Source organism: Tachyglossus aculeatus, chromosome 8 (genome assembly GCF_015852505.1).
Source record: "Tachyglossus aculeatus isolate mTacAcu1 chromosome 8, mTacAcu1.pri, whole genome shotgun sequence".
NCBI lineage: Eukaryota > Metazoa > Chordata > Mammalia > Monotremata > Tachyglossidae > Tachyglossus > Tachyglossus aculeatus.
In genome coordinates this window covers 9,697,743-9,769,831 of record NC_052073.1, presented here as the reverse complement: position 1 = coordinate 9,769,831, position 72,089 = coordinate 9,697,743, and positions in this window count along the sequence as shown.

Here is a 72,089-nt window from a genome sequence, read left to right as displayed (position 1 = left end):
TTCATTCATTCATTCAATCGTATTTATTGAGCGCTTACTGTGTGCAGAGTACTGGACTAAGCGCTTGGGGAGTATAAGTTGGCAACATATAGAGCCAGTCCCTACTCCCAGGCCCAAACTCTATCCACTAGACCACGCTGCTTTCCCAGACCCAGAGGCTTCTTCCCAAAACCCACAGCCTCTCCAGATTCCTTCATGAATCTGATGCGTCTTTCAGGTTCTATACCTTCTCCGTGCCTCAGTTTCCTCATCTGAAAAACAGGGATAAGATTCCTGTTCTCCCTCTTCCTTAGACTGTGAGCCCCACTTGGGCCGGGGACTGTATCCCATTGGATAATACTAATAAGTGTGGTATTTCTTAAATGCACAGAGCACTGTACTAAGCTCTTGGGAGAGTACAAAATAACAATAAACGGACACATTCTCTACCCACAGTGAGCTTACGGTCTAGAGGGGGAGACGGACATTACTATAAATAAATACATGACAGATATGGACATGAGTGGCGAGGGGCTGGGAGGGGAGAAGAATAAAGGGAGCAAGTTGGGGCGACGCAGAAGGGTGTGGGAGATGAGGAAAGGAGGGCTTAGTCAGGGAAGGCCTCTTGGAGGAGATGGGCCTTCACTAAGCACTTGGCCGCTCTGATGTGTCTCTCGTGGTTTATATTTTGATCGTCTGTGGGCTTTCTTCGAGCCGGTTGCCGGTGATGGTGATGAAAAGCTTCCAGGCGTGGGCCTTCGGAGGGAGACGAATGAAGATTAATTAGCCAAGCCAAGAGAGCCAAGAGGGACTTTACGGCAGATGAGAGCAGCCGAGAATTCCCAGGCTCACAGCTCCCGACTCTGCCGGGAGCCTCGCTGGAGAATCAGCTGTCCTCCCAGCCGTCTGAAGACATGGCTGGCTTCCCCAGCTTCTCCTACTCCATCAACCATGATAATGATGATGATGATGATGGCATTTGTTAAGCGCTTACTATGCACGAAGCACTGTTCTAAGCGCTCGGGGGGAAACAAGGTGATCAGGTTGTCCCACGTGGGGCACACAGTCCTAATCCACATTTTACAGACTGAGGCTCAGAGAAGTTGAGCGACTTGCCCAAAATCACACAGCTGACAAGTGGCGGAGCCGGGATTAGAACCCACGACCTCTGGCTCCCCAGCCCGGGCTCTTTCCACTGAGTCACACTGCTTCCCTATCAGAAGCAGCGTGGCTTAATGGAGAGAGCCCAGGCCTGGAGTCAGAAGGACTCGATTTCTCATTCCAGCTCCGCCAAATGTCCGCTGTGTGACCTCGGGTAAGTCACTTAGCTTCACTGAGCCTCAGTTACCTCATCTGTAAAATGGGAGTTAGGAGTGTGAGCCCCACGTGTGACAGGGACGATGTCCAATCTGATTTTAACTTGTATCTACCTCAGGATTTAGAACAGTGTTTGGCACATTGTAAGCACTTAACAAGTACCATAATTATTATCATTATTATTATTAACGGTTGAGCATACGGAACGGAATCAATCAGTTGTATTTATTGAGTGCTAACTGAGTGCAGAGCACTGTACTAAGGGGCAGGGAACAAGTCTGCTAATTCTGTGTTGTCGTACTCTCCCAAGTGCTTAGTACAGTGCTCTGCACATAGTAAGCATTCAATCAATACCATCGATCGATTGATTGAAAAAGTACAGTTCAATAGAGAAGCGGCGTGGCTCAGTGGAAAGAGCCTGGGCTTTGGAGTCAGAAGTCATGGGTTCAAATCCCGGCTCCGCCAGTTGTCAGCTGTGGGACTTTGGGCAATTTTGTTCTGACTACTTGACACCCGTCCACATGTTTTGTTTTGTTGTCCGTCTCCCCCTTCTAGACCGTGAACCCGTTGTGGGGTAGGGACCGTTTCAATATGTTGCCAATTTGTCCTTCCCAAGCGCTTAGTCCAGTGCTCTGCACACAGTAAGCGCTCAATAAATACGATTGAATGAATGAATGAATGAAAGTCACTTAACTTCTCTGGGCCTGAGTTCCCTCATCTGTAAAATGGGGATTAAGACTGTGAACCCCCCGTGGGACAACCTGATCACCTTATAACCTCCCCAGTGCTTAGAACTGTGCTTTGCACATAGTAAGTGCTCAATAAATGCCATCATTATTATTATTATTCTTATAGTGTGGGTAGACATTCATTCATTCATTCAATTGTATTTATTGAGCGCTTACTGTGTGCAGAGCACTGTACTAAGCGCTTGGGAAGTACAAGTTGGCAACATATAGAGATGGTCCCTACCCAACAGTGGGCTGATTCCTGCCCACAAGAAGCTTGCAGTCTAAAGGGGGAATGGCCCCGAGTGGAAAGGCCAGCAGGGGCCAAGTGGAGGCTTTGCAGCTGACAGAGTTGAACAAGGCCCCCACTCCAACCGCGCAGCCCCCAGCCCCCAACCCCAACCAGTTTCAGCCCCAAAGGGGGGTTCTGGAGGGCAAGGAGAAGGAGAATTAATAAGAATTAATAATAATTACGGTATTTGTTAAGTGCTTGCTATGTGCCAAGCGTTTAGAACAGAGCTCTCTGCCCCACAGCCATCAAATCCCAGCGCTTAGTACAAGCACCATTATTCATCTCAGTTCATTAATCGGGAGCCTGGACGTGGTCCTGCGATGGGGCTGAGGTTCACTTGTGGAGATGCAGGCTTCCTGTTTCGCTCTCCGTCTCTCCCTGACCCCGGGGCCTTGGGAATACAAACACGATCCTAAATTGGCCTGGTTCTAACCCCAGAGAAGCCCTGGGTGGTCGGAGCTCCTGGGCTCCCTGTTTGAACAAAGACGCAGCGTGACTTAGTGGATAGAGCAGGGGTTTGGGAGCAAGAAGATCGTGGGTTCTAATTCTTGCTTGACCACTTGTCTGCTGTGTGGTCTTGGGCAAATCATTTCACTTCTCTGGACCTCAGTTCCTTCGTCTGTAAATGGAATTAATAATAATAATAATGATGATGATGATATTTGTTAAGCGCTTACTATGTGCCAAGCACTTTTCTAAGACTGCGAGCCCTCTGTGGGACAGGGATTGCGTCCAACCTGATTACCTTGTGTCTACTCCGGTGTTCAGAACAATGCCTGGCACATAGTAAGCGCTTAACAAGTACCATAATTACTATTCTGGGAAGGCCTGGGGCGAGGATGAAAATTTAGGGTTCTAAGTCCCAGGGGTCACTGCTGTAGCCAAATCTGGCCGTCCCCGTTGCCATGGCTGGAAGGACTTTCTCAGACCTGTAGTAATAATGACGGTATTTGTTAAGCGCTCACTAAGTGCCAAGCGCTGTTGTAAGTGCTGGGGTAGGTACAAGCTGAACAGGTTGGACAAAGTCCCTCTCCCACATGGGGCTCAGAGTATTATTATTATTATATATTATATATAATATATATTATATATTATAATAATAAATACCCTCATTATTATTATTGTTATTATATATTATATATAATATATATTACATATAATATATAATAATAATAATGAGGGTATTTGTTAAGCACTTACTATTATTTTATTTTGTTAGTATGTTTGCTTTTGTTCTCTGTCTCCCTCTTTTAGACTGTGAGCCCACTGTTGGGTAGGGACTGTCTCTATATGTTGCCAACTTGTACTTCCCAAGCGCTTAGTACAGTGCTCTGCACACAGTAAGCGCTCAATAACTACAATTGATGATGATGATGATGATGATGATGATGTTGTGCCAGCCACTGAACTAAGCTCTAGGGTGGATACAAGAAAATCAGATTGGACACAGTCTCCTGTCCCTTATGGGGCTCGCATTTTTAATCCCCATTTTACGGATGAGGTAACGGAGGCCCAGACAAGTGAAATGACTTGCTCAGGGTCATCCAACTCCCAGGCCTGTGCTCTCTCCACTACGCCATGCCGCTTCCCCTCTTAATTCCCATTTTACCGATGAGGTAACTGAGGCACAGAGAAACGAAGAGACCCGTACTGTCTAGCTCCTCGCCGACGCTCCCACCGGGCCCCTGTTCCGGCCGGACATGGCTACTGAGCGGCCATTGCCCCATCTGGGATATTCTCGGGGGCCCGGAGGCAGGGCCGAGGGGCAGGGCCGGGGGGCAAATGCCTGAACGGATTCAGCCCCGGCCAACTCAACGGGAGGAAGACATTCCTCCGGGCCTTTATCTTTGTTTTCAAAGGGAAGCTGCAGGGCCACCGGCATCCTGTCCCCCCAGCCGGGGGCAGGGCCCTGGCCCTCCTCCGTCCAGCCCTCACCGGCTCCATTTCCGACAGGAATGATCTTGTTTGCCTGTGGAATTCTGCCTGGCGCGGGGCTATGGGAGGGAATAAACAGGAAGAGTCCTGGGGGCCGGAGAGGGGGAAGAGGATCTCTCCGTGGGTGTGCTTGTGGGAATTCCTCCCGGGAGAGAGAGGGAGGGAGGAATCAGAGTTAGGAAGAGGGCCTTCCCAGTAGTCCAGACCGGATGGTGAGGGACTCCTGACTGGTGCTGGGTGGGATGCTTAGTACAGCGTAGTACAGCTTAGTGCAGTGCTCTGCACACAGTAAGTGCCCAATAAATTGACTGGCTGATTGATTGACTGACTGGGCCCTGAAGAGGCATCGGGAGAAGACCAGTCAGTGCATCGTTGGCATCCACAGGGGCCAGGGAAGAGGGGGAGGAGGGCAGGCTGCAGAAGGAGAAATGAGGTGAGCCTAGAGAACCATTGTACCTTGAATAATAATAATTATTATTGTGGTAAATATTGCGGTACTCGTTAAGCGCTTACTATGTGCCAGGCACTCTACGAAGCACTGGGTTAGGTACGAGCTAATGAGGTTGGACACAGTCCCTGTCCCACATGGGGTTCACAGTCTTCATCCCTGTTTTACAGATTCATTCATTCATTCAATCGTATTTATTGAGCGCTTACTATGTGCAGAGCACTGTAATGATAATAATAATAATGATGGCATTTATTAAGTGCTTACTATGTGCAAAGCACTGTTCTAAGCGCTGGGGAGGTTACAAGGTGATCAGGTTGTCCCACGGGGGCTCACAGTCTTCATCCCCATTTTCCAGATGAGGTAACTGAGGCTCAGAGAAGTTAAGTGACTTGCCCAAAGTCACACAGCTGACAAGTGGCGGAGCCGGGATTTGAACCCAGGACCTCTGACTCCAAAGCCCAGGCTCTTTCCACTGAGCCACGCTGCTTCTCTAATAATTCTCTAATAATAATAATCCATCTGTAATTTATATTGTCTGTCTGTCTCCCTCTCTAGTCTGTAAACTCCTTGAGGGCAGGGGTCATCTGTACCTGCTCTGTTGTATTGTGCTCTTCCAAGTGCTTAGTACAATGCTGTGTGTACAGTAAGTGCTCAATAAGTACCATTAATTATTAGTAGTAGTAATAATAATGATGGTGATGGCATTTGTTAAGCGTTTACTATGTGCAAAGCACTGTTCTAAGTGCTGGGGAGGTTACAAGGTGATCTGGTTGTCCCATGGGGGGCTCACAGTCTTCATCCCCATTTTCCAGATGAGGTCACTGAGGCCCAGAGAAGTGAAGTGACTTGCCCAAAGTCACACAGCTGACAATTGGCGGAGCCGGGATTTGAACCCATGACCTCTGCTCTTTTCCACTGAGCCACGCTGCTTCTCTAATTATTATCATATTATTATTATTATATCTATATAATATATTAGTATTTTTATATCTAAGTATTATATCCTCTCAGGGTCGCACCTGGAGCGTTTCCAGTCCTCTACCAGTCTGGACTACAGGAGGAAGATTCAAACAGAGGCCTACCCATTCCATTCCTAGCTTGGGCAGTGGCTAGGGAGTGGAAGGCAATATAATAATAATAATGGCATTTGTTAAGCGCTTACTATGTGCAAAGCACTGTTCTAAGCGCTGGGGAGATACAAGGTGATCAGGTTGTCCCACGTGAGGCTCACAGTCTTAATCCCCATTTTACAGATTAGGGAATTGAGGCACAGAGAAGTTAAGTGACTTGCCCAAAGTCACACAGCTGACACTTGGCAGCGTCGGGATTTGAACCCATGACCTCTGACTCCAAAGCCCGGGCTCTTTCCACTGAGCCACGCTGCAATATCTGCTGCAAGCAAAATTTCCCTGTGCTGGGCAGCAGCACCATGGGGGAGCGTCGAAGGAGGACTGCGCGGAAGGAGGTAGTGATAAACCACTTCTGTATTTTTACAAAGAAAACTCTCTGAATCCACTACCGGAACGACTGCAGATGGAGATGGGGCATTCTGGGAGAGATGTGCCCCAGGTGTCGCTATGGATCGGAGACGACTTGATGGCATAAGTCAAGACCATTATTATTATGATATTTATGAAGCGTTTACTATATGCCAGGCACTGGACGAAGTGCTGGGGTAGCTACGAGGTAATCAGATGTGGGGCTCACAGTCTTAATCCCCATTTTACAGATGAGGGAACTGAAGCCCAGAGAAGGTAAGTGACTTGCCCAAGGTCACCCAGCAGACAAGTGGATTGGTACTTAAATGTGTATTTTTAATTGCTCTATGTATCTTGAGGTCTACGGTTCCAGAGGAAACCGAACAAATCCCGGCATCTAGAAGAGCAGGAGTGATTTGATGAGGTGATTAGACGTGACCGAGGTGTCCTGGGCTTTGTGGGAATCTGGCCTGCAGCGTGGCTCAGTGGGAAGAGCACGGGCTTTCGAGTCAGAATTCGTGGGTTCTAGTCCCGGTTCCGCCGCTTATCAGCTGTGTGACCTTGGGCAAGTCACTTCACTTCTCTATGCCTCAGTTCCCTCATCTGGAAAATGGGGATTAAGACTGTGAGCCCCCCGAGGGACAACCTGATCACCTTGCAACCTCCCCGCCGCTTAGTACTGTGCTTTGCACAGAGTAAGAGCTTAATAAATGCCATCATTATTATTATTATCTGTAAAATGGAGATGAAGACTGTGAGCCCCACGTGGGACAGCCTGATGACCTTGGGCCTTGTATCTCCCCCAGTGCTTGGCACATAGGAAGTGCTTAACACATACCAACATAATTATTATTATTATTATTAGCCAGGTCCTTCTAATTCCAGGTCCATGGTCTATCCTGTAGGCCCTGCACTTTCCCTTGGAACTTGGCACTGACACGCTTCCTGGGCATCTGGAGCCGGAGCATTCCCCTCCCATTCCTCGTCTCCCCACGCTGGACAGTGGGAATCAGGGAAAGCTGGGGGTGGGGAGGGGGATGCCGGGGAGACCATCCGCCTATGACAATTGTGTCCAGACCAACAGGAACTAGGAGCAGAGGGGGGAACTGGTTCCTCTGTTTCTTCAACGCCTGACATAGGGGTCTCCATCAGCCATGCCAAGCAGGAAACAGGTGCTCCCAGCATCCTGGCCTCAGCAGAACACCTCATTCATTCATTATTTCATCCATTCATTCATTCATTCATTCACTAGGCTAGCTGAGAGCCACCTGTGTGAAGAGCACTGGAGGACCCGCCTGTTTGCCGAGCTCTGGACTCAACTCTGGAAAAGAGATCTCTGAAGGAAAATTTAGACACGGCCCGTGGCCCTCGTAATCTAAGAAACGTCCCCCAAGCCTTCTCTTACTAATACTGATGGTATGTATTAACTGCTTTACAGTGTGCTAAATGTAGAGTTAGAAAGAAGCAGCGTGGCTCAGTGGGAAGAGCCCGGGCTTTGGAGTCAGTGGTCATGGGTTCAAATCCCGGCCCCGCCACTTGTCAGCTGTGTGGCTTTGGGCAAGTCACTTAACTTCTCTGGGCCTCAGGTACCTCATCTGGAAAATGGGGATTGTGACTGAGCCCACCGTGGGACAACTTGATCATCTTGTAACCTCCGCAGTAATTAGAACAGTGCTTTGCACATAGTAAGCGCTTAATAAATGCCATTATTAAAATTTTTTATGAGAAGCAGTGTGGCTCAGTGGAAAGAGCCCGGGCTTTGGAGTCAGAGGTCATGGGTTCGAATCCCGGCTCTACGAATTGTCAGCTGTGTGACTTTGGGCAAGTCACTTAACTTCTCTGTGCCTCAGTTACCTCATCTGTAAAATGGGGATTAAGACTGTGAGCCACCACTGTGGGACAACCTGATCACTTTGTAACCTCCCCAGTGCTTAGAACAGTGCTTTGCACATAGTAAGCGCTTAATAAATACCATTATTATTATTATTATTACCATGCAGTAAGAGCTTAATAAATACCATTATTCTTATTCTTATTCTTATTATTACCATCCCTGCTCTCTAAGGGGCTCACAAACCAGCTCCTTTCCATTTTACAGATGAGAAAACTAAGCTCCAGAGAAGTTAAATTATGTACATCCAAAATGCCTAGTGTACTGTACCACACATCGGCCTTACTGCTACTACTATAGCTATTAATAGTTGTCCTGACTGAGTGCAGAGCACTGTACCGGACGCTTGGGAGAGTAAATACAATGGTGTTGGTAGACGTGATCCCTACCCTCCAGGAGCTTACAGTTTAGAGGGGGAGATGGACATTAAAATAAAGTACAGAAAAGGGAAGTGGCAGAGCGTAAGGAGAGGTAAATAAGTGCTGTGGGGCTGAGGACGGTGAATATCAAATGAAGGTGCTTAATGTGTACAGATCCTAAGGCATCCAACCTCCTGCCTCTCCCCACTTCAGTCCCTACTTCACTCTGCCGTCAATCAATCAATCAATCAATCATATTTATTGAGCGCTTACTGTGTGCAGAGCACTGTACTAAGCGCTTGGGAAGTACAAGTTGGCAACATATAGAGACGGTCCCTACCCAACAGTGGGCTCACAGTCTGTCCGGTTTACCTTTCTGCGGAAACGTTCTGGGCATGTCACCTCAAAAATCTCCCGTGGTCGCCTATCAACCTCCGTATCAAACAAAAACGCCTCACTATTGGCTTCAAAGCTTCCATCCCCTTCCGCCTATTTATCTCACCTCCCTTCTCTCCTTCTCCAGCCCAGCCCGCACACTCCGCTCCTCTGGTGCTGCTAACCTTCTCACTGGGCCTCGTCCTCTCCTGTCCCGCCATCGACGTCCTCATCCTACCACTGACCTGGAATACTCTCCCTCCTCAAATCTGCCAAACAATGTTGGTGTTTACTGAGCAAGCGCTTAGTACAGTGCTCTGCACACAGCACTCAATAAATACGATTGAATGAATGAATGAATAGTTACTATTCTATTTATTTTATTAATATATTTTGTTTTGTTGTCTGTCTCCCCCCTTCTAGACTGTGAGCCTGCTGTTGGGCAGGGACCGTCTCTATATGTTGCCAACTTGTACTTCCCAAGAGCTTAGTACAGTGTTCTGCACACAGTAAGCGCTCAATAAATACGATTGATTGATTGAATAAATACGATTGAATGAATGAATGAATATTTTCTATTCTATTTATTTTTATTTTGTCAGTATATTTTGTTTTGTTGTCTGTCTCCCCCCTTCTAGACTGTGAGCCCGCTGTTGGGTAGGGACCATCTCGGTATGTTGCCAACTTGTACTTCCCAAGCACTTAGTACAGTGCTGTGCACACAGTAAGCACTCAATAAATACGATTGATTGATTGATTGATTGATCTTCCCCCCTTCAAAGCTCTACTGAAGGCTCAACTCCTCCAAGAGGCCTTCCCAGACTAAATCCCTTTTCCTCAGTTCCCCCTCCCTTCCACGTCACCTCAACTCATTCCCTTTGTCCTTCCCCCCGCCCCAGCACTTATATATATATATATATATGTATATATATATAATTCTATTTATTTATATTGATGCTAATTACTTGTTTTGATGTGTGTACATCTCTAATTTTATTTCCACTGATGCCTATTTACTCGTTTTGATGTCTGTCTCCCCACTTCTAGACTGTAAGCCCGGTGTGGGCAGGGATTGTCTCTCTTTATTGCTGAATTGTACTTTCCAAGCGCTTAGTATAGTGCTCTGCACTCAGTAAGCATTCAATAAATAGGATTGAATGAACGAATGAATAAGCAGTGAAGAAGAAGGGTGAGTCAGAGAAATGAGGGCTTTCGGAGGGCTTTGAAGGTGGGGAAAGTGATCATCTGTTGAATGCGAAAGAGATGGCAGTTCCAGATCAGAGGGAATATTTGAGCAAGAGACAGCAGAGAGATTGATGAGATCGAGGAAGAGCGATTAGGTTGGCTTTAGAGGAGGGATGAGTACAACCTGGGTTACAGCAGGAGATCAGTGATGTAAGGTAGATAAAATCCCTGCTCTGAAGGAGCTTATTTTCTAGCAGGGGAGACAGAAGTGAAAACATATATAATATATGAAGGAAGGAAGAAGGAAAAAGGGAAAATGAGTTCGCTCTTCCTTGTAGAATGGCTAGGCTAGTGGCCTTCCCAGAATCTGAGGCAACTGCAATTGTGGCCAAAGATACCTAGGAATAATAATTGTGAAGCGCTTACTATAATAATAACTGTGGTATTTATCAAGCGCTTACTATGTGCCAGGAACGGTACTAAACGTTCAGGTGGTTACAAGCAAATCGGGTTAGACCCAATCCCTGTCCCATGTGGGGCTCACAGTCTCAATCCCCATTTTACAGATGAGGTACCTGAAGCACAGAGAAGTGAAGTGAATTGCCTAAGGTCACACAGCAGACAAGTTGCAGAGCTGGGATTAGAACGCATTTCATTCATTCAGTCGTATTTATTGAGCGCTTACTGTGCTGTACTAAGCACGTGGGAAGCCCAAGTTGGCAACATATAGAGACGGTCCCTACCCAACAACGGGCTCACAGTCTAGAATGGGGAGACAGACAATAAAACAAAGCACAGTCACCAAACCCACACCATCATTTTGGAGAAGCAGAATGGCTCAGAGGAAAGAGGCCGGGCTTGGGAGTCAGAGGTCTTGGGTTCAAATCCCTTAGGTCACACAGCAGACAAGTGGCAGGCCTGGGATTAGAACCCATGACCTTCTAACTCTCAGGCCCGTGCTCTGCTACGCAGCGGTGCTTCCCTACGAGTTGGTGCTTACTTGATGGGGCATGGAAGATGTGTACATGCGTGTCGCGGGACGTTGTGTGCTCGTGTGTACACCGTGCAGAGAGCGGGGAAGTGCTGAGGGCAAAGCTTGGGTGATTAAGAGTCTAAGGGGGGAAAGATGTTAGGGGCGTGGGGCTCACCTGGTTCACTTCCTCATCTAGAGAAGCAGCATGGCTCAGTGGAAAGAGCCCGGGCTTTGGAGTCAGAGGTCATGGGTTCAAATCCCGGCTCTGCCCATTGTCAGCTGTGTGACTTTGGGCAAGTCACTTAACTTCTCTGTGCCTCAGATACCTAATCTGTAAAATGGGGATTAAGACTGTGAGCCCCCCGTGGCACAACCTTATCACCTTGTAACCTCCCCAGTGCTTTGCACATAGTAAGTGCTTAATAAATGCCATTATTATTATTATTATTATCTAGGGGCAGAGACAACTGCCCTGGAGCCTGTCTCTTCTAAACTGTAAGCTCGCTGTGGCCAGGAAATGTGTCTACCAACTCTGTTATATTGTTATATTTTATTCTTCCAAGCGCGTAATACAGCGCTGCACACCCTGTAAGTGTTCAGTAAATACTATCGATTGATTGATCGATTGGCTCCTGGGAGTCCCCAGCCGGGCAGAGCTCAGAGCGGAGTCAGTCCCTAGGGATGTGGGGGGCAGGGGGAGTCTCTGTGGGAGTCTCCTTCTCTCTGCCTGAGGAAGCAGGTGTTCTGGATTCCCAGCCAGATGTTCCTCATTTCCTGCTCCGGGACACTGGTGGTTCGGGATCCCCCATCGACATTCCCATTCACATGTCAGGGAAGCAGGCAGCTGGCTCCCGGGATGAGCTCAGCCCCAGTGACATCATGGCCAGGGAAGGAAGCCAGAGGACAAGGCCCGGCCAAGCATCGCCCCCGCCCACCCCTAAGGCCCCTGAGGCCTCCCATCAGCCAGATAATCAGTTGATCGTATTTATTGAGCGTTTCCTGTGTGCAGAGCACTGTACTACTGCTGAAATACTGTACTACTACTACAAGGAGTCAGAAGGTCATGGGTTCTAATTCTGGCTCTGCCACTTGTCTGCTGTGTGACCTCGGGCAAGTCACTTCACTTCTCTGGGCCTCGGTTACCTCATCTGTAAAATAATAATAATAATAATAATGGCATTTGTTAAGTGCTTACTATGTACAAAGCACTGTTCTAAGTGCTGGTGATTGAGACTGTGAGCCCCACGTGGGACAAGGTCTGGGTACAACCTGATCTGCTTGTATCCACCCCGGCGCCTAGTACAGTGCCTGGCACACAGTAAGCCCTTAACAAATACCGCAATTATTATTATTATTACTACTATAACTATTGCTACTACTAGTAATAATAATAATGACGATGGCATTTATCGAGCGCTTACTATGTGCAAAGCACTGTTCTAAGTGCTGGGGAGGTTACAAGGTGATCAGGTTGTCCCACGGGGGGTTCACAGTCTTAATCCCCATTTTGCAGATGAGGCCCAGAGAAGTGAAGTGACTTGCCCAAAGTCACACAGCTGGCAAGTGGCAGAGCCGGGATTTGAACCCATGACCTCTGACTCCAAAGCCCGGGCTCTTTTCACTGAGCCACGCTACTACAACTAGTTCAGCTGTTACTGTTACTACTGCTACTTGTCTTATGCCGTCTCCAACCGACAGCGACACCAGGGACACATCTCTCCCGGAACGCCCTGCTTTCCATCTGCAATCGTTCCGGTAGGTGTATCCATGGAATTTTCTTGGAAAAAATGCGGAAGTGGTTTATCATTTCCTCCTTCCATATTGTCGACTTGAGTCTCTGCCCTCGACTCTCTCCTACGCTCCTACAGGGGAGTTTTGACTTGTAGCAGATGGCCTTCAACTCGCTAGCCACTGTCCAAGAGAAGTAGCGTGGCTCAGTGCAAAAGAGCACGGGCTTTGGAGTCAGAGATCATGAGTTCAAATCCCGGCTCCACCAATTGTCAGCTGTGTGACTTTGGGCAAGTCACTTAACTTCTCTGGGCCTCAGTTACCTCATCTGTAAAAGGGGGATTAAGACTGTGAGCCCCACGTGGGACAACCTGATCACCCTGTAACCTCCCCAGTGCTTAGAACAGTGCTTTGCACATAGTAAGAGCTTAATAAATGCCATCATCGTCATCAAGCTGGGAATGGAATGGGTAGGCCTCTGCTTGACCCTCCCTCACGTAGCCGAGACTGGTAGCGTCCTGGAAACTCTCCAGGTGTGACTCTGAGAGGTGTTACTACCGCTACTGCTACCACAATTATTACTTCTACTACTACAACTATTACTACTACTATAATAATAATAATAACGATGGCATTAATTAAGCGCTTACTATGTGCAAAGCACTGTTCTAAGCGCTGGGGAGGTTACAAGGTGATCAGGTTGTCCCACAGGGGGCTCAGAGTCTTCATCCCCATTTTCCAGATGAGGGAACTGGGGCCCAGAGAAGTGAAGTGACTTGCCCAAAGTCACACAGCTGGCAATTGGCAGAGCCGGGATTTGAACCCATGACCTCTGACTCCAAAGCCCGGGCTCTTTCCACTGAACTAGTTGTGTTTACCTGAATTTAACATGTTAAAGACGGGGACTCCGGTAAACCAGCCAAAGGGAAGGGAAAATGTAACCACTCTCCCTGAACTGGAGGAGAATACATCCTGAAGATACCTGAGCCATAACTATTTACTGCTACTATTACTACTAGAAATGTTTTCCAGTTTTTGATTTTTCTCCCACACTTGAAAAATTGCTCCTCTCCTTGTCAACCCAAGCCCCAGAACTTCCCCAAATTTGCCCTTCTGGACTGGGAGCTTTGAGGCTTCCAAGGTTGTTCCCCCTTTTCCCGGTTCTGCCAATCCCAGAATGTCTTTGGGGCCTTGATGACTGGGATTGCCCAGAGCAAGTCTGAGGGAAGAGAAGAAGGAGAGGGAGTGGAGTTGGGGGACTGGTTTTCCCTTTGACTTCTTAACAGTGTGGCCTAATCATCATCAATCGTGTTTATTGAGCGCTTACTATGTGCAGAGCACTGTACGGAAAGAACCCGTGCTTGGGCATCACAGGACCTGGGTTCTAATCCCAGCTCTGCCACTCACCTGCTGTTTGTCCTTGGGCAAGTCATCTCACTTCTCCTTGCCTCAGTTTCTTCATCGGTAAAATGAGGATTCAATCTCTGTTCCCTCTCCTACTTGGACTGTAAGCCCCAAGTGAGACAGGCACTCCGTCGGATATGGTTATCTTGACTCTACCCCAGTGCCTGGCACATAGTAAGCACTTCACAAATACCACTATTATTAGTAATATTTACTATTATTATTGTTATTATGATGATTAGTCCTTTGTCCACATTTGTAGTTGTCTCAGGTTCTGGGAAGGCCACAAGCCCAGCTGTTCTACAAGAAAGACCAAGCCCATTGGTAAGCTCACTGTGGCCAGGGAATGTGTCTGTTTGTTGTTATACTGTACTCTCCCAAGCCTTAGTACAGTGCTCTGCACACAGGAAGTGCTCAGTAAATACGATTGAATGAATGAATGAATGAACAACCAGAGTGGTCAAAATAAAACTTAAGCACTCATATTTACATGAGTGTGGAGGAGGGTGTCAAAAAATGCATAAGTGCTCTCCTGCTAGACTGTAAACTCTTTGAAGCCAAGGTTCTGCACTCTCCCCAACACTCAAGACAGTGCTCTGTTCACCTCTGTGACATCATCAATTTATCTGCAATAAGGAAGGTGAAGTGGTGGGTTGGGCAAACTTTCTGGGCCGCTTCTAATGTGACGAGCGTTTTATAATAATAGGAATAATCAACTGCGAAATACTCGTTTCAGAGTAGGAGCGGGGCTTCTGAAACTCCAAGGTGAAATGTCAAAGAAAGGGGAAAAATCCGAGTGCATTCCTCTCCTTGTTTTCCCCTTAGCCATGAGAAAAGAAAATGCAAGGTTTTTGTTTTGTTTTGTTTTTTAACGGTATTTGTTAAGTGCTTGCTACGAGCGGGGCACTGAACTGAAGCACTGGGGTAGATACATAATAATTAGGTTGGATACAAAACATATCCCACATGGGGCTCGCAGTCTTCATCCCCCGTTTAACAGATAACTGAGGTAATTGAAGCACAGAGAAGTGACTTGCCCAGGGTCATACTGCAGATTCATTCATTCATTCATTCGCATTTATTGAGCGCTTACTGTGTGCAGAGCACTGTACTAAGCACTTGGAAAGTAGGGATTAAAATGCAGGTCGACTCCAAAGCCCATGGTTTTTCCTCTAGGCCACACTGCTTCCCGTGTGCACGTGTGGGGCTTTTAGTAGTCCCCTCTATTCATTCATTCATTCAATCGCATTTATTGAGCGCTTACTGTGTGCAGAGTACTGTACTAAGCGCTTGGAAAGTACAAGTCGGCAACATATAGAGATGGTCCCGACCCAACAACAGGCTCACAGTCTAGAAGGGGGAGGCAGACAACAAAACAAAACATGTAGACAGGTGTCCAAATCGTCAGAACAAATTCTACCTCTTTGCTTCAGAGGCAGCATGCTAAGAGCACAGGAAGGAGAGTCGGGGGTCTTGGGTTCTAATCCTGACTCTGCTGTATGACATTAGGCAAATCACTCCACTTCTCTGTGCCTCAGTTCCTTCCTCTGTAAAATGGGAGTAAAATACCTATTCTCCCTCCCCCATGTGGGACAGGAACTGTATCTGACCTGCTTATATTGTATCAAACCCAGAAGAAAAACTGTGCTAATACTAATTCATTCATTCATTCAATCGTATTTATTGAGCACTTACTGTGTGCAGAGCACTGTACTAAGCACTTGAGAAGTTCAAGTTTGCAACATTTAGAGACGGTCCCTACCCAACAGCGGGCTCACAGTCTAGAAGTCACTAATGATAGTGACATTTATTTAAGCAGCATTTTGCTACACACTGGGGTAGTTAAAATATAATCAGATAGGACACGGGCCCTTCCTCATAAGGGAATCTTTCATTAATTCATTCAATCGTATTTATTGAGCGCTTACTGTGTGCAGAGCACTGTACTAAGTGCTTGGGAAGTACAGGTTGGCAACATATAGAGACGGTCCCTACCCAATCTTATTCTAAAAGCCCCAGTCTAAGGGTGGGAGGAAGCGGGGGAGGGAAGGGGCGAACTAGTATCTGAACCCCATTTTACAGATGAAGAAACTGAGGCACAGAGAGGTTCAGCGACTTGTCCCAGGCCACTCAAGTGGTAGAGGTGGGATTAGGACCCTCTCCCTTAACCCCCCCAGTCCCATTCTTTTTCTTTAAACCACTCTTTTCTCTAAAAGCCCAGGAGAAGATTTCAGATTTCTCAGGAAACCCCTCCTTCCTCTCTCCTCTCCCCTCCTCCCCACACTTCTTCTGTTTTCCCATATTTTTCTAACACTTGGCCAGATGTGCAGGGCAGGGAACCGCGCTTTCCAGGCCGGACATCTTCCCCCTGGAGAGGTTTTCCTCAGAACGTTTCCCCACATTCTGCCCTTGCGATTCCAGAGGGTTTGGTGTTGGTGGGCCGCCCCGCTCTCCTGGGTCCCTCCCCAGCTCCAGAAGCTACCGCAGCAGCAGGGAGGTCTGGGCCTTCCCCACAGCCCCTTGCATGGCGAGGAAGGAGAAGAAAGGGGCCTGGCGGAATGAATCCACTTAGGGTCACCCCTACAGAGAGCCCCCCTCCCTGTCCAACTCCGCCCTGCCTCCCCCTGTCTTTCCCCTTCCTTCCCCACAGCGGCCTGGCTCGCACTCCCAGAGGAAGGGAGACACTTAGAAAATAAACTTTCCCCTCTTTGATCTGGCTTTATTAGCGCACGCTGTTTATAGTTCCTTGTGTACGATTTACCACCTTGCCACCTGGGACCCGGGAACTGCTTCTTATCACAGCCACTTTGGATATTAGCAGACCCATCGGCTGGGAAGGGACCGGCGGGGAGCGGGGGGCTTTGTTCCCCCTCTTCTTTTCCCACTGCTCCCACCCTGGCCTCCCCTTCCCCCACCTCCCACGTTCCTATAGCTCTCCAAGGCTCCAAAATTCAGGATCAGGTGGGCAGGGGCTGGAGATGGGAGGCCAGGATGTGCTAATTCCATCACTGGGAGAGCATGGAATGTGTGTGTAGATGGGTGGCGGTGATAGGATTGGGTCCAGCTTCCAGATAAATCCCTTCTCTGCAGATAGAAGCGGGGGTCTGCTTGGGTCAACTTGTCCCGGTTCAGACTGAACCGGGGGGAAAAGGACCGTGAGCCCACTCTTTTAGACTGTGAGCCCACTGTTGGGTAGGGACTGTCTCTATATGTTGCCAACTTGTACTTCCCAAGCGCTTAGTACAGTGCTCTGCACACAGTAAGCGCTCAATAAATATGAATGATTGATTGAAAAAGAGGCATTTTGCAGGAGGAAAGATTTGGAGTCGATTCGAGGGGTAACGGTGCTTTGCACATAGTAAGCGCTTAATAATAATAATAATGATGATGGCATTTGTTAAGCTCTCACTATGTGCAAAGCACTGTTCTAAGCGCTGGGAAGGTAGCAAGGTGATCAGATTGCCCCACAGGGGACTCACAGTCAATCCCCATTTTACAGGTGAGGGAACTGAGGCACAGAGAAGTTGTGACTTGCCCAAAGTCACACAGCTGACAATTGGTGGAGTGGGATCCGAACCCATGACCTCCGAGTCCAAAGCCCGGGCTCTTTCCACTGAGCCATGCTGCTTCTCATTAATAAACAAATGAGAATAATAAATAAATAAATCTAATAAATGAATAAATAATATAAATAAATAAATAAATCTAATAAATGCCATCATTATTATTACTGAAGAAGGGAGACTATGGAGTCTTTGGCAGTGGAATAGTCAGTCAGTGGCATTTATTGAGCGCTTACTGTGGGCAGAGCACTGTACTAAGTGCTTTGAGAGTACACTACAGAAACAAACAGACACATTCCCTGCCATAACGAGCTTACAGTCTAGAGGGGACATTAATATAAATAAATAAATTACAGCTATAATTTCAGAAGCAGCATGGCTCAGTGGCGAGAGTCCAGGCTTGGGAGTCAGAAGTCATGGGTTCTAATCCCGGTTCCACCACTTGTCAGCTGTGTGACTTTGGACAAGTCACTTAACTTCTCTGTGCCTCAGTTCCCTCATCTGCCAAATGGGGATTAAGACTGTGAGCCCCACCTGGGACAACCTTGAGCCCACTGTTGGGTAGGGACCGTCTCTATATGTCGCCAACTTGGACTTCAAGCGCTTAGTACAGTGCTCTGCACACAGTAAGCACTCAATAAATGCGATTGAATGAATGAATTACCTTGTATCCCTCCCAGCACTTAGAACAACGCTTGGCACATAGTAAGCACTTAACAAATACCAACAATATTATTCTTATTATATAATTACAGAATACCTTGAACTCCTAGGCTGTGAGCCCACTGTTGGGTAGGGACCTTCTCTATATGTTGCCAACTTGTACTTCCCAAGTGCTTAGTACAGTGCTCCGCACACAGTAAGCGCTCAATAAATACGACTGATTGATTGATTGATTATTAAGATTGTGAGCTTCAGGAGGGCAGGGACTGTGTCTCTTGTCCATGACTGTGCTCTGGATGCTGTCCCCTGATTGTTTTGGGCCATGAGGCAGTATAAACTGCCACTAGACTGTAAGCTCTTTGTGGGAAGGAAATGTGTCAATTTATTGTTGTACTCTCCCAAGAACTTAGTACAGTGCTCTGCACACAGTAAGCGCTCAAGAAATACGATTGGCTGGCTGACTGACTGCCTTGGGGATGAGGAGGGGACTGTCTCTCCCAAGGAGGAGTTGGAAAATCCATCCTGAAAGGGCTGTCCCTAAGTACAGGCTGAAAGGCTGAGAATCCCTCATCCCATGGAGATTTGCAGGAGGGGAGAGGGAGCAGGATTCTTCCCTGGAAAGACCACAGACCAAAAGCTGAATTCTGGGATGATCGCATTGGATTCAGGCCATTTTCTCTCTGGGAGATTCCCAGGGGTGGAACTCCGAGGGGCCCAGGGATGGATCAGGGCTCTTCCAGGCCACCCAATTCCAGGGAGCAACAGGGTCTCTTTGAGGGGGAAGATCTCTCTGGATTCCCTCCAGAAGAGACCAAACAGGGCCAGGGGTTGATGATTACGTGATTTGGGGCTTCTGGCCTGAGGGAAAGACCCAAGGCCCTATTGGGACATATCTTGGAGATTCCAGATTAGCCTCAATCAATCAATCTATCAGTGGCATTTACTGAGCGCTTAGTGCGGGCAGAGCACTGTACTGAAGACCTGGTAGACTACACTGTAATTGAATTGGTGGACACGTTCCCTGCCCACAAGGAGCTTACAGTCTCGAGGGGAAGACGGACATTAAAATAAGTTATGGATGTGGACATAAGTGCAGTGGGGTTGGGGGCGGAGTGAATATCAAGTGATTAACAGGCACATCTTCAGCTGCATAGGCAATGCGAAAGGGAGAAGGGAAATGAGGGCTTAATTGGGGGTGGCCTCTTGGAGGAGGTGTGATTTTAATAAATCTTTGAAGGTGGAGAGATTGCCCTCCAGGACAGCCTGGACACTTGTTTCCGGCAAGGGTCCACTTAGGTCGAGCGAAGAGAAGAGGAAGAGCATTTGGATTTGCCCCCTTTATTCATCGCGCCCTCAGCCCCAAATCCCAGCTCTGCCAGTTGTCAGCTGTGTGACCTTGGGCAGGTCACTTAACTTCTCTGTGCCTCAGTTACTTCATCTGTAAAATGGGGATTAAGACTGTGAGCCCCACGTGGGACAACCTGATCACCTTATATCCTCCCCAGAGCTTAAAACAGCGCTTTGCACATAGTAAGCGCTTAACAAATGCCATCATTATTATTATTATTATTATTATTAAAACAATTATGTCCATATCCATAATGATGGTATTTGTTAAGTGCTTACTATGTGCCAAGCATTGTTCTAAGCACTGAGGCACATACAACGTAATCGGGTTGTTGCACATGGGGCTCACAGTCTTAATCCCCATTTCCCAGATGAGGTAACTGAGGCCCAGTGAAGTGACTTGCCCAAAGTCACACAGCTGACATGTGGCGGAGCTGGGATTAGAACCCACGACCTCTGACTCCTAAGCCCGAGCTCTTTCCACTGAGCCACGCTGTATTTGTTTATATTAACGTCCATCTCCCCACCTAGATTATAAGGCTGTTGTAGTCAGGGAATATGTCTACCAACTTTGTTATTCTGTGTTCTCACAAGCACTGCGTATAGTGCTCTGCGCACAGTAAACGTTCAATATATACAATCTGATTGGCGTTTGTGAGGAGCTCATTTATTTTCTACCTGTATCGCCTCCATAAAGGAAGGCGGGATAATAATAATAATAATGGCATTTATTAAGCGCTTACTATGTGCAAAGCACTGTTCTAAGCGCCGGGTCGGGGGGGGGGGTACAAGGCGATCAGGATGTCCCACGGGTGGGCTCACAGGATTCATCCCCATTTTACAGATGAGGGAACTGAGGCCCGGAGAAGTGAAGTGACTTGCCCAAAGTCACACAGCTGACAATTGGTGGATTTGGGATTTGAACCCACGACCTCCGACTCCAAAGCTCGGGCTCTTTCCTCTGAGCCACGCTGCGTGGCTCTCATCTTCAAGGCTGCTTAAAAAGGATCTGTGCTTCTCCTCTATAAATATCCCTCTTGTTCTTTCCAGGAGAGATCTCTTTTCTGGAGAAGGAGGGTGGTCCAGTGGACAGGCCAGCGCTTAGTACATTGCTCCTCCTCGCACAGTAAGAGCTTAATAAATACTATCACTCCTACTTCGACAGGGAGCCTAGTGGCATGGGGTATGATTGGGAATGGGCTTTGGGGCACCCCAAGAGCTGCAGCCCCCGGCTCTCCGCAGCGACCCCTCATCCACGCCCCAGAAAACCACTCTCCCTTCTTTCAAAGCCTTATCTAGACTGTGAGCCCACTGTTGGGTAGGGACCGTCTCTAGATGTTGCCAACTTGGACTTCCCAAGCGCTTAGTACAGTGCTCTGCACACAGTAAGTGCTCAATAAATACGATTGAATGAATGAATCGAAGGCCCATCTCCTCCAAGAGGCCTTCCCGGACTAAGCCCCACCTTTCTTCATCTCCCACTCCCTTCTACGTCGCCTTGACTTGCTCCCTTTGTTCTTCCCCGACTCTGCCACATGTCTGCTGTGTGACCTTGGGTAAGTCATTTCACTTCTCTGAGCCTCAGTGACCTCATCTGTGAAATGGGGATGAAGACTGTGAGCCCCATGTGGGACAACTTGATCACCTTGTATCCCCCCCAAGCGCTTAGAACAGTGCTCTGCACATAGTAAGCGCTTACTAAATGCCATCATTATTATTATTATTATTCCCCCCCCTCCCACCCCACAGCACTTATGTACCCATCTGTAATTTTATTTATTTGTATTCATGTCTGTCTCCCCTGGCATCTAGACTGTAAGCCTGTTGTGAGCATGGAATGTGTCTGTTTATTGTTTTCTACTTTCCCAAGCGCTTAGTACAGTGCTCTGCATACAGTAAGCACTCAATAAATGCGATCGAATGAACCCGCCTTGGCCTGCTAAGTTTCTGGGGTGAGAGAGGTGAGCAGCTGGCGAGGAAGGGTGGCGTTTCATCTTGAAGCAGCGTGGCTCAGTGGAAAGAGCCCGGGCTTGGGAGTCAGAGGTCATGGGTTCAAATCCCGGCTCTGCTGCTTGTCAGCTGTGTGACTTTGGGCAAGTCGCTTCACTTCTCTGGGCCTCAGTTCCCTCATCTGGAAAATGGGGATTGAGACTGTGAGCCCCAGGTGGGACAACGTGATCACCTTGTAACCTCCCCAGTGCTTAGAACGGTGCTTTGCACATAGTAAGCGCTTAATAAATGCCATCATTATTATTATTATTATTAACAAATGCCATCATTATTATTATTCTCTGAGCCTCAGTTCTCTCATCTGTAAAATGGGGGTTAAGACTGTGAGCCCCCGATGGGACAACCTGATCACCTTGTAACCTCTCCAGCGCTTAGAACAGTGCTTGGCACATAGTAAGCGCTTAATAAATGCCATCGTTATTATTATTATTATTATTAACAAATGCCATCATTATTATTATTCTCTGAGCCTCAGTTCCCTCATCTGTAAAATGGGGGTTAAGATTGTGAGCCCCCGGTGGGACAACCTGATCACCTTGTAACCTCCCCAGCGCTTAGAACAGTGCTTGGCACATAGTAAGCGCTTGCTCAGTGGAAAGGCACCGGGCTTTGGAGTCAGAGGTCATGGGTTCAAATCCCGGCTCCGCCAGTTGTCAGCTGTGTGACTTTGGGCAAGTCGCTTGACTTCTCTGGGCCTCAGTTCCCTCATCTGGAATGGGGATTAAGACTGTGAGCCCCACATGGGACAACATAATCACCTTGTATCCTCCCCAGTCCTTAAAATGGTACTTTGCACATAGTAAGCGCTTAACAAATGCCATCATCATCATCATCATCGTCTTGCTAGCCCTCGGGCTTGGCTGGCAGACCAGCCTTCCGGCTCCCGGACTCCCTAATTCCCGGCTCTTATCTGGGCCTGGCAAGCGAGTTGTTGTTGCCACGGGCCCCGGTTGTGAGTCCCGACTGGGAGGGGTAGGGCTCATTCCTGACAAGTGGTGGCAAATTCCTTCAATGGAGAAATGGAGAACAGGCAGGTGCAGAGACCTGTAGAGCCGGTTGGGTGTCAGTGCGCGTGCCGGCACGTGTGCGGCTGTGTGTCTGTGTGTGTCTTTGTGTCTGTGCACACGTGTCGTTTAGGCATCTCCTGAACAACACTGAGCGATGGCTCCCCTGCCTGTCCTCTCAAAACTTTGGTATCTGTTAAGCACTTACTAGGTGCTAAGCACTGCACCGAGCACTGGGGTAGATACAAGATAATAAGAATTATTATTATTTTTACGGTTATTGTTAAATGTTTACTACGTGCAAGGCACCGCGCTAAGTACCGGGGTGAGTTCAAGCAAATCAGGTCGGACACAGCCCCTGTCCCGCGTGGGGCTCACATTCTTAATCCCCATTTTACAGATGAGGTCGCTGAGGCCCAGAGAAGTGAATAATAATAATAATGTTGGTATTTGTTAAGCGCTTACTCTGTGCCAAGCACTGTTCTATGCACTGGGGAGGTTACAAGGTGATCAGGTTGTCCCACGGAAGGCTCACACAATTTTAATCCCCATTTTACAGACGAGGTAACTGCGGCACAGAGAAGTGAAGTGACTTGCCCAAAGTCACACAGCCGACGGTTGGCGGAGCCGGGATTTGAACCCATGACCTCTGACTCTGAAACCCGGGCTCTTTCCACTGAGCCACGCTGCTTCTCTAGCAGGAAACAGAAGCGCTCTAGGAAAGCGCTCTAGGAAAGAGCCCGGGCTTCGGAGTCAGAGGTCATGGGTTCAAATCCTGGCTCTGCCACTTGTCAGCTGGGTGACCTTGGGCAAGTCACCTCACCTCACTTCACAAGTCAAGTGACTTGTCCAAGGTCACACCACGGATGAGTGGCGGAGCTGGAACTAGAATAATAATAATAATAATAATGATGGCATTTGTTAAGCGCTTACTATGTGCAAAGCACTGTTCTAAGCGCTGGGGGGGATACAAGGTGATCAGGTTTTCCCACGTGGGGCTCACAGTCATCCATCCCCAGGACCTTCTGATTCCCAAGACTGTGCTCTATCCACTAGGCCACGCTGCTTCTCGACGCTTGTGTTTCTGCCCCGCTGTTCTCTTTACTTCTGAGCAGGGGTTTCCCGCGCCCTGCATTGTCCGGGAGTGGGCATTCATTCATTCAGTGGTATTTATTGAGTGCTTACTGTGTGAAGAGCACTGTACTAAGCGCTTGGGAAGTCCAAGGTGACAACATATAGAGACGGTCTCTACCCAACAGCGGGCTCACAGTCCAGAAGGGCAGGGGGCCGGCAGGGTTCGGGACGCAGCCTCCTGCTCCTAATGGGTGTCTGGACAATGCCCCCACCAGCGTCCAGTGGTAGGCATCCCGAGGGCACTGAGGATGGACGGACGGACGGACGGACTGCCCCCGCCCATTCCTGGAGGGCTTTTCCAGGACTGCTGCCGCCCCCGCTGAGCCACTGCGAGCAGACTCTGAGCAAGACCGGGCTGGCGAGCAGGTGGAAACAGCCCCAGTCCCAGGAGCCATCCCAGAAAATCGGATTGTCCCACGTGGGGCTCACAGTCTTAATCCCCATTTTACAGATGAGGTCACCGAGGCACAGAGAAGTCAAGTGATTTGCCCAAAGTCACACTGCTGATCAGCGACCGATCAGCCGTGGTTAATAATAATAATAATAATGATGATGATGGCATTTGTTAAGCACTTACTACATGCAGAGTACTGTTCTAAGTGCTGGGGAAGATACATGGTGATCAGGTTGTCCCACAGGGGGCTCACAGTCTTAATCCCCATTTTACAGATGAGGTCACCGAGGCACAGAGAAGTCAAGTGATTTGCCCAAAGTCACACTGCTGATCAGCGACCAATCAGGCGTGGTTAATAATAATAATAATAATAAGGATGGCATTTGTTAAGCGCTTACTATATGCAAAGTACTGTTCTAAGCGCTGGGGAAGATACAAGGTGATCAGGCTGTCCCACGTGGGACTCACAGTCTTAATCCCCATTTTACAGGTGAGGTCACTGAGGCACAGGGAAGTCAAGTGATTTGCCCAAAGTCACACTGCAGATCAGCGACCGATCAGGCGTGGTTAATAATAATAATAATAATAATAATGATGATGATGGCATTTGTTAAGCGCTTACTATATGCAGAGTACTGTTCTAAGCGCTGGGGAAGATACAAGGTGATCAGGCTGTCCCACACGGGGCTCACAGTCTTAATCCCCATTTTACAGATGAGGTCACTGAGGCACAGAGAAGTCAAGTGATTTGCCCAAAGTCACACTGCTGATCAGCGACCGATCAGGCGTGGTTAATAATAATAATAATAATGATGATGATGATGGCATTTGTTAAGCGCTTACTATATGCAAAGCACTGTTCTAAGCACTGGAGAAATACAAGGTGATCAGGTTGTCCCACGTGGGGCTCACAGTCTTAATCCCCATTTTACAGATGAGGGAAATGAAGCCCAGAGAAGTGAAGTGACTTGCCCAAAGTCACACAGCTAAGTGGCAGAGCTGGGATTCGAACCCATGACCTCTGACTCCCAAGCCCGGGCTCTTTCCACTGATCCACGCTGCCTCCCCATTAGATTGTGAGCTTCTAGGGCACAGGGAGCATCTCTTTTGTCTTGGGCACCCAACCCCCCGGGTGCTTAGTACAGGGAACGTAACTGTTTATTGTATTGTACTCTCCCCAGCAAGCAGAGGCATTTCCATTCCTAGCTTGGCCAGTGGCTAGCGAGTGGCAGGCAATCTGCTGTTACTCTATTTATTTATTATTACTCTATTTATTTATTTTATTTGTACATATTTATTCTATTTATTTTATTTTGTTAATATGTTTTGTTCTCTGTTTCCCCCTTCCAGACTGTGAGCCCGCTGTTGGGTAGGGACCGTCTCTATATGTTGCCGACTTGTACTTCCCAAGCGCTTAGTACAGTGCTCTGCACACAGTAAGCGCTCAATAAATACTATTGAATGAATGAATGAGCCCAGATTGAGCCCCCTCCTTCCTCTCCCCCCCCAACCCCCCGCCCTACTTCCTTCCCCTTCCCACAGCACCTGTATATATGTTTGTACAGATTTATTACTCTATTTTACTTGTACATATTTACTGTTCTATTTATTTTGTTAATGATGTGCATCTAGCTTTAATTCTATTGTTCTGACGACTTGACTTGACTGTCTCCCCCTTCTAGACTGTGAGCCCGTTGTTGAGTAGGGACCGTCTCTAGATGTTGCCAACTTATACTTCCTAAGCATTAGTACAGTGCTTTGCACACAGTAAGTGCTCAGTAAATATGATTGAATCTGGCTGCACACAGCCACGTGCACAGGCTGGGCAGCCTGCTTGTCGTCTCCCTCAGGGACCGGCTAGCCACCAGCCACGAGCCACCAGGCCCTGCCCAGGCCGCCCTCCGCCCCCTGCCCTCCCTGCCGGCCCTGGGGCAGGAACTCCTGCAGGTCTGGGCTTGAGGACTATGTAAACGCCTCCTCACCGAACCGCCTGCCTAGGACAAAGATGAGATCTGAGATCTCTACACTCACTCCCTTGGTGACCTCATTCGCTCCCACGGCTTCAACTATCATCTCTACGCCGATGACACCCAAATCTAAATCTCTGCCCCTGCTCTCTCTCCATCCCTCCAGGCTCGCATCTCCTCCTGCCTTCAGGACATCTCCATCTGGATGTCTGCCAGCCACCTAAAACTCAACATGTCCAAGACTGAACTCCTTGTCTTCCCTCCCAAACCCTGCCCTCTCCCTGACTTTCCCATCACTGTTGACGGCACTACCATCCTTCCCGTCTCACAGGCCCGCAACCTTGGTGTCATCCTCGACTCCGCTCTCTCGTTCAGCCCTCACATCCAATCAATCACCAAAAGCTGCCACTCTCACCTCCTCAACATCGCCAAGATCTGCCCTTTCCTCTCCATTCAAACCGCTACCCTACTGGTTCAGTCTCTCATCCTATCCCGACTGGATTACTGTATCAGCCTCCTCTCTGATCTCCCATCCTCCTGTCTCTCCCCTCTTCAATCCATACTTCACACCGCTGCCTGGATTGTCTTTGTCCAGAAAAGCTCTGGGCATGTTACTCCCCTCCTCTAAAATCTCCAGTGGCTACCAATCAACCTACGCATCAGGCAGAAACTCCTCACCCTGGGCTTCAAGGCTGTCCATCCCCTCGCTCCCTCCTACCTCACCTCCCTTCTCTCCTTCTCCAGCCCAGCCCACACCCTCCGCTCCTCTGCCGCTAATCTCCTCACCGTTAGGCCTCGTTCTCACCTGTCCCACCGTCGATCCCCGGCCCACATCATCCCCCTGGCCTGGAATGCCCTCCCTCTGCCCATCCGCCAAGCTAGCTCTCTTCCTCCCTTCAAGGCCCTACTGAGAGCTCACCTCCTCCAGGAGGCCTTCCCACACTGAGCCCCCTCCTTCCTCTCCCCCTCATCCTCCTCTCGATCCCCCCCGCCTTACCTCCTTCCCCTCTCCACAGCACCTGTATATATGTATATATGTTTGTATGTATTTATTACTCTATTTATTTTTTATTTTTTTGTACATATTTACTCTATTTTATTTTGTTAATATGTTTTGTTTTGTTCTCTGTCTCCCTCTTCTAGACTGTGAGCCCGCTGTTGGTTAGTGACTGTCTCTATATGTTGCCAACTTGTACTTCCCAAGCACTTAGTACAGTGCTCTACGCATAGTAAGCGCTCAATAAATACGATTGAATGAATGAATGAATCTGAGACTGTCAACCTCTCCCAACCCCAGGAGGGGAGGATAGGCAGGGGGGAGTGGCAGGGACTGGGTCCTAACCCCTCATTTGGATCCACCTCAGCACTTAGTATGTAGTAAGCTCTTACCACATACCACAATTTTTTTTCTTATTGGTAGGTGTTAAGCGCTTACTATGTGCCAAGCACTATATTAATCACTAGGGTAGATACAAGACAGTTAGGTTGGACCCAGTCTATGTCCCACGTGGGGCTCACAGTCGAGCCTCATTTCACAGATGAAGTAACTGCGGCACAGAGAATAATAATGATGGTATTTGTTAAGCACTTACTATGTGCAAAGCACTGTTCTAAGTGCTGGGGAGGTTACAAGGTGGTGAGGTTGTCCACGAGGGGCTCACTGTTTTAATCCCCATTTTACAGATGAGGTAACTGAGGCACAGAAAAGTGAAGTGACTTGCCCAAAGTCACACAGCTGGCAGTTGGCGGAGCCGGGATTTGAACCCATGACCTCTGACTCCAAATAATAATAATAATAATGGCATTTATTAAGCGCTTACTTTGTGCAAAGCACTGTTCTAAGTGCTGTGGAGGTTACAAGGTGATGAGGTTGTCCCATGAGGAGCTCACTATTTTAATCCCCATTTTACAGATGAGGTCACTGAGGTCCAGAAAAGTGAAGTGACTGGCCCAAAGTCACACAGCTGGCAGTTGGAGGAACCGGGATTTGAACCCATGACCTCTGACTCCAAAGCCCGGGCTCTTTCCACTGAGCCATACTGCTTGCCCAAAGTCACCCAGCAGACGAGTGGCAGAACCGGGATTAGAACCCAGGTCCTTCTGATTCCCAAGCCCATGCTCCGCCCATTAGGCCGTGCTGGTTATCAGTATTCTTATCAGTATTAGTATCTAATTAATATACTAATATACTATGTAATTGTATATTAATATATATAATATATTAGTACTATTACTGATTACTATTAGTATATATTAATATACTAATTAGTATTATTAGTATTAGCTGGTTATCAGTATTCAGTAATGGAGAAGCAGCGTGGCTCAGTGGAAAGAGCCCAGGCTTTGGAATTGGAGGTCGTGGGTTCAAACCCCGGCTCCACCACTTGTCAGCTGTGGGACTTTGGGCAAGTCACTTCACTTCTCTGGGCCTCAGTTCCCTCATCTGTCAAATGGGGATTAAGACTGTGAGTCCCCCGTGGGGCAACCTGATCACCTTGCAACCTTCCCGGTGCTTAGAACAGTGCACATAGTAAGCGCTTAATAAATGCCATTATTATTATTATTACCAGGGAGTCTGTCCGATCCCATTATCTCGTTTCTGCCCCAGGGCTCAGCACAGTGCTTGGCACAGAGTTCCCCAACCCCAACCGTGTTCCTCGCCCAGCCCCACCCCCCCCCCCGGCCCCAGCCTGGTCTTCCACCCCAGCCCTGTCGTTGATCCCAACCCCAATCCCGACCCCACCATTCCTAACCCCTACTTCAGCCTGATTCTCCCACCCCAAGCCTTTCCTCCATGCCCCTTCTCCAAGCTTCATTCCATTCCCAAGCTTCATCTCCATTCCCCCACCCAACACACCCAATAAGCCCCATCCCATCCCCAAGCCCTGGCCCTCATTTCCCGACCCCAACCCGTCCCCTTAAACCCCCGCCCCCATCGAACCCGAACCCCACTCCGGCTCCGGCCCTGGGCCCCACCGGGGCCCCACGCTCCCTCAGCCTTCCAGCACTGCGGCCGCAGAACTGCGCTCAGCCGGGAAACAGGAAGGCTTCTCTGGTCCAGGGACTGGCCTGGGGCTTCCTCCCGGAAACGCTTCCGGCATGGAAAGTGCCCAGCAGCAGGCCTGAGGGAGCGGGGCCGGGCCTCCCGCCATCCAGCCGGGGATGCTCAGACTCCGATTCCTCCCCCCCCGGGCTCCTCCTTCTTCCAGTGGACGTGGCTGGGCCGCGGGCCAGCTGGGCCCGTCCCCAAGGTCTCTTTTAATTATCAATCAATCACGGTCATGGATACGCACTTCCGACAGGCCAAACTCTAGGCTAAGAGCTCAGGCCTGCTTTCTGGTCCACCGGGAGCTCCTAGTCTAATGGGAAACACTGGCTGCCCCCACCCTCTGCCTCCAGCCACCCGGACCACCCCCTCCTCACCCCCAAAAGTCTCCTTTATGGGGGACAGACCATCTCAGTGGGGAGAGGGAGAGTCTCTCCAGTTTTATCCTTGAATCTTTAGGTGCCAGGACCCACCTTCTTTCGGCCGGGCAACGAGGGATTCGCCTGTCCTCTCCCGGGCTCTCCCACCGGCCAACTGGGAAACTTGATTTGGAAGCGTTCAGAGGAGAGATCAATCAATCAATTGTATTTATTGAGCGCTTACTGTTTGCAGAGCACTGTACTAAGCGCTTGGGAAGTACAAGTTGGCAACATATAGAGACGGTCCCTACCCTACAGTGGGATCACAGTCTAGAAGGGGGAGACAGAGAACAAAACCAAACATACTAACAGTAGAACGGGGAGAGAGGGGTGTCACCTTGCTTTATATTAAGCAGAGCCATTGTCAATATTCCGGGCCACGTAGGGCTTACGTGCTATTGTTTCTTCCTCCTGTGAGTAATTTTTGTTAGGGTCTGTATCTCCCGCTAGAGTATAAGCTCCTGGAGGGCTTACTAACTCGACTGTACTCTCAAGCGTTCAGTACAGTGCTCTACACACGAAGACTGTCAGCTTCTCCAGGCCAGGAACCACATCTACTAATTCCACTGCATTTTCCAAAATGTTCAGTACAGTCCTGTGCAAACAGAAGACTATCAGCTCCTCCAGGTCAGGAACCACGTCTACTAATTCCACTGCTTTTTCCAAAACGTTCAGTACAGTCCTGTGCAAACGGAAGACTATCAGCTCCTCCAGGCCAGGAACCACGTCTACTAATTCCACTGCATTTTCCGAAACGTTCAGTAGAGTCCTGTGCAAACGAAAGACTGTCAGCTCCTCCGTAGCAGGGATCACGTCTACTAACTCCACCGTACTCTCACAAACACCAGAGCCGCTCCCGGCCCCGACTTTGGAGGGCCGAGAGGAGCAGTGCGGCTCAGTGGAAAGAGCCCGGGCTTTGGAGTCAGAGGTCATGGGTTCAAATCCCAGCTCCGCCAATTGTCAGCTGGGTGACTTGGGCAAGTCACTTAACTTCTCGATGCCTCAGTTACCTCATCTGTAAAACGGGGATTAAGTCTGTGAGCCCCAAGTGGGACAACCTCATCACCTTGTATCCCCCCAGCACTTAGAACAGTGCTTTGCACATAGTAAGCGCTTAGTAAATGCCATTATTATTATTATTATTTATTATTTATGATGAAGCCTCAGTCTTGGGGGGCTCCCCAAGTCCCCTCCTGCAAACCCCTGCCCCAGTCTCTCCCCACTCTGACCCTGCTGAAGCAAAACCCCAGGGGACCACTCACCTTGACCTCCGTCTCCCCGATGGAGTTTCCAACGGTAGAGACGCAAAAAGAACGGCCCGGCAGATGACTGTGCGGGGTGGTTCGAGGTGTGTGTTGTATTATGGACGTGGGACGGAGAACATGTGCGTGCTTATATATGTGTGTGTGTGTGTGTACGCGGGTGTGAGCCTGAATGCTTTTCTCTTTTTCTTTCCACGGGAGCCCGGATGCACCCCGGCTCCGCCAACTGTCAGCTGCGTGACTTCGGGCAAGTCACTTCACTTCTCTGGGCCTCAGTGACCTCATCTGGAAAATGGGGATGAAGACTGTGAGCCCCATGTGGGACGGCCTGATCACCTTGTAACCTCCCCAGCGCTTAGAACAGTGCTTTGCACATAGTAAGCGCTTCATAAAGCCATCATTATTATTATTATTATTATTCCTGTGTTTCTGCTCTTTCCTCTCCCCAGGGTCAGACGGGGGGCTGCCAAAGCCGCCGGCAGGAATGTGGCCAAAGTCGGCTCCCGCCCCCAACCCCCGGTCCACCCCGGGCTCCGACCACCGTTCAGCTGGTCATTGGACGCCCCCCAGGAAGGGCTCCAGGCTGCCCAGGGATCTCCCCACCTTCTCCCCACCCCTGCCCTTCCAACCCCGCTCCCAGCCAACGTCTCCCGGCTCCCAGGCTAATCCCACCCACCTCTTCTCCCCCTCCACAGTCCCCCAGCCGCCCGCCCAGGGAAATTGCGGAATTTCTTACTGGGCCCCCTCACTGGTGGCAGTGCTCGGGCTCGACGCCCGCCGAGCAACATGGTGGAGCAGACTTTCTGTCTGCTCAGGGACTTCCTGTGCCGGGCTGGGCCGGAGCTTTAAAAGACTCCGAGAAACCCAAGCCAGGCCTGAAGTCTGCCTCACGGCCTCCTCGCTCTCGCTCCCACCCTCCCCCCATCCTCTCCTTCCTCCTGGCCGCTGCGGGCCTCAGCTCTTCAGTCAGTCCGTCAATCGGATTTATTGAGCGCTTACTGTGTGCCGACCCCTGGACTGCTACTCATGATAATGACGGCATTTGTTAAGCGCTTACTATGTTTGGGGGGGCACAACAAGGAAGCAGCGTGGCTTAATGGATAGAGCTCCGGCCTAGGAGTAGGAAGGCCGGGGGTTCTGATCCCTGCTCCGCCACTTCGTTCATTCATTCAGTCGTATTTATTGAGCGCTTACTGTGTGCAGAGCACTGTGCTAAGCGCTTGGGAAGTACAAGTCGGCAACATATAGAGACGGTCCCTATTCATTCATTCATTCATTCATTCATTAAATCGTATTTATTAAGTGCTTACTGTGTGCACAGCACTGTGCTAAGCGCTTGGGAAGTACAAGTCAGCAACTTATAGGGACGGTCCCTATTCATTCATTCATTCAATCGTATTTATTGAGCGCTTACTGTGTGCAGAGCACTGTGCTAAGCGCTTGGGAAGTACAAGTCAGCAACGTATAGGGACGGTCCCTATTCATTCATTCATTCAATCATATTTATTGAGCGCTTACTGTGTGCAGAGCACTGTGCTGAGCGCTTGGGAAGTACAAGACGGCAACATATAGAGACGGTCCCTATTCATTCATTCAATCGTATTTATTGAGCGCTTACTGTGTGCAGAGCACTGTGCTGAGCGCTTGGGAAGTACAAGTCGGCAACATGTAGAGACAGTCCCTATTCATTCATTCATTCATTCAATCGTATTTATTGAGCGTTTACTTGTGCAGAGCACTGTGCTAAGCGCTTGGGAAGTACAAGTCGGCAACATATAGGGACGGTCCCTGTTCATTCATTCATTCATTCATTCAACCATATTTATTGAGCGCTTACTGTGTGCAGAGCACTGTGCTAAGCGCTTGGGAAGTACAAGTTGGCAACATATAGAGACGGTCCCTACCCAACAATGGGCTCACGGACTTGCCTGCTGTGGGACTTTGGGCAAGTCGCATCACTTCTCTGGACCTCAGTCATTCATTCAATTGTATTTATTGAGCACTCACTGTGTGCAGAGCACTGTACTAAGCGCTTAGGAAGTACAAGTTGGCAACATATAGAGATGGTCCCTACCCAACAGTGGGCTCCCTACCCAACAGCAGGCTCACGGACTTGTCTGCTGTGGGACTTTGGGCAAGTTGCATCATTTCTCTGGGCCTCAGTTATCCATTCAATCATATTTATTGAGCGCTTACTGTGTGCAGAGCACTGTACTAAGCGCTTGGGAAGTCCAAGTTGGCAACATATAGAGACGGTCCCTACCCAACAGTGGGCTCGCAGTCTAGAAGGGGGAGACAGAGAACAAAACAAAACATATTAACAAAATAAAATAGAACAAATATGTACAAATAAATAAATAAATAAATAAATAGAGTAATAGAGTTATCTCATCTGTAAAAGGAGGATTGAGACTGGGAGCCCCTCATGGGACAGGGACTGTGTCCAACCTGATTAGCTGGTATCTACCCCTGCATGCCTCCCGGGCTTTGGAGTCAGAGGTCATGGGTTCGAATCCTGGCTCTGCCACTTGTCAGCTGTGTGACTTCGGGCAAGTCACTTCACTTCTCTGGGCCTCAGTTTCCTCATCTGGAAAATGGGGATTAAATCTGTGAGCCCCACGTGGGACAACCTGATTACCTTGTATCTACCCCAGCACTTAGAACAGTGCTTTGCACATAGTAAGCGCTTAATAAAAATGCCATTATTATTATTACTTGGCACATAGTAAGCGCTTAAGAAATACCACTATTATTATTATTGTTAGTCTTATCATTAGAACAAAATAAATATAACAAGCACATTCCCTGCCCACAACGAGCTTACAGTCTAAAGTGGGGGAGCTCTTCTCTACCTACATCAGGGCTGGGGAAACCAAGGGGCTCCATTCATTCATTCATTCATTCATTCATTCAATCATATTTATTGAGCGCTTACTGTGTGCAGAGCACTGTACTAAGCGCTTGGGGAGACCAAGGGGCTCCATTCATTCACTCATTCATTCATTCAATGGTATTTATTCATTCATTCATTCATTCAATCGTATTTATTGAGCGCTTACTGTGTGCAGAACACTGTACTAAGCGCTTGGGAAGTAAAATTGGCAACATATAGAGACGGTCGCTACGCAACAACGGGCTCGCAGTCTAGAAGGGGGGGACAGAAACAAAACAAAACATGTGGACGGGTGTCAAGTCATCAGAATAAATAGAAATAAAGCTAGATGCACAGCACTGACAAAATAAATAGCAGGGTAGGGGCAGGAAAACAGATTGGGGAAGCAGACCAGCTTTCTTCTTGGCCACAAGAGAGTGGAGAGAGAGCTGAGGGGTCTCTGAGGAGAGACCTCTTCTCTCTCTGCACTCCCATCCCCATCCATCATTCATTCAATCAAATTTATTGAGCGCTTACTGTGTGCAGAGCACCGTACTAATCCACCAGCCAGTTGGGAGCACTTACAGAGTGCCTTTCTCTGAGCCTCAGTTTCCTCATCTGTAAAATGGGGATTAAGACTGTGAGCCCCCCGCGGGACAACTTGATCACCTTGTAACCTCCCCAGCGCTTAGAACAGTGCTTTGCACATAGTAAGCGCTTAATAAATGCCACTATTATTATTATTACTGAGTGCAGAGCACTGTATGAATACTCATTCATACAAGCTAAAGTCAGACAGCAGAATCCCTCTCCTCAATGACTGTAGGCTTGTTGTGGTCAGGGAAGGTGTCTGTTATATTGTTATATTGTACTCTACTGGGAGACCAAGCACTTAGTACAGTGCTCTGCACACAGTAGGCACTCAGTAAATATGACTAACTGATTGACTTAATGCGCCCTTCTTGCTAGGTCACTAGAAATATGGTTTTATGTTCATCTCCCCATCCTAGAATGGAGGCTCCCTGTGGGCAGGAAGTGTCTGCCATCTCCATTGCATAGTACTCTCCCAGGCACTTAGTACAGTGCTCTGCACACAGTAAGCACTCAATAAATACCATTGAATGATTGATTGATTAATCTATAACCCAGGCACCTAATAAAGGGCAGCATACCAAGTGGGTGTTTAATAAATACTACTACTACTATTACTAGTATTAATACTAGTATTAGTAGAGAAGCAACGTCGCTCAGTGGAAAGAGCCCAGGCTTTGGAGTCCGAGGTCAGGGGTTCAAATCCCGGCTCTGCCAATTGCCAGCTGTGTGACTTTGGGCAAGTCACTTCACTTCTCTAGGCCTCAGTTCCCTCATCTGTAAAATGGGGATTAAGACTGTGAGCCCCCCACGGGACAACCTGATCACCTTGTAACTTCCCCAGTGCTTAGTACAGTGCTTTGCACATAGTAAGCGCTTAATAAATGCTATCATTATTATTATTATTTTACTACAATTATTACCTCACCTATTACTGCTACTATTCTATTCTTATCTTTGCTCTTACTACTACTATTATTACTATGAATATTAATTAATATTAACTGTTAATTAGAGGAGCAATGTGGCCTAGTGGAGAGAGCACAAGCCTGGGCGTCAGAAGGACCTGGGTTCTAATCCTGGGGCTGCCACTTGTCTGCTGTGTGATCTCGGGCAAATCACTTCACTTCTCTGTGCCTCAGTTACCTCATCTGTAAAATTGGGATTAAGACAGGGAGCCCTGTGTGGGATAGGGACCACGGCCAACTCAATCACCTTGTATCCAGTCCAGCGGTTAGTGAAGTGCCTGGCACATAGTAAGCGCTTCCCAAATGCCATTAATAATAATAATAAAAAATAATACATACTATTAGTTCTGTTATTTCTACCATACTACCATGATTACTGTTACTACTACTACTACCACTACTATTACCTCTTCTGTTACTATTATAACTACTATTTTTATTATTATTATTATTATTATTAATAGTAATAATAATAATACTGGTATTTGTTAAGCACTTACTATGTTCATTCATTCATTCATATATATTGAGTGCTTACTGTGTGCAGAGCACTGTACTAAGCGCTTGGGAAGTGCAAGTTGGCAACATATAGAGATGGTCCCTACCCAACAACGGGCTCACAGTCTAGAAGGGGGAGACAGACAACAAAATGAAACATGTGGTCAATGTCAAGTCAATGTGCCAAGCACTGTTCAAAGCGCTGGGGTAGATGCAAGGTAATCAGGCTGTCCCACATTGGGTTTACAGTCTTTTAATCCTTATTTACAGATGAGGGAACTGAGGCACAGAGAAATTAAATGACTTGGCCAAGGTCCCACAGCAGACAAGTGGTGGAGCCAGAATGACCTCTGACTTCCAAGGGCAGGATCTTTCCACTAAGCTACGCTTCTTCTCAGTATTACTATTACCTCCGCTACTACTACTCCGTCTTCTGCCGTGACTATCATGGCTACTATTAGTCCTACGACTACAACGAGTAGGCCTCGCAGGGTCAGGCCCCAGTTTCCTGCACAGGGGCACGACCTTGGGAGCAGCTCCCAGATGTGCTGATTCTCCAGTTCCTCCTCTTACTCACCGTGTTGTTTATCCGGAGCTGACTGCCCTGCGCATCCGACACATCCGAAGAGACCCCCCCCACCACCCCAGCTCCTCTGCTTTCCCAGAACGTCGTTTCCTTCCCGGAAGCCGGTCCACGCGTGCAAGCACATGCACAGAGCCCGGCTGAGCCGGGGTTGTGTCATCACTGGGAGTGTTGTAACGGCGAGTGGTCCTTGGGGGGTACAGAGCGGGGGGAAGAAGGGCGGCTCCGGCTGCTGCCCCTGGAAAAGGATCCGCCAGGGAATCACTTGAGCCGTCTGCCTCCTCTCCAAATCCACCCTGGACCAGTCCACCCCAGGTGGAACTACAGACATACAGGGTGAGGAAATAGCAGACTGTGTTGAACAGGGGGCGAAAAGATCCTGAGGCTCAGAGCGGACTCCAGCTTAGTAAATTTCCAGCTACGAAAATAAAAGAGCTGTTTATTTAAAATGCTCATTCATTCATTCAATCGTATTTATTGAGCGCTTACTGTGTGCAGAGCACCGTACTAAGCGCTTGGGAAGTACAAGTTGGCAACATACAGAGACGGTCCCTACCCAACAGTGGGCTCACAGTCTAGAAGGGACAGAACCCAGCTTCTCCCTCAAAGCTAGCTGCTGGCAACACAAGACAGGGAGAGCTAGACTGTAAGCTCGTTGTGAAATGGAAATGTGCCTGTTTATTGTTATAGTGTATTCCCCTGAGCGCTCAGTACAGTGCTCTGCACACGGTAAGTGCTCAGTAAATATGATTGGATGAATGAATGATTAATGAAATGCCTGGAGCTCTGGATTCTGGTCTCTGCCCTGATGGTTTCTGATGGATAGCTAGCTCACTTTGACTCAGTTTCCTCTTCTGAAGTGGGCAGAATAATCCCTCTCTCCACCAGGTGCCTTTTCCGCCCCTCCTGGGATGGTTTGGTGGAAGTCTGGCCGGGGGAGGCTCCTTTAAGCCTTCTAGCTGCCTTCTAGTTCTAGAAACAAATCCCGAAAGCCGACTTGCGGACTCGATGCCCCCAGGGTTGGGCCAGAAGTGTAATTCTCAGCCTCCCTTGACTGGGGAGAAGCTGGAGTTGGAGCCCCACAGAAATGCCCCTCCCTTGAGGTTCAGTCCTCTGAAAGAGAGAGATGTGCTTGGACCTTGAGGTCACCCTCCCAGTCCCTCACCCTTCTGGCCTCCGGGCCGGGCGAGTTACCGCCCAGGAGGCCCAGGAGGATGTCTCGAAGAAGGTGAGGATGGCCCCTTCCCCAACAACGGCCTAGTCGGTTGGCACAAGCCCAGTGGACCTCTTGTGGGCCAGTGCTTCTTTTTTGGGCCAAAGGAAACTGGTCAGACTGGCACGGGCCCCGGGATTTCTCCCCGGTTTCCCCGGAGTCTCCCGGCTCAGCGCTGGTAGCTTCCAGGAGTCTGGAGCTTCTGTCCACCAGAGACTGGGAGGGAGGGAGAGAGGAAAGAGAGCAGAGGGATGGAGGGAGAGCGGGTGAGCGGGTGAGAGGAACCCCACCCATCTCCCCGGCATCCTCCTAATCCCATCCCCAGCTCCAACTTTCTCTTTCATCTGGCCGGCGCACGTTGCGTTTGGGCTTGGCTGTGGGCTTCCCTGTCAGGCCCCATTTATCAAAGTGAGGATCTTGACAGGCTGGCTCCTCGTCTGTGCCATATCCTGCTGAGTCACCCGGGATGAAGAGCCTTACATGGTGGGGAAGAGCTCAGCCCGCTAGTTCCTGCCAGGCCCCGCCAGGCCTGCTTCCCTCCCTCCTTCCCTCTCCAAGCAGTGCCCACCTCCCGGCCCGTCTCCCCCATCCTGCCAGGGGAGTGTCCGGATTTGCCCCAGCCTCCCTCCCCTCTTCTCCCTCTCCATCCCCGGCAGGAGTCCCGGGCCCTACGGGAAGCGCCGGACGCAAGACCGGCCGACAAACAATAATAATAATGATAGCGTTTGTTAAGCACTTACTATGTGCAAAGCACTGTTCTAAGCACTGGGGGGATACAAGGTGATCAGGTTGTCGCACATGGGGCTCACGGTCTTAATCCCCATTTTACAGATGAGGTAACTGAGGCTCAGGGAAGTTAAGTGTCTTGCCCAAGGTCACACAGCAGACCCCCCCCCCCCTCCATCCCCCCCGCCATACCTCCTTCCCTTCCCCACAGCACCTGTACATATGTATATATGTTTGTACGGATTTATTACTCTATTTATTTTACTTGTACTTATTTTATTTTGTTAATATGTTTTGTTTTGCTCTCTGTCTCCCCCTTCTAGACTGTGAGCCCACTGTTGGGTAGGGACCGTCTCTCTATGTTGCCAACTTGGACTTCCCAAGCGCTTAGTCCAGTGCTCTGCACACAGTAAGCGCTCAATAAATACGATTGAATGAATGAATGAAAGGTGGCAGATCCAGGAATATGAACCCATGTCCTCTGACTCCAAAGCCCGTGCTCTTTCCACTGAGCCACGCTGCTTCTCTAACAAATGGCCCAGGATGTCACACCCCCATCACCAGCTTTACTTTCCTCCTCCTCCTCCTCCTGCCACCCACCGCCCAGGTCACAGATCAATCAGTTGTATTTATTGAGCGCTTACTGTGTGCAGAGCACTGTACTAAGTGCTTAGATGCCCACCGACCACCCCTCCCGACCTCCTGGGAACAGGCGTGAGGCGGCCAACAGCCTCCGACCTCGGAGGCCGCTTTCTCCGGCCACCCTCCTGGCCCGACGCGCTGGACTCCCGCCACTCTGGGCCCCAGACTGTTCTCGGGGAGAGCTGCTGGCAGTGGGCAGAGGGGGGGGAAACTGAGTAAGGTGGGAAGCCCCAGCTGTGACTGCCATCAGGGAGGGTAGGGAGGTGGACCGGACACTAAATCTTGAAGGTTAGTGGTCTAGGGGTTTGGCCTTTGCCTGCCATTTGCCCTGGCTACAATAAGAGCAGGATTCCGGCCTCGGGGACGGTGGTGGTCAGCTGCGGAGAGCAAGGCCTGAGAGGTCAGAGAGGTGGCTGTTGGGCCGGCCGCAGCCGGAAAGCGTGGTGTACAGCGCTTACGGACGTGTCTTTACACCCTGTTGCTTCCCCCTACTTGTAATGTATTTTCCTGTCTGCCTCCCTTACGAGACGACCAGCCCCCCTTTTTTTTTGGTGGCATTTATTAAGCACTTACTATGTGCAAAGCACTGTTCTAAGCACTGGGGAGGTTACACGGTGATCAGGTTGTCCCACAGGGGTCTCACAGTTTTAATTCCCATTTTACAGATGAGGTAGTGGAGGCACAGAGAAGTGAAGCGACTTGCCCAAAGTCACACAGCTGGCAATCGGCAGAGCTGGGATTTGAACCCATAACCTCTGACTCCAAAGCCCGGGCTCTTTCCACTGAGCCACGCTGCTTCTCTTAAGCAGCATGATCCCTTGAGGGCAGGGATCGTGTCTACTAACTCTGTTATATTGTCCTCTCCCAGGCACTTAGGACAGTACTCTGCACACAGTAAGCACTCATTCATTCATTCAATCGTATTTATTGAGCGCTTACTGTGTGCAGAGCACTGTACTAAGCGCTTGGGAAGTACAAGTTGGCAACATAGAGAGACGGTCCCTACCCACAGTGGGTTCACACTCGATAGATACCACTGATTGATTGATGGTAATAATAACAGCACTAATAAGTGTGGTATTTTTAGGCACTTCCTAGGCGCCGAGCACGATGAAAAGCACTGGGGTAGAAACAGAAAAATCCCATCAGACCCACCCCCTGTCCCAAATAGGATTCTCAGTCTGGAGATCAGGGGTGGAGAATAGGTATTGAACCCCATTTTATGGGCCGGGGGGGTTTCTGACCTGGGAACGGGTGGTCCCAGGGCTCTGCCCGGGCACCTGTTCCCCAGCAAAAAGTATTTGTTAAGTGCTTACTATGTGCTGAGCACTGTAATAAGCGCTGGGGTAGGTACAATATGAGCAGGCCGGATCCACTCCCCATTCCACTTGGAACTCACAGTTTTAATAATACTAATAATAATGGCATTTATTAAGCACTTACTATGTGCAAAGCACTGTTCTAAGGGCTGGAGGCACGGAGAGATTATGAGTCAGGATTGGAATGGCGGTCCCCAAGGCTCCCCAGGCTAGAGAGGTCAGCGGTTCCCGGCATAAGATAATAATATTTATTTATTTTACTTGTACATATCTATTCTATTTGTTTTATTTTGTTAGTATGTTGGGTTTTGTTCTCTGTCTCCCCCTTTTAGACTGTGAGCCCACTGTTCGGTAGGGAAGCAGCATGGCTCAGTGGAAAGAGCCCGGGCTTTGGAGTCAGAGGTCAGGGGTTCAAATCCCGGCTCCAGCAGTTGTCAGCTGTGTGACTTTGGGCAAGTCACTTAACTTCTCTGGGCCTCAGTTACCTCATCTGGAAAATGGGGATTAAGACTGTGAGCCCCCCGTGGGACAACCTGATCACCTTGTAACCTTCCCAGAGCTTAGAACAGTGCTTTGCACATAGTAAGCGCTTAATAAATGCCATTATTATTATTATTAGGGACTGTCTCTATATGTTGCCAACTTGTACTTCCCAAGCGCTTAGTCCAGTGCTCTGCACACAGTAAGCGCTCAATAAATACGATTGATTGATTGATTGATTCTCTGAGGGAACCCCAGCTACCGACTGGGCCCTCTGAGAAACCAAGCCCAAAAACCGGCCAGAAAGACCCCCGCAGAACTGAGCCCGAGCCGGTGGGGCCCGGGGCGGGGGTGCAGGGCTGCCTTTGGAGGAAGGGAGAGGCAGATTGTGGGGCAGCCCCTGGGTGAGGGGACGGGAAGGGGGGGAGACTGCCCAGCCTCAGTGGAGCCTCCCTTCCCTCCCACCTAGGTGACAATAAGGGTCTTGGCGACTTCACAGCTCCCCGGCAGTGGCAGCCCAGCCTCTCCACCAAACTGGCAGGAAGCCATTTGGAAAGAAGGGAGGCGGGTGGTCTGCGGAGGGGAGGGGGCCTGGGGAGATTACACTTCATTAAGCACTGAGGGGGCCGGGATCTGGGGGGGCTCCCTGGGGAAACTGCCACTTCTCTCAGGTGGGGTGTGACCAAGGGGTGGGTCCGTGTCCCTGTCTGCCTGCTGTCCTTCCTCCCTGTTGGGCATTTCAGCTCTCCTCTGCTCCTCTTCTTCTGGCTTGTCCTCATTTGGTGAGGACCCCACTGTGGTTGGGGCCAGGGCGGGGGGTTTCTGCACTGGGAACGGGTGGTCCCACGGCTCTTGGGGCTCTGCCCAGGGACCCGTTCCCCAGCAACAAGTATTTGTTAAGTGCTTACTATGTGCCAAGCACTGTAATAAGCGCTCTTCTAGACTGCGAGCCCACTGTTGGGTAGGGACCGTCTCTATACGTTGCCAAATTGGACTTCCCAAGCGCTTAGTACAGTGCTCTGCACACAGTAAGCGCTCAATACATACGATTGAATGAATGAATGGGGTAAGTACAATATGAGCAGGCCTGATCCAGTCCCTGTTCCACTTGGAACTCACAGTTTTAATAATAATAATGGATTTATTAAGCACTTACTATGTGCAAAGCACTGTTCTAAGCGCTGGGAAGGTTACAAGGTGATCAGATTGGCCCACGGGGGCTCACAGTCCTAATCCCCATTTTACAGATGAGGGCCCAGAGAAGTGAAGTGACTTGCCCAAAGTCACACGGCTGACAAGCGGCAGAGCCGGGATTTGAACCCATGACCAAGCCCGGGCTCTTTCCACTGAGCCACGCTGCTTCCCGGTAGCCAGGAGAGAGAGAACAATCGATCATTCGATCACTCATTGGTATTTATCGAGTGCTTAGTGTGTGCAGAGCACTGTACTAAGTAGGGACCATCTCTATATGTTGCCAACTTGTACTTCCCAAGCGCTTAGTACAGTGCTCTGCACACAGTAAGCGCTCAATAAATACGATCGAATGAATTGGAACAGTACACTCCAGTAGAGTTAATAGTAGTTTCCTGCCCACAAGGAATTTACTCTCTAAATTCTAAATGTCTGTGGGGGAGACCAACATTAATATAAATAAATCAATCATGGCTCTGTACAGAAGTGTCCTCCTCCCCCTCTCCATCCCCACCACCTTACCTCCTTCCCTTCCCCACAGCACCTGTATATATGTATATATGTTTGTACGTATTTATTACTCTATTTATTTATTTTACTTGTACATATTTATTCTATTTATTTTATTCTGTTAATAGGTTTTGTTAATGTTTTGTTCTCTGTCTCTGTCTCCCCCTTCTAGACTGTGAGCCCACTGTTCGGTAGGGACCATCTCTATATGTTGCCAACTTGGACTTCCCAAGCGCTTAGTACAGTGCTCTGCACACAGTAAGCGCTCAATAAATATGATTGAATGAATGAATGAATGAATGAAGTGTCTTGGGGCTGAGGGAGAGATGAACCAAGTATGCAAACAAGTATTTTCACTTTCTTCTTGTGGGCAGGGAAAGTGTCTACCAACTCTGCTATAATAATGATAATAATAATAATAATGATGGTATTTGTTAAGCGCTTACTATGTGAAAAGCACTGTTCTAAGTGCTGGGGAAGATGCAAGGTTATCAGGTTGTCCCACATGGGGCTCACAGTCTTAGTCCCCATTTTACAGATGAGGGAACTGAGGCCCAGAGAAGTTAAGTGACTTGCCCAAAGTCACACAGCTGACAAGTGGCAGAGCTGGGATTCAAACCCATGACCTCTGACTCCAAAGCCCATGATCTTTCCACTGAGCCACAGTTATACTCTTCCAAATGCTTAGTACAGTGCTCTGCACACAGTAAGAGCTCAGTAGATAAGCTTTACTGATTAATTAACCCCATTTTTCCAGATAAGGAAACTGAGACCCCGGACCACACGGCAGGCAAACGGCAGAACTGGGATTAGAACCCAGGTGGCCTCACTCCCAGACCTCGGCTCATTTCTACCAGGCCCTTTTAACCCGAGCAGAGTGGGGGGCTTGTGGCGGGAGTGGGAAGGGGACCGGTTCTTGGATGGGGCTGGGTTAGATTCTGCTCCTCCATGCCTCCAGCCCCCTGCCCTCCTCCTCACCCCAGTACTCAGCCATCCTGGGAAGAGACTGGAGCTCCTTGCTGAGAGAGGCAGACCCTGAGGCCTGCAATCAGGCACCGATTTCAGCCCCCAGTGCCAGCTAAGTACGCTGCCACGTGGCTTGAGACGGCAGATTGGCATTTCCCAGTGCCACTGTGAATCCGTCTGGCCCCTGAGGGGATGGAGAGGAAACCCCGGGTTCGGAACCGGTGCCTCGGCTCTTCCTCTGGAGAGGGGAACCCCGGGATCTCCCCTTGGCAGAAGCAGGGCAAAGTCCTCTGTCTCTCTCTCTCTCTCAGAATGCCCTGGGCATTCATTCATTCATTCATTCATTCATATTTATTGAGCGCTTACTATGTGCAGAGCACTGTACTAAACACTTGGGAAGTACAGGTTGGCAACATATAGAGACGGTCCCTACCCAACAGTGGGCTCACAGTCTAGAAGGGGGCATAGTGTGGCTTAGTGGATTCAGCCCCAGCCTGGGAGTCAAAAGGACCTGGGTTCTAGTCCCGGCTCTGCCGCTTGTCTGCTCGTGTGACCTTGGGCGAGTCGCTTCACTTCTCTGGGCCTCAGTTACCTCATCTGTAAAATAACAATAAAAATTGTGGTATTCATTCATTCATTCAATCGTATTTATTGAGCGCTTACTGTGTGCAGAGCACTGTACTAAGCACTTGGGAAGTACAAGTTGGCAACAATGTGGTATATGTTAAGCCCTTTCTCTGTGCCAGACACTGTACTACGTGCTGGGGATTAAGATTGTGAGCCCCACGTGGGGCAGGGACTCTGTCCAACTCGATTGGCCAGTGCTTGGTATAGTGCCTGGCACATAGTAAGTGCTTAACAAACACCACAATTATTATTATTATTATTATTACCCAGGTGGCCAGACCCAAAGTCGCCAGGCACCAATCCATGGACCAGGGGCTTTCCCAAGGACCGGAGTCTTGGGAAACAGGAAGGAGGGGGACTGGAAGTCTTCTCAGACGACATCATTCTTTCCTGAAAGTCACCACTCCGGGAGCCAGGGGCTGGGAAGGGGAATGCCAGCCTGGAGGAGAAGAGGGTCCAGAGACCGGGGGCCTGGGACCCTCGAGGCTGTAAACTGGATGTGGGCAGGGAATGGGTCTGTTTATTGTTGTATTGTACTCTCCCAAGCACTTAGTACAGTGCCCTGTACACAGTAGATGCTCAATAAATACGACCGAATGAATGAATGAAAGAATGAATGAATGCCCCAATTCCAGGGCTCTGCCCAGCTTCCCACAGCTGGGGCCAGTCCTCTGCTTCTCACCGTGTGACCCCCTGAGAGCCCTTCCCATCTCTGAGCCTCTCCCGGCTCTGCCACGTGTCTGCTGCGTGACCCTGGGCAAGTCATTTCACTTCTCTACGCCTCAGTTCCTTCATCTGTGAAATGGAGACGGAAACTGGGAGCCCCACGTGGGACGGGGGCTGCATCCTACCTGATTTGCTTGTATCCATCCCAGTGCTTGGCACATAGTAAGCTCTTAACAAATTCCATGATTATTATTCTCATTACTTCTTTCTTGGAAACTGGTCGAGACATAACCCTGCCCCCTCCCTGTCTCCCACTTTTCTGGAGTAGATAGAGGAGAGAGGCAGCAAAGGGTGAAGAAAATCTCGACTTCCCTAACCCAGCAGCCCAGCTGCCTGGAAGCCCAGACCCCAGATGGTTCTTCATTCAATCATATTTATTGAGCACTTACTGTGTACTAAGCACTTGAAAGGGTGAGGAATTTCCTCTAGACTGGCAGCTCGTTGTGGGCAGAGAATGTGTCTGTTAGATTGTTCATTCATTCAATCATACTTATTGAGCGCTTACTGTGTGCAGAATGCTGTACTAAATGCTTGGGGGAGTACGATGTAACAATAAATGGATACGTTCCCTGCCCACAGCGAGCGGTCTAGAAGGGGGAGAACAGTCTAGAGGCAGGGAGAACTTCTATTCTCCTCTCCCAAGTGCTTAGTACAGTGCTCTGCACACAGTAAGTGCTCAACAAATACGACTGACTGACTGACTCTCCTCTCTGGGATTCCAGGGGACGACAGTCACTCAGAGCCAGGATGATCAGGGAGAACAGCTGAGCCCCAAGGTGAGAGAGGAACTTCTATTCCCCTCTCCCAAGCCCTTAGTACAGTGCTCTGCACACAGTAAGTGCTCAATAAATACGACTGACTGACTGACTCTCCTCTCTGGGATTCCAGGGGACGACAGTCACTCAGCGCCAGGGTGTTCAGGGAGAACAGCTGAGCCCCAAGGTGAGAGAGGAACTTCTATTTCCCTCTCCCAAGCGCTTAGTACAGTGCTCTGCACACAGTAAGTGCTCAATAAATACGACTGACTGACTGACTCTCCTCTCTGGGATTCCAGGGGACGACAGTCACTCAGCGCCGGGGTGATTAGGGAGAACAGCTGAGCCCCAAGGTGGGAGAGGGAGGTGGGGTGGCATTGGGAGGAAGCGGGAGAGGGAATTCAGGTTCAGAATTGCTTCTGGAGTGGGAGTCCTCCAGCCCAACGGCTGGAAGAGCCTCACCCTGAGGGGGCCGAGGGGGCACTTGTTCTTTTCTCAAGACTCCTTGAGGGTCAGTCCCTCCCTAACTCCCCCGCCCCCAGAATAGCAGGACTGAGAGCAGCACCCCCCACCCCCCGAATGTTGTCCACACCTTGGACGACAGCTGCGATCTGATGTTACCCTTAGCAAAATGACCAGCCTCCTGGATTTCAGCATCTGCCTGGCCACCATTCATTCATTCATTCAATCGCATTTATTGAGCGCTTACTGTGTGCAGAGCACTGTACTAAGCACTTGGGAAGTACAAGTTGGCAACAGATCCTTCGCTCTGGACGGCGGGCAGCGGTCCGATGCTTCAGAGGACGTTCCTGCGACCAAACATCGAAGCCAGCAATGGGCCGCCTGCCCGGCTGTAAGGACTGGCTACTGGGAACTACGGGCCGAGAAGCAGGGGACCACCACCGGCGAGCTGGGCAGAGCCCTGGGGTTGGGTCCCAACTCCCGGTCTCAGGACCCTCTTCTCCTCTGAGCTGGCATTCCCCTTCCCAGGCCCTGGCTCCCGGAGCGGTGACTTTCAGGAATGAATGATGTCGTCTGAGAAGACTTCCAGTCCCTCTCCTTCCTGTTTCCCGAGACTCTGGTCCTCGGGAAAGCCCCGGGCCTGGATTGGTGCCCGGCAGCTGTCCCGTCTGGCCAACTGGGTGCCCGGAGCGCTCTGGAAGAGAGGTAGGGGAGACGAGCGGGGGAGACCCCGGGGCTCTTTCCAGGGCAAGATATATTTATAGATCTATCTACATATTCATTTATTTGCTCAGCCACTTCATCCCTACAGATTTGTTCGGCTGCCGGCGTCAGAGCAGAGAGTGGAGTGGCCCTGCATAAACCACCATTGTACTTTTTCAACAGGTCATCCGAGCAGGTGGTCAGTCCTGAACTACTCAATGTACCTTATTCTCATCTAATTTGCCACCTACCCCTCACCCATGTCCTGCCTCTACATACCCGACAGACCACCCCGCTCCCCACCTTTTTTAAAGCACATCTCCTCCCTAACTGAGTCCTCGTTTCCCCCACTCCCTCTTCCTTCTGGCTCACCCTTGCACTTGGATTTATTCACCCCGTCCTCAGCCCCACAGTGCTTACATCCATATCCTTGATTTATTTTAACGCCTGTCTCCTCATCGAGACTGTAAGCTTCACGTGGGCAGAGAACGTGTCCACCGACTCTCCTGTGTCGTACTCTCCCAAGCCGAGTGGCCTAGTAGATAGAGCATGGGCTGGGAGTCAGAAGGACCTGGGTTCTAATCCCAGCTCCTCCACATATCTGCTGTGTGACCTTGGGCAAGTCACTTTACTTCTCCGAACCTCAGTTACCTCATTTGTAAAATGGGGATGAAGAGTGTGAGCCCCGTGTGGAACAGGGACTGTGTCCAACCTGATTAACAAGTTGTTGCCAACTTGTACTTCCCAAGCACTTAGTACAGTGCTCTGCACTGTATGTACACCTGTATATATGTATATATGTTTGTACGTATTTATTACTCTATTTCACTTGTACATATTCTATTTATTTAATTTTGTTAATACGTTTTGTTTTGTTCTCTGTCTCCCCCTTCTAGACTGTGAGCCCACTGTTGGGTAGGGACCGTCTCTATATGTTGCCAACTTGGACTTCCCAAGCGCTTAGTACAGTGCTCTGCACTGTACTATATGTACACCTGTATATATGTATATATGTTTGTACATATTTATTACTCTATTTATTTTACTTGTACATATTCTATTTATTTTATTTTGTTAATACGTTTTGTTTTGTTCTCTGTCTCCCCCTTCTAGACTGTGAGCCTGCTGTTCGGTAGGGACCGTCTCTATATGTTGCCAACTTGGACTTCCCAAGCACTTAGTACAGTGCTCTGCACACAGTAAGAGCTCAATAAATACGATTGAATGAATTAACTTGGCACATAGTGAGCGCTTAAGTACCATAATTATTACTATTATCACTTAGCACAGTGCTCTGTGGACAATAAGTGCTCAGTAAGTACCACTGAATGATTGATCGAAGTCTCGGGATGGAGGGTCTCCTGTTGTTTGTCTGTCTTCCCCTGGCAGACTATCGACTCCAGCGTTTAGTATGGTACTTACCACCTAGTAAATATTTTTTATTCGTATCATTATTATTATTATTTGCTGACAAGTTAGAGTGTGGGTTGTGGGTAGTCAGAGAAAGCTGCTGGAGGGGATTTGAGGAGAGCTCATCTCCTCCGGGAGGCCTTCCCAGACTGAGCCCCCTTTTTCCTCTCCTCCTCCCCATCCCCTCGCCCTACCTCCTTCCCCTCCCCACAGCCCCTGTATATATGTTTGAACAGATTTATTACTCTATTTTACTTGTACATATTTACTATTCTATTTATTTTCTTAATGATGTGCATCTGGCTTTATTTCTATTTATTCTGATGACTTGACACCCGTCCACATGTTTTGTTTTGTTGTCTGCCTCCCCCTTCTAGACTGTGAGCCCGTTGTTCAGGAGGGACCGTCTCTCTATGTTGCCAACTTGTACTTCCCAAGCGCTTAGTACAGTGCTCTGCACACAGTAAGCGCTCAATAAATACGATTGAATGAAGGAATGAATGAGGATCAAATAAACTAGTCCATAAACTCCATGAGGGAGGTCAGGTTTACCAGCTCCATTAGACACAGAGTGGTTGCTCCATTAATGCTATTGATTGACCAATAATTAGCCTGAGGCTGTGATTTATGGGAAGGGAGGGAACTACTGCAGGGAGAATGATCACAGATTCTATTGTGTGTTTATACCTGTCAGTCTGTCCCTGGTTTCTGTGCCCCAGGGTTTCCAGGTGGTACTGAGTCACGGGGTGCCCAGTAAGCTCCAAGGCCTTGGGGGTCATGTGAAAGAATAGAGACGGACCCTACCTTCAAGAAGCTTACAATCTTCTAGGGAAAGCAAGACAAAAAATAATAACAATAATATTGGTATTTGTTAAGTGCTTACTGTGTGCAAAGCACTGTTCTAAGCCCTGGGGAGGGTACAAGGTGATCGGGTTGGCCCACTGGGGGCTCACAGTCTCCATCCCCATTTTGCAGATGAAGGAACTGAGGCCCAGAAAAGTGAAGCGACTTGCCCAAAGTCACACAGCTGACAATTGGCGGAGCCGGGATTTGAACCCATGACCTCTGACTCCAAAGCCACTGAGCCAGATCACCATATAGAGGTGGGCGTCAGTTTGCAGAATGAAAATGAGAGAAGCAGTGCAGACCAGTAGAAAGCCATAGTACTGGGAATCGGGAGCCTTGGGTTCTAATTCCAGCTCCACCGCTTACCTGCTGTGTGACCTTGGGCAAATCATTTAACTTCTCGGGGCCTCAGTTTCCTCACCTGTAAACGAAGATAAAACGATCCCTGTCCTCCCTCCCGCTTCAGCTGTGAGCCCCGTGTGGGACAGGAACTGTGTCCAATCTGATTGCACCACATCTACTTTAGCGCTGAGCACATACTCAGCAATAACAAATGCCACAATCATTATTATTAGTTGGCGAACGGGAATGGTCACAGGTTGGAAAATGGGCGGCGTGAATCGGGGAAATGTTTTTGGCAGAGAGGAGGCCTGGAGCCGCTCCAGGAAAGAAGGGGCTGGAGGAGGGGGGGAAGGCACGGGCAAGCAGGGAAGATTTCCTAATGGTCACCGGTAGTTTCCCAGCCTCTCCTGCCCCAGCACGGAGATTTCATTTTATCCTGGGATGCAAAAGCAGGAAATTAGCTCAAGGGAGAGGCTGGTGTCTCACTTCCAGGAGGTGGTGAGGTTTCCTCTCTCCTGTCCCGCTAGCTGCTGGGACTTCCTATCCTCCAACCCGCCGGCCCAGCCCGGGCCGGTGGCCTTGAGTGGCCTCATCCTCCTCACTTTGGGATTCCCAAAAATCCTGTGAGCTGTAATTCCCTGCTTCCGTCCTCACCCCTATCCCAGCCTGAGGAGAAGAGGGGCAGGATGCAGCCCTGGGGACACACAGTCCATCAACCAGTGGCATTTATCAAGAAGACTTTGTACTTCCCAAGCGCTTAGTACAGTGCTCTGCACATAGTAAGTGCTCAATAAATACGATTGATGATGATGATGAAGTCTGTGGAGAGGGACTGTCTCTATAATAATAATAATAATAATAATAATAATGGCATTTATTAAGCGCTTACGATGTGCAAAGCACTGTTCTAAGAGCTGGGGAGGTTACAAGATGATCAGGTTGGCCCACGGGGGGCTCACAGTCTTAACCCCCATTTTACAGATGAGGTAACTGAGGCACAGAGAAGTTAAGTGACTTGCCCAAAGTCACACAGCTGACAATTGGCGGAGCCAGGATTTGAACCCATGACCTCTGACTCCAAACCCCGGGCTCATTCCAGTGAGCCACGCTGCTTCTCAATATGTTGCCAACTTGTAGTTCCCAATCAATCAATCGTATTTATTGAGCGCCTACTGTGTGCAGAGCACTGTACTAAGCGCTTGAGAAGTCCAAGTTGGCAACATATAGAGACGGTCCCTACCCAACAGTGGGCTCACGGTCTAGAATGGGGAGACAGACAACAAAACCAAACATATTAACAAAATAAAATAAATAGAATAGATATGTACAAGTAAAATAGAGTAATAGTATATACCAATACCAAGCGCTTAGTACAGTGCTCTGCACACAGTAAGCACTCAATAACTATGATTGAATGAATGAATGAATGAAAGTGCTTGGAGGGGTGAGGGGGAGATGTAAGATACAGTAGAGTTAGTAATAATAATAATAACGATGGCATTTGTTAAGCGCTTCCTATGTGCAAAGCACTGTTCTAAGCGCTGAGGAGGATATAAGGTGATAAGGTAGACATGATTCCTGCCCTCAATAATAGTGGCATTTGTTAAGCACTTACTAGATGCCAGGCACTGTGCTAAGAACAGGGGTAGATAATAATAATAATAATAATGATAATAATAATGGTATTTGTTAAGCACTTACTATGTGCCAGGCACTGTTCTAAGCACTGGGGTAATAATAATAATAATAACAGCATTTGTTAAGCGCTTACTATGTGCAAAGCACTGTTCTAAGTGCTGAGGAGGATACAAGGTGATCAGGTTGTCCCACGTGGGGCTCACAATCTTAATCCCCATTTTCCAGATGAGGTAACTAGAAGTTAAGTGACTTGCCCAAAGTCACACACCTAAATGGCGGAGTCGGGATTTGAACCCATGACCTCTGACTCCAAAGCCCGGGCTCTTTCCACTGAGCCATGCTGCTTCTCTAGATACAAGCTAATCAGGTTGTCCCACACTGGGCTTACAGTCTTAATCCCTATTTTACGGAGGAAGTAACTGAGGCACAGAGAAGTTAAGTGACTTGCCCACAGTCACACAGCAGACAAGGGGCGGAGCCGGGATTAGAACCCACGTCTATGAGTTTGTCCCTGTCCTACGTGGGGCTCACAGTCATTCATTCATTCCATCATATTTATTGAGCGCCTACTGTGTGCAGAGCACTGTACTAAGCACTTGGGAAGTACAAGTTGGCAACATATGGAGACGGTCCCTACCCATATATATATATATATATATATAAATGTATACATACATTACATATATTATATATACAGGTAATATACATTGCCTGTATATATGTGCATATGTATATATGTTTGTATATGTTTATTACTCTATTTTACATGTACATATTTATTCTATTTATTTTATTTTGTTAATATGTTTTGCTTTGTTCATTCATTCATTCATTCAATCATATTTATTGAGCACTTACTGTGTACAGAGCACTGTACTAAGCGCCTGGGAAGTACAAGTTGGCAACATATAGAGACGGTTCCTACCCATATATGTGTGTGTGTGTGTGTGTGTGTGTGTGTGTGTGTATGTACATGTATATGTATATGTATATGTATATGTATACATTACATACATTATATATACAGGTAATATACATTACCTGTATATATGTACATATGTATATATGTTTGTACATATTTATTACTCTATTTTACTTGTATATATTTATTCTATTTATTTTATTTTGTTAATATGCTTTGTTTTGTTCATTCATTCATTCATTCATTCAATCATATTTATTGAGCGCTTACTCTGTGCAGAGCACTGTACTAAGAGCTTAGGAAGTCCAAGTTGGCAACATATAGAGATGGTCCCTACCCAACAATGGGCTCACAGTCTAGAAGGGGGAGACAGACAACAAAACAAAACATATTAACAAAACACATGACCTGTATGTATGTGTATATGTATATAAGTTTGTACATATTTATTACTCCATTTAATTATTTATTTTACTTGTACCTATTTATTCTATTTATTTTATTTTGTTAATATGTTTTGTTTTGTTGCCTGTCTCCCCCTTCTAGACTGTGATCCCGCTGTTGGGTAGGGACCGTCTCTCTATGTTGCCAACTTGGACTTCCCAAGCGCTTAGTACAGTGCTCTGCACATGGTGAGTGCTCAATAAATACGATTGAATGAATGAATGAATAAGCCCGCTGTTGGGTAGGGACCGTCTCTCTATGTTGCCAACTTGGACTTCCCAAGCGCTTAGTACAGTGCTCTGCACACAGTAAGCGCTCAGTAAATACGATTGAATGAATGAGTGAATCTCCATTTTGCAAATGAGGTCACTGAGGCCCAGAGAAGTGAAGTGACTTGCCCAGAGTCACACAGCTGACAAGTGACGGAGCCGGGGTTAGAACCCACGACCTCTGACTCCCAAATCCCGGCTTTTTCCACTGAGCTTCTTGCGAACAGGGAACGCATCTACCGACTCTGTTATTCCAACTCTCTCTCCCAAGGGTTTAGTACAGTGCTCTGAGCACAGTAAGTCCTCAATAAATGCAGTTGATTGATTGATTGATTGATTGGGCAGGAGATAAGACAGGAGGGCTCTGTGGGAGGAGAAGGAGGGTGGGAGAATGATCACGTGAAAACGTAACAGGCCATTTTCCAATCCATCGGTGCAGGTTGACGAGGCAAAGCTGCTTCCAACAGGCCTGTTTAAATGGATCCAAGTCCGAGCCAAGAGCATAAACACCGGGAGGAAGTTTGGCCGGAGTTAAATCATGTTTTATTTTAAAAATCTCCTTTGGTCATAGATGGAAACGCTCCATCTGAAAAGTGAAACTAAGATTGAAACCAGTCTGCAGTCATTAAGCGCGGGGCTCAGCTTTTTAGTCAAGTCAAATATCCACCGGCTCCACTGTCAGGGGCCGGAAACGTTGGTAATAAGTTCATAGATTTACATTTTCCCCTGGGAAGCCCAGAAATATCCAAGATCAAAAGTTGGAGAAAGGAGTTATTTTGGAGCCTAGTGATTTGCAGCGAACATTCATTGGGGAAGTAAATAAACGACTGTTCCAGCCTGGCAAGCTGAATTTTCCTTGTCTCTTTTTAGCGTTGCCCCTTTGAACTCCTGTAGGGAGGGAGTGGTTGGGTGGGGGGCTGGAAGGGAGGGCGGGAGCCGGGAGGGGTGACGGCTGTGCAGAAGAAAAATCTCCAAGGAACCGGGAAACCCAGCATTCCCGGCCCCCTCCCTGCCAGCTTCCCCAGGAGGGAAAGCCACAGGGTGGGAATTTGGAGAACCCGGAAACAGTGTGGCCTGGTTTGGTTTTGTTCTCTGTCTCCCCCTTTTAGACTGTGAGCCCACTGTTGGGTAGGGACTGTCTCTATATGTTGCCAACTTGTACTTCCCAAACGCTTAGTACAGTGCTCTGCACACAGTAAGCGCTCAATAAATACAATTGATTGATAAAGCACAGTCATGGGAGCCAAAGGACCTGGGTTCTAATCTCGGCTCCACCACTCGTCATCTGTGTGACGTTAGGCAAGTCACTTCTCTTTGCCTCGGTTCCCTCATCTGTAAAATGGGGATTAAGATGGTGAGCCCCACGTGGGACAACCTGATCACCTTGTATCCTCCCCAGAGCTTAGAACGGTGCTTTGCACGTAATAAGCGCTTAACAAATGCCATCATTATTATTATTATCTAGGAAAATATCTAGTGGGGGAGACGGACATTAAGATAAATTTCAGAGACAGGATGGAGAGGAAGAGGAATATTCTCAAGATGCTGTGAAGATAGAACAAATAGGATAATAATAATAATAATAATAATCTAGGCTCCACCACTCGTCAGCTGTATGACCTTGGGCAAGTCACTTAACTTCTCTTTGCCTCGGTTACTTCATCTGTACATTGGGATTAAGACAGTGAGCCCCACGTGGTACAACCTGATCACCTTGTATCCTCCCCAGCACTTAGAACAGTGTTTTGCATATAGTAAGTGCTTAACAAATGCCATCGTTATTATTATTATTATTATTATTATCAAGAAAAATATAATCTAGTGGGGGAGACGGACATTAAAATAAATTTCAGAGATGGGATGGAGAGGAAGAGGAGGATTCTCAAGATGCTGTGGAGATAGAACCAATAGGATAATAATAATAATAATAATAATAATAATAATAATGGTATTTGTGAAGTGCTTACTATGTGGAAAGCACTGTTCTAAGCGCTGGGGTGGTTACCAGGTGATCAGGTTGTCCCATTTTACAGATGAGGTAACTGAGGCATAGAGAAGTTAAGTGACTTGCCCAAAGTCACACAGCTGACAGTTGGCGGAGCTGAGATTTTTTTGTTGAATGACTGAATATATGGACTGAAATAGAGAGAGGAATCGTGGATAACACCAAGTGTGTGAGCTTGTGAGATGGGGAGAATGACGAGAAAGTTGCGGAGAGGAGAGAATCTGGCAGGGAAAATGAGGAGTTCTGTTTTGGACGTGTTAAATTGGAGGTCTCTGCGAGACACGCAGGTAGAATATCCTGAAGCCAGGAGGAAGTGGGAGACTGCAGGGGAGAGAGGTCAGCGCTGGAGGGGTAGATTTGGAAATCATCTGTGTAGAAATGGAAGTTAGAGCAATGAGAGTGAACGATTTCTCCCAAGGAGTGGGTGTAGATGGGAGACTAGAAGGAGATCCAGAAATGAGAAGCAGCTTAGTGGAATGAGCAGAGGCCTGGGCGTTAGAGGACCTGGGCTCTAATCCCATCTTCCCCATGTGTCTTCTGTGTGACCTTGGGCAAGTCACTTCACTTTTATGTGCCTCAGTTACTGCATCTGTAAAATGGGGATTAAGACTGTGAGCCCCACAAGGGATAAGGACTGTGTCCGGTGTCCGACCTGATTAGCCTGTGTCTACACTAGCGTTTAGTAATAATAATAATAATGGTATTTATTAAGCACTTACTATATGCAAATCAATCGATCGTATTTATTGAGTGCTTACTGTGTGCAGAACACTGTACTAAGCGCTTGGGAAGTACAAGTTGGCAACAAATAGAGACGGTCCCTACCCAACAGTGGGCTCACAGTCTAGAAGGGGGAGAACAGTGCAAAGCACTGTTCTAAGTGCCGGGGAGGGTACAAGGTGATCAGGTTGTCCCACTGGGGGCTCACAGTCTTAATCCCCATTTTCCAGAGGAGGTAACTGAGGCCCAGAGAAGTTAAGTGACTTGCCCAGAGTCACACAGCTGACAATTGGCGGAGTCGGGGTTTGAACCCATTACCTCTGACTCCAAAGCCCAGGATCTTTCCACTGAGCCACGGTACAGAGTCTGGCACACATGAGGCATTTTAGAAATATATATTTTTTAAAAAACCAACCTTTTAGGGAACCCCACAGTTAGGGAGGGGGTGGAAGATGGGGAGCTGGCGAAAGGAACAGAGGAGTAGCCAGAGAGGTAGAAGGAGAACCAAGAGAGGACAGAGTCAGAGGAATCAAGGTTGGAAAGTGTTTCCAGGAGGAGGGGTTGGTCCAGTTTCTAAAGCTTCCAAGAGGTCAAGGAGGATTAGGATGGAAAAGAGTCCATGGGATTTGGCAAGGAGGAGGTCTTCGGTGACCTTGGAGAGAGCAGTTTTAGTAGACTGGAGCGGGTGGAAATCTGATTGTACTGGATCAAGGAGGGAGTTGGGGGAGAGGAAGCAAAGGAAACCGGTGTAAACAACCCATTCGAGGAGGTTGGACAAAAATGGAAGAAGGGAGGTGGGAAAAAAACAGTTAGATGGTTCAGTGAGAGTGGAGAGAGGACTCTTTTTTTTTTTTTAGGATAGGAGACAAGTGGGCGTATTAGAGAGCGGAAGAGCCTGAAAACTGCCTCTTGAGCCAAAATGAACCGTAACTCTCCCTGTTTCCATTGTCGTTCTTGTCTTTTAAATCAGTTTGGCTGCTCCTATCATTTCAATCTGTCGCTTTGTATCTGTGGTTAATCTTCCTCCACCCCCATCTATATAATGGTATTTGTTAAGCGCTTACTATGTGCAAAGCACTGTTCTAAGCGCTGGGGGATACAAGGTGATCAGGTTGTCCCATGTGGGGCTCACAATCTTAATCCCCATTTTCCAGAGGAGGTAGCTGAGGCCCAGAGAATTGAAGTGACTTGCCCAAAGTCACACAGCTGACAAGTGGCGGAGCCAGGATTAGAACCCATGACCTCTGACTCCCAAACCCGGGCTCTTCCCACTGAGCCACGGTTCTAATTACTCAGTTTGGTAGCCCCTCAGGGACCGTGTCTAGTTATTATCCTTGTAATCATCATCATCATCATCAATCGTATTTATTGAGTGCTTACTGTGTGCAGAGCACTGTACTAAGCGCTTGGGAAGTACAAGTTGGCAACACATAGAGACAGTCCCTACCCAACAGTGGGCTCACAGTCTAAAAGGGGGAGACAGAGAACAAAACCAAACATACTAACAAAATAAAATAAATAGAATATATATGTAAAATAAATAGAATAGATATGTAATCTTCTCCGGCGCTCAATATAGTGCTCTGCCCACAGTGGGTGTTCAGTACATACCACTGAATCTGGTTGAATAGATGAGGGCTGGCTATGTCTTTTCTCTCTGGAGCGACCGAGGCTGGAGCCGGGCGTGTTTGAAGCCTACAGATTCATAAAGGGAGGGGATCAGGACATAATCCCGGAATTGATAGTCCCCAAATCCCTCACCAACAGGATAAGGGGACACCCAACGAAGCTTGAAGGTGGTAAGTTCAAGACAAACAAAAGGAAATTCTTCTTCTCCCAATGAGTGGCAAACATATGGGATTCATTAGCACAGGAAGTTGTGAGGGCTGAAAATATCAGTAGGCTCCAGAGGAGGTTGGTGGAATTCCTGGGTGACGGGTCCAAAATAGGCTGCTGGAGGGGAAAATTCGCATGGTTAGCTGAATGTCAAAGAGAACAACCATCGCACAGCAGTGGAAATGGTATTTTTGAAGCGCTTACTGCGTGCAGAGCACTGTCTGTCTCCCCCTTCTAGACTGCGACCCCGTTGCTGGGTAGGGACCATCTCTGTACATATTTATTACTCTATTTATTTATTTATTTATTTATTTTACTTGTACATTTCTATCCTATTTATTTTATTTTGTTGGTATGTTTGGTTCTGTTCTCTGTCTCCCCCTTTTAGACTGTGAGCCCACTGTTGGGTAGGGACTGTCTCTATGTGTTGCCAATTTGTACTTCCCAAGCGCTTAGTACAGTGCTCTGCACATAGTAAGTGCTCAATAAATACGATTGATTGATTGATTGATTGTATGTTACCGACTTGTGCTTAGTACAGTGCTCTGCACACAGTACACACTCAATAATAATAATAATAATAATAGCATTTATTAAGTGCTTACTATGTACAAAGCACTGTTCTGAGCGCTGGGGAGGTTACAAGGTGATCAGGTTGTCCCAAGGGGCTCACAGTCCTAATCCCCATTTTACAGATGAGGTCACTGAGGCCCAGAGAAGTGAAGTGACTTGCCCAAAGTCACACAGCTGACAAGTGGCAGAGCCGGGATTTGAACCCCTGACCTCCGACTCCAAAGAGCGTGCTCTTTCCATTGAGCCACGCTTCTTCTCCAATAAATAAATATGATTGAATGAATGAATGAATGTACTCAGCGCTGGGAAAGAATGCACAGCTAGGAATCATTCATTCATTCATTCAATTGTATTTATTGAGCGCTTACTGTGTGCAGAGCACTGTACTAAGCGCTTGGGAAGTCCAAGTTGGCAACATGTAGAAGCAGTCCCTACCCAACAGTGGGCTCACAGTCTAGAAGGGGGAGACAGAGAATCAATCAATCAATCAATCGTATTTGTTGAGCGCTTACTGTGTGCAGAGCACTGTACTAAGCTCTTGGGAAGTACAAGTTGGCGACAAATAGAGACGGTCCCTACCCAACAGTGGGCTCCCAGTCTAGAAACAAAATATATTAACAAAATAAAATAAATAGAATAAAAATGTACAAATAAAATAAATAGAGTAATAAATCCATACAAACATATATACATATATACAGGTGCTGTGGGGAGGGGAAGGATGAAAACTGTGAGCCCCCCGTGGCACAACCTGATCACCTTGTAATCTCCCCAGTGCTTAGCACAGTGCTTTGCACATGTGCTTTGCACATCCCTTCTAGACTGTGAGCCCACTGTTGGGTAGGGACCGTCTCTATGTGTTGCCAACTTGTACTTCCCAAGCGCTTAGTACAGTGCTCTGCACACAGTAAGCACTCAATAAATGCAATTGATTGATTGATTGATTGATAGTAAATGCTTAATAAATGCCATTATTATTATTATTATTATTCTCTGTGCCTCAGTTACCTCGTCTGTAAAATGGGGATTAAAAGGGTGAGCCCCCCATGGGACAACCTGATCACCTTGTAATCTCCCCAGCGCTTAGAACATAGTAAGCGCTTAACAAATTCCATCATCATCATTCTCAACAGTGCTTTGCACATGGTAAGCGCTTAATAAATTAATTAATCAATTAATTAATTAATAATTAATTGAAGCACTTAGTACAGGGCTCTGCACACAGTAAGCGCTCAATAAATATGAATGAATGAACTGGATGAATGAATCCCATCTCTCAGACTATCATCAGAGACAATGCATTTTGCCTCAGGCCTATCCCTGAGGAGGGACACTTGCCCAGACTCCTAGGTGAGCGTCACCAAACCCGGTGTCTTATCCCAATATGAGCAACAACTGGGGAATCAGCCTAATTAGCCCTGACAGGCCTAATTAATGCTCATAACCCCCTCCAGACTATACGTTCATTGTGGGCAGGGAATGTGTTCATTGTTGCACTCTCCCGGAAGCTTAGTACAGCGCTCTGCACACAGTGGGCACTCAATAAACACAACTGATAATAAATAAATAAATACAATAAATATTGTATTTATTATCTGCATATATTATCCGCACGGGAAAGCAGCGCGGCTCAGTGGAAAGAGCCCGGGCTTTGGAGTCAGAGGCCATGGGTTCAAATCCCGGCTCTGCCACTTGTCAGCTGGGTGACTTTGGGCAAGTCACTTCGCTTCTCTGGGCCTCAGTTCCCTCATCTGGAAAATGGGGATGAAGACTGTGAGCCCCTCGTGGGACCACCTGATTACCTTGTATCTAACCCCAGCGCTTAGAACAGTGCTTTGCACATAGTAAGCGCTTAACAAATACCAACATTATTATTAATCATCATCAATCATCATCAATCGTATTTATTGAGCGCTTACTGTGTGCAGAGCACTAGGCTAAGCGCTTGGGAAGTACAAGTTGGCAACATATAGAGACAGTCCCTACCCAACAGTGGGCTCACAGTCTAAAAATAATTAATAACTACAATACAAAAGAGAAGCAGCGTGGCTCAGTGGAAAGAGCTCGGGCTTGGGAGTCAGAGTCATGGGTTCTAATCCCAACTCCACCACATGCCTGCTTTGTGACCTTGGGCAAGTCACTTAACTTCTCTATGCCTCAGTTACCTCATCTGTAAAATGGGGATTCAGACTGTGAGCCCCACGTGGGACAACCTGATCATCTTTTCCCAGATCATTTCCCAGACTGAGTCCCCTCCTTCCGTTCCCCATCCCCCCCACCTTACCTCCTTCCCCTCCCCACAGCACCTGCATATATGTATATATGTTTGTACATATTTATTACTGTATTTATTTTACCTGTACATTCTATTAATTTTATTTTGTTAATATGTTTTGTTTTGTTGTCTGTGTCCCCCTTCTAGACTGTGAGCCCTCTGTTGGGTAGAGACCGTCTCTATATGTTGCCAACTGGGACTTCCCAAGCACTTAGTACAGTGCTCTGCACACAGTAAATGCTCAATAAATACGATTGAATGAATGAATGAATGAATCTTGTATCCCCCCCCAGCGCTTAGAACAGTGGTTCACACATAGTAAGCACTTAGCAAATGCCATCGTTATTATTATTATTAATTGACTGACTATAATTCTCTTTATAACTGACGAGAAGCAGTGTGTCTCTGTGGAAAGAGCATGGGCTTAGGAGTAAGAGGTCATGGGTTCGGCTCCCGCCTCCACTACTTGTCAGCAGGGCAACTCGCTTAATTTCTGTGTGCCTCAGTCACCTCATCTGTAAAATGGGGATTTTTTTGATAGCATTTATTAAGCACTTACTATGTGCAAAGCACTGTGACTGGGAGCCCCATGTGGAACAGGAGCTATGTCCAACCTGATTTGCTCATAACCACCCTAGCACTTAGTACAGTGTCTGGCTTAATAAGCACTTAACAAATGCCACAATTATTATTTTGATTATTATGATTATTATGACTGCACCCCTCCCCTGGAATGAGGTGGGGTGCAAAGTGTGCAGGGAGGAGAGGAAAAGGAGGAGCTATTGGAAAAGCAGCATGCCCTAATGGAAAAAAGCAAAGACCTGGGAATCAGATGCCCTGGGTTCTAGTCTCTGCTCTGACCATCATTTGCTGTGTGACCTTGGCCTAGTCACTTAACTTCTCTAGACCTCAGTTACCTCATCTATAGAATGGGGATTCAATACCTGCTCTCCCTCCCACTTAAACAGGGAGCTCCATGTTGAACAGGGACTATGTGTCCAAACTGATAAACCTGTATCTACCCCAGCGCTCAAAACATTGCTCGACACATAGTAAGCACTTAATAAATGCCATAAAAAAAAAGAAAAGCTACAGCAAGTGCCACCCTCCTTCAACCCCTAGCCCACCTCTAGTCCCAAGACCACTCCCTGCCAACATGGCAGACCCGGAGAGCCTGGATTCCTGAATCTCGGAGTCATTTCTGCGACCCCAGCTACAATCCCACGCTGGGTACCCGTTCCGAGAAGCCGGTTAGGCAGCGGCGCGGAGGAGGAGGCCCTTGGATGGGATGTCCTAAACACCCGAGACATGCCAACTTGTACTTCCCAAGTGCTTAGTACAGTGCTCTGCACACAGTAAGCGCTCAATAAATACGATTGAATGAATGAATGAATGAATGAGTTGCCTCCCAGGCCGCAGAGATGGAGTCCAGGCTGGGGGTGGCGGGGGAGGGATCAGTTCCTCTGGAACATTATTTATTTTCCCATCTATTTAAAACTCCGGACTGCTGCAGATAAGCACAGGGCGCTGGTGGCAGAGGGGATCGTGGGACTGGAGTGCAGGAACTGCTGCCAGATTGGGTGTTCGGGAGTATTTCCTCTGAACCTGATAAATCTGGCTTGTCTGCCAGGCCCGGTCACTTCCTCCGGCCCTCCCTCTCCCCCACCCCCGCTGTATTATTGCTTATTAAAATCTCCTGTATATAGGCAGTGGTGCAACATCCTGCAATAACCATCCATCGTCCTTGTTATCTCGACACTGACAATTCCCACAAGTACCCAGGAAAGGGGGCTTGAGAAGAACCAGAGAGACGGAGTTCTGTCTCTGGAGGCGGGGGAAGTTGTTGGGGTGGGGAGGGGGGCACTAAGGCAAGGAAAATAGTCCCAGGACTGCTGGAAGGAATAGGGAGAGATGAGGAATGGGGTCACCAATGCTCCCCAACCCTGGAGGGAATCCAGCCCCCTAGCTGGATTAGGAAAGGGAGAAAGTCAACTTAGCCCCTTTCTGATTTTCCTCCCAACCCTTGATATCCCGACTGGGACCCTCTCTCTCTCTCAGGTTGGATTTGGGCGGGGGGGTGGCTGAGGATTTAGCCTCTTTTCATCGGCATCGACAGAATTTATCTAGCGCCAACAAAGCTCCCATCGTAAATTCTTTGAAGATTGGGACTGTGTCTTCACTTCTTTCCTTCTCACCGAAGCATCCATTAAGTGCTCCAGAAGTTCCACTGATCTATCACTGGGTGCATACCATCAAAGCAGAAGACATGGTCCCCGCCCTCTATCAATTAATCAGTGGTATTTATTGAACGCTTACTGGTGCAGAGGACCGTACTAAGCGCTTGGGAGGGTACAGTACAACAGAGGTTTGGGGTTTTTTTTATGGTACTTGCTCAGCGCTTACTATGTGCCAAGTACCCTGTACTAAGCACTGGGGTAGATACAAGATAATCATGTTGGACACAATTCCTTTCCCACATGGGGCTCACCGTTTAAACAGGAGGGAGGAGGATGTAATTCCCATTTTACAGATAAGGCACAAAGAATCAATCAATCAATCAATGGTATTTATTAAGTGCTTAATAATAATAATAATAATGGCATTTATTAAGCGCTTACTATGTGCAAAGCACTGTTCTAAGCACTGGGGAGGTTACAAGGTGATCAGGTTGTCCCACAGGGGCTCACAATCTTAATCCCCATTTTACAGATGAGGTAACTGAGGTCCAGAGAAGTTAAGTGATTTGCTCAAAGTCACACAGCTGACAATTGTGTGCAGTCCCCTGCACTAAGTGCTTGAGAGTCCTTGCGAAGCAACAGGGCTTAGCAGATAGAGCACGAGCCTGGGAGCCAGAAGGACCTGGGTTCTAATCCTGGCTCCGCCACATGTCTGCTGTGTGACCCTGGTAAATTACCTAACTCCTCTGTGCCTGTTACCTCATCTGTATAATGAGGATTAAGAGTGTGAGCCCCATATGATGATGATGATGATGGCATTTGTTAAGCGCTTACTATGTGCCAAGCACTTTTCTAAGCGCTGGGGGGGATACAAGGTGAACAGGTTGTCCCATGTAGGGCTTACAATCTTCATCCCCATTTTACAGATGAGGTAACTGAGGCTCAGAGAAGTTAAGTGACTTGCCCAAGGTCACAGAGCAGACATGTGGCAGAGTCGGGATTCGAACCTATGACCTCTGACTCCAAAGCCCGTGCTCTTTCCACTGAGTCACGCTGCTTCACAGCGTGAACAGGAACAGGAACTGTGGAACAGGAACTGTGTCCAACCTGATTAACTTGCATCTACATCAGTGCTTAGAACAGTGATTAGCACATAGAAAGCCCTTAACAACTACTATTATTATTATTATTATTATTATTATTATTATTATTATTATTATTATTATTACAATACCCCAAAGTTTGTAAACATGTTTTCTGTCCACATCGAGTTAAAAATCTAAAGAAGCCAAGCAACCCACCCTAGGACACACAGCAAGTAAGTGGCAGATTTGGGAATAGAACCAGGTCACCCAACTCCCAGGCTAGCATACAGTTGGTAGACACATTCCCTGCCCTCAAGGAGTTTACATTCTTGAGAGGAGCTTTTAATCTAAACATCCATGACCAGTGAGCAAAAAGGCTAGAGGACTTGCCACTCCTGTAGAGCCTTTTTTTTCCCACAAAAAGAAAATGGCAGCAATTAGTCCGGGATGCCATGGATAGCCATCTGCCATGAGGCAGAGGGTTGGACAGGATGACCTCTTGAGACCCTTCTGGTTCCAGAAGTCTGTGAAAGATATCAAAGCGCTGTTCTGCTTTTTCTGTTGAGTTGCTGGTAAAAGTACCACCCAGATAGCTAAGGGCCCGCGATGGTTCTACCCACTACTTTTCTACTGCAACCCAACCTGCAAACTCTGCTCCTCCAATGCCAACCTCCTCAATGATCTCGATCTCGACCTCTCGTCCACATCCTTCCTCTCGCCTCGTCATATCCGACACACAATGACTCTCCTCCCCTTCAAAGCCTTATCGAAGGCCCATCTCCTCCAAGAGACCTTTCCTGACAAAGCCCTCCTTTCCTGTTCTCCCACTCCCTTAATAATAATGTTAGCATTTATTAAGTGCTTATTATGTGCCAAGCACTGTTCTAAGCGCTGGGGAGGTTACAAGGTGATCAGGTTGCCCCACGGGGGGCTCACAGTCTTCATCCCCACTTTCCAGATGAGGGAACTGAGGCCCAGAAAAGTTAAGCGACTTGCCCAAAGTCACACAGCTGACAATTGGCAGAGCCGGGATTTGAACCCATGACCTCTGACTCCAAAGCCCGGGCTGTTTCCACTGAGCCACGTGGCTTCCCTTCTATGTCATCCTGACTTGCTCCCTTTATTCATTCATTCATTCATTCATTCTATCGTATTTATTGAGTGCTTACTGTGTGCAGAGTACTGGACTAAGCGCTTGGGAAGTACAAGTTGGCAACATTTAGAGACCGTCCCTACCCAACAACGGGCTCACAGTCTAGAAAGGGGAGACAGACAACAAAACAAAACGTGTGGACAGGTGTCAAGTCATCAGAACAAACAGAATTAGAGCTAAATGCACATCATTTACAAAATAAATTGAATAGTAAATATGTATAATGTGCAATATGTACAATATTCATCCCCCTTTCCAGCCCCAGGGGACTTATGATGATGATGACAGTGGTATTTGTTAAGCACTTACTATGTGCCAAGCACTGTTCTAAGTGCTGGGACAGATACAAGGTAATCAGGTTGTCCCACTTGGGTCTCACAGTCTTCATCCCCATTTTACAGATGAGGTTACTGGGGCCCAGAGAAGTGAAGTGACCTGCCCAAAGTCACACAGCTGACAAGTGTTGGAGCCGGGATTAGAACCCACAACCTCTGACTCCTTAGCCCGGGCTCTTTCCACTAAGCCACACTGCCTCTCACGTACTTGTGTACACATCTGTAATTTATTTATTTATATTAATGTCTGCCTCCCCCTCTAGACCGTAAGCTTGTTGTGGGCAGGGATTGTGTCTGTTTATTGTTATAGTGTACTCTCCCAAGTGCTTAGTCCGGTACTCTGCACACAGTAAGCAATAATAATAATAATGATGGCATTTATTAAGCGCTTACTATGTGCAAAGCGCTGTTCTAAGTGCTGGAGAGGTTACAATGTAAGGTGAGTTAAGTGCTCGATAAATATGATTTATTGACTGACTGGTTCTAATGTCAACCACAATTGGTCTGAGCGGGGAACTGAGCCCCTGGACTGTAATAGGCAAGTGGAGGCCAGACCCTCTTTTAAAGAGAACAGACCCCCACCCCTAAAGCTGCGTCCTGAGCTCCGCTGGACCCATCACGGACTTCATCTCTTCATCCCCCTTTTAGACTGTGAGCCCACTGTTGGGTAGGGACTGTCTCTACATGTTGCCAATTTGTACTTCCCAAGCGCTTAGTACAGTGCTCTGCACATAGTAAGCGCTCAATAAATACGATTGATGATGATGATGATGATCTCCCACCCTCCCCTCGCCCCCAACCCCCACCGACTGCTTGCCAGTCTCCTTGGTTTGGGGAATGTGGGGAGGTAGAAGCTGGGAGAAACCCACCTCTTCCAAGGGAGATTCCCTCCCCCCAAACCCCTTGACACACACACACACACACACACACACAAACACACACCAGGCTCCAGTGTGGCGGCTGAGCTTTGGTTATTGGCCCTAAGCCTGTCTAGGTCATTCCTGCTCCAGCCCACTCCTGGAGAGGAAGGCCAGGGGAAGGAACCCTTTCCTTCTCTTCCCCATCTTCCCCTTTTCCTTCTCCCCCTTCTCTTTCCCTTCCTCTCCTTTTTCCCCTCCTCCTCCTCCTCCTCCTTCCCCCCACTCCCACCTTCCTCCTCCCCCTTTCCCACTGTTCTCCTCCTCCATCTCCCCATGTGGGCTCAATCAGAGGCCATCTGCTTCCCATTCCCGTGTTTAAAAGCCAGTTTAGTTGGGGAGCCTCCTGCTAGGGTGTTAATTTTATATACACAGACTGGAGCCCCGACTCCATGTTTGTGGAGTCATAGACAGGGTGGGGAAGACCCTGGGACCCTCACTGGACCAAGGAGCTGGAGGGCAACCACAAAAAGCCCGGGAGAGCAGCAGTCGGTCAGTCAATTGTATTTATTGGTGATGGTATTTGTTAAGCGCTTACTGTGTGCTATGCGCTGTTCTAAGCACGCTTCCCGTGTGTGGAGCATTGTACTGTGCATTTGGGAGAATACAATACAACAATATTATAGACACAGTCCCTGACCAAAATGAGCTTACAGTCTGGAGGAGGGAGTCAGACTTTAATATAAATAATTACTGTGTGTACATAAGTGCCGTGGGGCTGGGAGAGGGGATAATAATATAATAATAATAATGATGGTATTTGTTAAGCGCTTACTATGTGCCAAGCACTGTTCTAAGCACTGGGGGGATACAAGTTGATCAGGTTGTCCCACGGGGGGTTCACAGTCTTAATCCCCATTTTAATCAATTGTATTTATTGAGCACTTACTGTGTGCAGAGTACTGTACTAAGCGCTTGGGAAGTACAAGTTGGCAACATAATAGAGACAGTCCCTACCCAACAGTGGGCTCCCAGTCTAGAAGGGGGAGACAGAGAACAAAACCAAACATATCAACAAAATAAAATAAATAGAATAGATATGTAAAATAAAATAAATAAATAGAGTAATAAATATGTACAAACATATATACATATATACAGGTGCTGTGGGGAAGGGAAGGAGGTAAGATGTGGGGGATGGAGAAGGGGATGAGGGGAAGAGGAAGGAGGGGGCTCAGTGTGGGAAGGCCTCCTGGAGGAGGTGAGCTCTCAGTGGGGCCTTAATATAATAATAATAATGATGGTATTTGTTAAGTGCTTACTATGTGCCAAGCACTGTGGGAATACAAGGTGATCAGGTTGTCCCAGTCTTAATCCCAATTTTGCAGATGAGGGAACTGAGGCCCAGAGAAGTTAAGTGACTTGCCCAAAGTCACACAGCTGACAACTGGCGGAGCTGGGATTTGAACCCGTGACCTCTGACTCCAAAGCCCGGGCTTTTTCCACTGAGCCACGCTGCTTCTCTGGGTAAAGGCAACGCAGAAGGGAGTGGGGAAAGGAGAGTTTAGTCAGGGAAGGCCGGCAGCAGGGCCTGGCAATGAAAGTAGAGAAGAGAAAGGAAAACCGGGGTGGAGGACAGAGGACCAAGAAGGAGGAGCTGGGGGAGTGCTCTCTACTCCCCTTATCCCTTGGGTTCCCCACTAATAATAATGATGGTATTTGTTAAGCCCTTACTATGTGCAAAACACTGTTCTAAGCATTCATTCATTGTCGTATTTATTGAGTGCTTACTGTGTGGAAAGCACTGGACTAAGTGCTTAATAATAATAGCATTTGCTAAGCGCTTACTATGTGCAAAGCACTGTTCTAAGCACTGGCGTAAGTACACGATAATCAGGTTGTCCCACGTGGAGCTCACAGTCTTCATCCCCATTTTACAGATGAGGGAACTGAGGCACAGAGGGGTGAGTGACTCGCCCAAAGCCACACAGCTAAGTGTGACAGAGCCGGGATTAGAACCATGACCTCTGAGTTCGAAGCCCGGGCTCTTTCCACTAAGCCACGCTGCTTCTCTATAGTGAGATTGGCATCTCTTATTGGCATCAATCGAAGGTCTATCTGCTTATCCTGTAGTAGTCATTGTCAGGCAATCATATTTATTGAGCACTTACTGTGTGCAGAGCACTGGACTAAGCACTTGGGAGGGTCCAATATAACAATAAACAGACACATTCTCTGCCCACAACAAGCTTAAAGTCTAGAGGGGCTTAGCCTAGTGTCTATGGTAATAATAATGATGGCATTTGTTAAGGGCTTACTATGTGCCAAGCACTGTTCTAAGCGCTGGGGGGGATACAAGGTAATCAGGTTGTCCCACGTGGGGCTCACAGTCTTAATCCCCATTTTTCAGATGGGATGACTGAAGCACAGAGAAGCTAAGTGACTAGCCCCAAGTCACACAGCTGACAAGTGTCAGAGATTAGAACCCATGACCTCTGACTCCCAAGCCCAGACTCTTTCCACTGAGCCACGCCGGTACTCTCCTAAATGCTTAGTACAGTGTTCTGCACACAGAAAATGCTCAGTAAATACCAATGATTGATTGTTATTGAGAATGCTCAGGTTAAGAGGCACCAAGACACAGTGTGGAAAGAACTACCCCAGCGCTTAGAACAGTGCTTGACACATAGTAAGAGCTTAATAATACCATCATTCAATTCAATCCAATTCAACCCCGGCCCGAGTGTCAGGAGACATTAGCTCTGATCCTGGCTCCACTACCTGCCTGCTGTGTGACCTTGGGAAAGTCATTTCACTTCTCTGTACCTCGGTTACCTCACCTGTAAATTGGTGATTGAGACCGTGAACCCTACGTGGGACAGGGACTGTGTCCAACCTGATTAGCTTCTGTCTACCCCAATGCTAAGAACAGTGCCTGGCACATAGTAAGCACTTAACAAATACCATAGGAAAAAAAATAGCTTCATTTACCTGGGCCTCTGATTTCTCATCTGTAGTATGGGCACAAAATAATAATAATGGCATTTATTAAGTGCTTACCATGTGTCAAGCACTGTTCTAAGCACTGGGGTAGATACAAGGTAATCAGGTTGTCCCACTTGGGGCTCACTGTCTTAATCCCCATTTTACAGATGTGGTAACTGAGGCTCAGAGAAGTGAAGTGACTTGCCCAAAGTCACACAGCGGACAAGTCGCGGAGCTGAGATTAGAACCCAAGACCTCTGACTCTCCAGCCCGGGGTCTTTCCGCTGAGCCCTTAAACTGTGAGCCCCATGATGGGTAGGGATTGAGTCTGATCTGATTATCTTGTATCTGCTCCAGCATTTAGCACGGAACTTGACACATAGTAAGGGCTTAATGAAGTCCATCATTTTCAGGATTAGAGTGTAAGCTCCAAGAGGGCAGGATCCAGTCTTCTACTCTTATGAAATGCCCCCAAGCTCGGCACTCAGCAGGTGCTCAATAAATACTGAGGAGTCAATGGTGCTGAGGGAAATTAAAAAGAGACCCAATGGGGCACGGCCCCGCCCTCACGATGCTTACAATTCCCAACTGCCCTTGGTCTCCAGACCAGGATTTCACAATCCTCAGGCCACCATGGGCTGCACCAAGGCAAACAGCCACCCCCTACCCTGGTCTTCCCAGGGCTGAAAAGTAATCCCTGGCACCCCCAGCTAGAAGCAGAGAAGCCTAGTGGAAAAATCACAGGACTGAAAGTAAGACATTGGCTCTAATCCCCAACCTGCCCAGGCCTGACCTCTCTAGACCCTAGTTTCCTCGCCTATAAAATGGGGTGGGAATCGATTGTGAGCTTAACTGGGACAGGGCCCGAGTCTGTCCTCAAAAGCTCGTGTATACCCCAGCACTTAGCACGTAGGAAGTGCTTAATCGATGCCATAGTTATTATTAAATTACAGGTATTCACTAGTGGTGTGTGACCCTTTTGGGTCCTACACTTATTTTCTCTGGCCCCGCTTTAGCCCTACTTGTGTTTATGTGTTTGTGTTAATTCCTGCTTGAGCCACGGGCTCTTTGAGGGCAAGGGATGGTGCCTTGTTCTTCTGTAGTTAGTAACTCCCCTCAGCGTGCAGGGGGCCTGGGCTGTCTACCTGACTGACTGGTGGATGGATTGACTGACTAACTTGCTGACTGACTGATTGGCTGACTGACGGACTGTCTGACTGATGGATGGATCAACCTACTGATTGACTTACTGATGGACAGACGGACTGTCTGACTGATGGATGGATCAACCTACTGATTGACTTACTGATGGACAGACTGACTGACTGACGGGCTGTCTTACTGATGGAAGTCCAACTGACTGACTTTTTGATGGACACACAACATACAGACGGACTAACAGGCTGTCTTAGTTTCTGATGGACTGACTCTCCGACTTCCCGGTGGACAGATGACGTACAGGCCGACTGACCGACTGACTCTCTGCTGGACGAACAATGGATAGACTGACTGACAGGCCGTCTGACTTTCTGACGGGCTGACTCTCTGACTCACTGAGGGACGGACTGTGGTCAGACAGTGGTCAGACTGACGGACGACGGTCGGACTGACTGCTGGACTGGAGGCGCCTCCTCCTCTGGTGTCTGGGAAAACTAGGCCAAGCGGATCCAGATGGCCCCCATGGGGGAATCTCACCATCCTTCCCTGCTCCCGAGCTCCTTCAGGCAGCCTTCTGGAGGCCTAGGGGAGCAAGGAGAAGGTGGCTGTATCTTTGGCCCCGATTCCATTCCCGTTCACCCCCAGCCCCGATGCTAGGAGGCTGATGGGACAGACGAGGTCCCAGTGGTCCTTTCCTGACTCAACTCTCTCCACATGAAGGCCTTGGTTGGAACCTGGGGTCAGACAACCCCGTCTGCCTCAGCCTCTCTCCTCTCTGGTGCCTCTCTGGTGCCTCTCTCTCAGGCTCCCATCCCGAGGCCACAGACAAGAAGGCCGTTAATCTTTCCAGCAGATCCAGCCCACAGAAATGCAAAACCGCCATTCCCCCTGGACCTAGACGGAGGAGCAGCTCTGGTCTCCTTCAGCTTTCTAAGATTTCAGTGGAGCCACAGATAGCTATTTTAACCCAAGCGACACAGCAATTGCCTTTTACAATGTGTGAGATTTCTCACCCTTCCCAGTCCAGCTTCTAGCTCCACTGGCAGCCCCAGAGGGATTGGCTTTTTCATCAAGTTAGAAATAAAACTCCAGTTGCTTTTGGTCTGCAGGAAAAAAACCAGAAAGTCAAGTTTTCCCCTCTGCCCTTCACTCCTCTTCTCCCCAGCCCTGTGGGATGGTCTCTTCCACTCCCTTCTACCTTCCCCGAGAGACCCGCCAGAACCCTCTGCCTCTGACTTGGGATGCTCTCTCAGATCTGGAGAGCATCCCAAGGACACAGCAAGCATCCAAAGAAGAGCAGGGCCAAGGCAATGCTTCCTGGGGAAAAAAAAATATTAACAACAATTATAATAATAATAATACTTGTTGAGTTCTTACTGTGTGCCAAGCGCTAGGGAAGATGCAACACAGGTACAGTCTCTGTCCCAAAGAGGGAGGGAGGGAGAAGAGATTCCTATTTAAGCCCATTTTACAGAAGAGGAAACTGAGGTCCAGAGCAATTCGAATGACTTCCCCAAGGTCTCACAGCAAGTAACGTAAGTCCCCTTCTCTGGACCTCAGCTTGCAAACTGTAGCTTAGGCTGAGGTGGAGAGAATTTTCTTGGGTTTTATGAGGGAAAAAAAGTAAAGTAAATCCAAATTAATATTCTAATGAACATCAAACCCTCTCCAGGGGGAGTGGCAGCTTTAAGACTTCTCCTCAGGACCCAGACCTCACCCAGAGTTTCTGGGAAGGGCCAAATAAATGCCTTGTAGAAATTTGCCTCACCCCCCCACCACCTCCCACTCCTCAGGCTGAAAGGTGTACAGTCAAGATGGGTGGGCTGCGGTTCAAAGTGGTGCCCATTATTCTTCCCAGAAGAGAGGGAGTCCTATGTTGGTGGAACTGTTCTCGTGATGACTCCTGGAAGCTGCCACCCAGAAGCCCTTCGGAGTGCTTTGCACACGGTTAAGTACCCAATAAATACGATTGAAAGATGTGAAAGAAGAACCTGAGTGGAATTTGCAAAAGCCCAGATTTCAGCCATAGTCTAACACGCAGCCGTATAATAGCTGGAGGAGGAAAAGGAGGAAGAGGAATAACAACAACAAAAATAATACTAATAATAGTATTTGTTAAGCATTTACTATGTGCCAGCCACTATTCTAAGCTCTGGGGTAGATACAAGATAATCAGGTTGAAAACTTGGAATAGGGTTCTGTATACAGTAAGGACTCAATAAATACCTTTGATTGGTTGAGGTGGTGGCAAAAAAAAAGAACCCTCTTAAAGGTGGATGAAAACTTGGTTGGATCTTCAGGGGAGAGGACGGTTATGGAGCTGA